This window comes from Lepidochelys kempii, chromosome 2 (assembly GCF_965140285.1).
Source record: "Lepidochelys kempii isolate rLepKem1 chromosome 2, rLepKem1.hap1, whole genome shotgun sequence".
Taxonomy (NCBI): Eukaryota; Metazoa; Chordata; order Testudines; family Cheloniidae; genus Lepidochelys; species Lepidochelys kempii.
In genome coordinates this window covers 124,344,846-124,416,934 of record NC_136381.1, presented here as the reverse complement: position 1 = coordinate 124,416,934, position 72,089 = coordinate 124,344,846, and positions in this window count along the sequence as shown.

Here is a 72,089-nt window from a genome sequence, read left to right as displayed (position 1 = left end):
CCTGCTTGTGCTGTGTCTGTTGCATCGCTAAACTGAAAGATTCAAGTCACACTGCTCTACAGCAGCCACCGGTGATGAACTGTAAATGGGGTCACTCTCCCTATCTCTGCCTGTAACTGAAGCTCTGCCAGCTCATGACAAAATGAGATGTCAAAACGGTGCTTCGCATGCCCTGATTGAGGGAGTAACCCCCATGGGCAGCATGTGAACCCCCCGTTCGGGAAGGTTAGCCCCCTGCCCTACCTCTTCCTCCTGAGGACCCACCCCACTCCATCCCTTCCACCCCTCACAATCACCCGCTGGGGCCAGAGGACCCCTCCCCCCCCCCCCCCGCAAAGCTCCCACCATGGCCAGATGAGCCCTGGCTGGCCTGTCCAAACTGCCTCGAGCCCTGGTCCACCAGCCGGCCCGCCCACGCCCTCCTAAGCCCCATGGAGGAGCTCTGAGCCCAGCCCCCATGGCTGTGGCAGCGAGCATTAGTGGAAGTTTGGGGAGGCTTAGCTTCCCCCAAGCCTCCATTACATGACACCCATGGTCACCCTCCACTGACCTACAGTCCCTAAGCAAAGGGTAGGGATCCCAAATCCCAGTGAAAGGAGAGAGAAGGTGGGGGACAGGTGGTCCTACTGGGTGGAGTGGGCTCTGATTAAGAGTCCTAGACACCATTTTATCTACCTCCACCCCAACTCCACTGTTTAAAGACAGCTGATTAGACTCAATTAAGAGTCTTTGGTTTAAGTGATCAGTAGAGCTGAAATTGCTGATAATCGGGTTGAGCTGCTGAGCTTTAGACATGCTGTGGGACAATGCTGCAGTAAAAGAAAGTACATAGCCTGCATTAGCAGTGAGGTTACCACACACTGAAATCACTGAGCACTGGGTTAAGTGGTAGGACCTGAGGATGTGGCATTGTAGAGAGTGGCAGGTGGCAGAAGAGAAGCAGAGCCGCGCCAGGGCAAACGACAGTGCTGGCAAAAATGGTGGCCACAGCAGCCAGCGGGCCAGTAGAGTGAACGACTGCAATTGTGAGTCAGTGGCAGAGGTGTCAGCAGCAGCTGAGGCATTGCTTGATATCCCTACAGACCCTGAGAGTGGGAGGTGAACCCACATCTACAGACCTCTGGACTCTGGCTCTTTGCAGACCAAGGACAGTCAACTGTGAGCGGGGTGCAATGGAGGGAGAGGAGAGTGGTGTGCTAAAAGGAGATTCATTCACTGGCCACCGAGGCAAAGGACAATGCCCAATGCACTGTGGGCTCGGATTGGCTTACGATTGCTTGTTTTTGAATGTGGTTCGGGTTTTTTTCCTAAACTAATGCTTGGTTCCCTTTCCATTTTAATAAAAGTTCCCATTTGTTATACACAGACTCAGTGCTTGTGAGAGGGCAAGTATTGCTTCTTAGAGGCGCCTAGGTATGGTGTTAACTGGATGGGGGCTCAAGCTGGTTCTGTTTTGCATTGTTAAGAGGAACCCCTAGATTTGAACCCGGGCCTTGTTGCTGCTGATTCCCACCTGGCAGAAGGGTTACAAAAGTGTCTTTTCACTTAACAAAGGTGGCTTTTGGGGCTAGCAAGGCTACTGAGGAGGAGTGAGACTGCCAACGTGAGATAGGAATTTTCCCAGTGATTCATAGTGTAGCAGCCTCTGAAACACAGGGCAGTCATTTTTGTAGCAAAATGGTGGGGGGAGGAGGGTATATGGCTTAGCTTTTAGATACCAGAACTTCCCACAACCCCCCTCCCTCCAATTGTCTGCTCACAAGAATGACATGAAATCCCTTTTTCTCCCAGTTGCCTCTGCTCACCAGCTGAGTGGGGAGAGAAGTGTCCTTACTGACCTGGAGACATCAGAAATCCCCCAAATAGGAAGTAAGTCTGCAATATGCCCAGACCCAGATCCTCAAAGATATTTAGGTGCCTAACTCCCATTTCTCCTTCTGATTGCACAGCAGCTCAAAGGGGCAAGAGGACAGTGGAATTTTGCAGGGGTAGGAGGAGGGAATGAAGGGAAGACCAATGACAACTTGAGCCAATCTCTGCATGTACCAAGAGTTGTATTTGTCAGAAACTATCAGTCTGCCCCTTGCAGCGCTCTACAAGCTGTTGAATGTGTCGTGCCACGACGTGATAGAGCAGCAACATAATATTGATATATCCCAAAATCATACCCAGGCATTTTTATGAACACACAATGAAAAATTACATTTAAATCTGACCTTGAAAATCAGCTGCTTTAAAAATAAAAATTCCTCTCATAAAAAGCATGCTACGTTTTTATTGCACTTAGTCCAAAGGACCATTTCGTCCAAAGGAGCCTTCCTTCCTTCCTTTTATCTCTCTTTATCTCTCTCACACACACACACACACACACACACTTTTTAAAAAACAACTCCCCTGTTTTGACCTTCATTTGCTCTTCACAGCTGAAATAAATGGTTAATCTCTCAAGGGAGCATGCATGCTATTTGTTATTGATTTTATAGCTCAATAACAGAGCAGTGCTGTGAACAGGTTGGTATCAGATTAGGAAACAACCACTTAGAAGGAGACACCAGCTGTGCACTTGTGATAAATTACATTTTTTCCTATGAATTTTATACCTAGTTATAGCTAGTTTACAGGATTTGGCACCATATGGGCTGCCTGCTGGTGAGGTAACATTCACAAAAAATCTTTCCATGGTTAAGGAAGCAACCCCTTTTTGGAGGCATTTTTTGGAATAGTGTATCATAATCAAAGCTTTGGGATTCATGAAAGTTTTGGCACCCATCACTGTTTTCTGGATTTACCACAGACATGAGGTTGTATAAAACAGGATCCACAAATGGCAAATGTGATAAAATTAATATGCAGAGAACTTGGAACCAATGTGTCCTAAAAACAGGGATTTTACAAAATATATATAAATAAATGGTTTGATTGGTTTTGGAGCTGTGGAAAGGAAAAATCTCTGCAGTTGCATACCGGGAAAGAGAAACTCAAATGAAATATCGAATTGCTTTCCACAAATCACTCATGCAGTACAGTGGTTGCCATTACAACCTTTACAATTGTCATTTGTAAGTAATAAAAATTATCAGAGTATTTGCAGAATACAGGAATAATGTTAATTAGACAAACGATAAAATGGTAAATATTTCAATGGCAATCACTGCGTCTGAGCAGAGTAGACAGCTCGCAAAAGTAGTTTGCAAAGTACAGTATATTCAGAGCTTTCCACTTGATTCCAATTCTTTCACAGCAAGCCATACTTTGGGAGATTATATAGGTAGGTAGATAGACAGATATAGATATAATGTATTTGGCCCTAATTAGCCTTCATTTAGACTACAATTCAGCCATATTGTAAGCATGTGAGGAGATAACTCTCTAAGACAGTAGGACTAGTCACATGCTTCAAGTTAGGCACATGCTTAACTTGTTTGCTAAAATGGCACTATATACTAGATATACCCAGTATAACAAATCAGTGGGGCTTACTTTTCTAACTTATACTGCTGTAAATTAAGAGTAACTCCCTGGAAGGAAGTAGAGCAGTGCTAGTGTAAAACCAGCGTGGGATCAGAACCAGACCCACAGACTTCAATGGTGGAACATCAGAGGATGTAACGACAGGTTTCAGAGTAGCAGCTGTGTTAGTCTGTATTCGCAAAAAGAAAAGGAGTACTAGTGGCACCTTAGAGACTAACAAATTTATTTGAGCATAAGCTTTTGTGAGCTACAGCTCACTTCATCGGATGCACTCCGATGAAGTGAGCTGTAGCTCACGAAAGCTTATGCTCAAATAAATTCATTAGTCTCGAAGGTGCCACAAGTACTCCTTTTCTTTTAGAGGATGTAATGTTAGCCCCAGTGAAGTCAATGGTAAAATAACTATTGACTTCAGTAGGTCCAGGATTTCACCCTTAGCTCTTACATTAGCTTAAACGAGAGCAGAGTTTAGTTATTTCAATCTGTTGGATAATGTGTCCAATACTAATTTTGCTAATCAGGCAAAACTGCCATTGATTTAAAGGCAATTGTATGGATTTCAGAACCACTTCGTGGGCCATAAACATGTAGCTTTGGGGCTGAATATTAGATTTTCACAAGCATAAGGAAAAACAAATTTGTCCTACTAGAGCCACCATTCAAAAGCCAAAAGTTATCAGTAAAGATGGATGAATAATTAAAAAATAATTGAATAGCTTATTCAAAAATGTGAAATTCATCAAATAAGTTATTTGAGTAACATGGCCATGTGAGTTATTCACCCAACTCAGAAAATAACAAAATTTGTTTAATAATGAATATGAAAAATATAATTACATTAATCAAATTAATCAGTTTTGGTTTGTTGTATTCTATCTGTACTGTATTCAACAGAATACTAGGATAGCCTGTATCTACTACAAATCTTATTCTAAAGTAGAATGTATAGGATATTTCTTTATAATAGAACAGGGGTTGGCAACCTTAGGCACACGGACCATCAGGGTAGTCCACTGGCGGGCCATGGGACATTTTGTTTATGTTGACTGTCCACAGGCACGACCCCCCGCAGCTCCCAATGGGCGCGGTTCACCATTCCCGGCCAATGAGTACTGCGGGAAGTAGTACGGTTCCTCATCCCAGTCTCTTTGCCCAGTCAGTCCTAGTCTCTCCCTTCGAGCTTCTGATCGGAGTCCTAGTCCTCCACATCACATATATATCACTTCTCTCTGTTAGGTATATGTTTGATCACTTTTCTTGCAGGTCAGGTATGTGTTATAATTGATAACTGATTTTAAAATATCAGATATCCATTTTGGTACTCTACACAGAGACATTACTCATTGAGAAGTCTAAGGTATTTGAGATTGCATGTTTCAGAAGTGCAGACTTTGTTTTTCAATTTTATTGTGTTTCAACAACCATCAGCATATTTCTGTAAATTGGGCGGGGGGTGGGAGGGGAAGGTTTTCATCAAAGGCACAGTAACCTTTGCAACAGCCACCAGTGCTGTTTGGCTAAGATTTTCTGGTAGTAGTCTGCCAGTTCCTCCCACTGTTCTGTTCTGAGACCTTGAAGGTCACATCATTTAGGACCCTTTTCTACCAAATACTGAGCACCTGCAAAGTGCTGAGTGACCTGGAGTGCTAACGCTGCCAGTGGGCATGGTGGTGCTTAGCTACCCACAGGATTGAGGGCTTGTTGATGTTGCCACTGCGGATTTCAAACAGTGTAAAGGATGGAAAACTTTAAGTCAATTTTGTTTCAGCTCTAGGTTTATTTTGTCATTTACTATAAAGCACCACTGAGACACTTTCCTGAATATATTGATTTCATCCAAAACATTTTATACATATGAAAAAGCCAAGATAGGTAGCAACAGAACAGTTCGGCCATAGCAAAGATTGGGTGTCTACCAAAACAGTCATTTTAGAAACAAAGTTTGCAATATAAATAGTCAAGTTAAGTTGATAGAATGTCAGCGCTTCCAGCTACTGCTTCTTAACACCTCTCTATCCCCCCCTCAACTGCAAAAAATAAATAAAAGGGCATTAATTTACAGAGACAGAAAAGATAGACCTTGATCCTGCAAGTCCTTCCCTGAACAGAGCAAATTGCAAAAGGATGTTGTACTGTGGAATAACTTGCCACAATATTTCATTGCGTCCAAGAGAGTAGGAGGATTCAGAAAAAGATTGGATATTGATGTGGATAATAAGACTATCTGGAGCTATATTTGTAAATACATTTTTATTAAAACTTTGTTTTGTAGGAATGTAAAGACTTCTATTTTAAGTCATAATCTAGTTAAAAATGAGGAATGGATGGAAACATTTTCTGGGACTGTTGCATAACAGCCCACTGCCAGGCTTCTTCTGACTTCTTTGGAAACAGCTGGTGTTGCCCAATGACAGGATACTGGACAAGATGGGCAGCCAGAATTGAGCCAATAGAGCAATTACTATGTTTCCAACAGTAGTCATTACTGGATATTTTTGGCTTGACTTGAGATTGATATTTTATGCATGTATTCAATAAAAACCTAGAAATTTCTTTCTGCATCTAACCATTTGATCAAAATGTGTTGAAACAACAGGAATACTGAGCCATAAGTAATATGGGTCAGATTCAGTCAGTCTTACTCAGGTTGAATAGTACCTTATTCTACAGGTAGCCCCACTATAATCAATTGGACTACTATGAAGGATCAGGACCTTACTTCACAGAACTTACTTGTCCCCTTAACTTTGTTCATGTCAGTTGTCCCATTGAACTCAGCAGGATTACTCACATGTATAAAAGTAGGACCTGGGCCTTAGGTATGACTTAATTTGAGTAAGGGTGGTAGCATCTAGCTCTGTGATAGCAATCCCTAACTAAATACAAACCATTTATCCTACAAAATGGTGTTCTAATGGAGTTTGTATCTCTCTCTGTATGTTATGGAATATATATGGGGAGGATTCAGTGGGTGCATTCTGCAGTCATTCTTGCATTACACTTTTGTAAAGAAGAAAATAGTTCCCAATAACAAAAGTGAAGTAATTAAGGGAGTCACGGAGGGGCATCTGGTGATTAACTCCAGAGTGTCCCTGGGGTATTCATTTGTCATGGGACTCATTCCTGGCTAAACTGATGGGGAAGTAGTTTAAGTTCTTTTTTGTTTTGTAAAGTGAGCTTGTCACAATAAAGGAACAAGAGGTTTTCAATTTAAAAGACTAAAATAACCCTTTGGAGAATCCATTTTTGGTTTTTTTTCACTTCTTCTGAAAAAAAGCCTTCAGAATAATATAGAAAATCATTAATACTGATATAATAATGCACTACTTTGCTATTACTGAGTGCCTTACATCCAAAGATCTCAAATAGCTTTTAAAATCTTAAACTCATCACAACCCTGGGAGTCAGGCACATATTATTACTGGAGGAGTATGATGAATTCTGAGAGATTCAACCCCCTCCCCAAAGTAAGCTTTTCACATTTTAATTTTAATTTTCAAAAACATCCCAAATGAATGACATTTGGTGGGTTTCTGCTCAAGTGAAGAATCCTTTTTCACTGAAAACTGCTCTGACTAGGAGAGCTGGTTGGAAAATGTTGACTCATTGAAGTGCAGCATTTCACTGAATCTACTGCAGGTTTGACAATATTTTTATCAAAACACAGATAGGTTTCCAAAGGTGTTCCTGCAGCAGGGAACCTGCCATCCTCAAGAGCCCCCAGCTAGAGCTAGATCTCATTGCTAGGCTCCCCACTCGAGCTGGAGTTCTCAGGGCTTCCAGGCTCTGTGCTGAAGTACTGGGAGCCTGGATGACCTTAAGACCAGCTCCCAAGGACTGGAGCTCAGTGGCAATCTGAGGCTCTGGACTCTCAGGCCAACTGGCTCTCTGAGTTGTCCTACTCCTAAGTGAGCAGTCTGCTGGCCTGGGAAGCTGGAAGCTCTGGGGTCCCTTGCCCTGGGCTTGCATAAAGGCTGCAGACCCTGCAAAGCCTGTTGGAGGACTTCAAGGCTCCCAGCCCTCCAACAGGAGAATGAGGGAGGATTTGATAGCTGTTTTCAACTACCTGGAAGGGGGTTCCAAAGAGGATGGATCTAGACTGTGGTAGCAGATGACAGAACAAGGAGTAATGGTCTCAAGTTGCAGTGGGAGAGGTTTAGGTTGGATATTAGGAAAAACATTTTCACTAGGAGGGTGGTGAAGCACTGGAATGGGTTACCTAGAGAGGTAGTGGAATCTCCTTCCTTAGAAGTTTTAAAGGTCAAGCTTGACAAAGCCTTGGCTGGGATGATTTAGTTGTAGATTGGTCCTGCTTTGAGCAGGGGGTTGGACTAGATGACCTCCTGAGGTTCATTCCAACCCTGATATTCTATGATTCTATGAACAGGGACCCTGGAAGCTAATACAGCCAATAGGTGGGTTACCAGAATCCCTGCCCTGAAGACTGAGTACAATTAGCAACTGTGAAACAGGCAATGTCAATTTCACATATTTTGTTTTGGGAACGCCATATTTCAGCCTTTCCAAAACAAAATTTCCAGTTTGCTGAGAAATTTCAGTAAATTTGCTTTTGTTCCACAATGGAAGGTCAGCAGATCTCAAAATACCCAAACTTTTGGCAATCCAGAACCTCTGAGTTTCATCCAGCTCTACCTATCTGTGAGGGGAAATTTTAAAACTTGACATTTTTTCTTAGACAAAGAAGGATGCCTCAAAAACAAGTAAAATGTTGCATGGTTTTGATGGGAAATAGAAATTTCACTTATTAATCAGCTTTCTGGACATCCCAACCATCAGTTTGTACCAATGACTTTCCATTCCAGTGATGATTGACAGAGACAGATAGTTTAATCCCAAGGCAAAAAGCTTTTCTCACAGAGAGGTGTCTGATTGGACAAGTTTAGTAGGAAAGCCTCCAAAAGTTCTTTCCCTAGACAAAGAACTTGAAGAAATCTAAATTCATGTCAACTAAAGAATATCAAGAAAATCTGGGAAAGAGAGGAACAGAAAATAACTTGCTCTTGAGTGGGAGAATCATACATAATACACTGTCCTCTTGGGGCTAAAAAAATAAAAGAAAGAGGCAGGAGCACTATGTACATAGATTTGGTATATACCTTTAGAGAGGCAGTGTAGCTGAGTGGATGACTCATAGGTCTGACATTTTAGAGAACTGTATTTTATATCCAGCTCTACCTTATGTAGCCTTGTGCAACCTCTCAGTTGACTTTGTTATAAAATAGGAGGAATGATACTTAACTGCAAGGGATATGAAATGTATAAAAGCATACATCGTAGTCAGTAGGTGTGAAACCTGAATTCCTTGTCTCCTGGGTTCCAGCTGAGGGTATCTTACATTTAACTAAAGGGCATGGGAGGCAGGTATAATAGGCATGGGGAGGCTAAGCTGTGGTAGCCCTGCCTGAGCTGCTCCTCTTCCCCTCCCTGCTCCACCCCTTCCCTGAGGCCCCCACCGCCCACTGCAGCTGCTGCCTGGTGAGTCCCTCCTCTCCTCCTCCATTCCATACCCCTTCTGTGGAGATCCCTGCTGCTCGTTGCATCCCTCCTCAATTTCCTGTAGCCCCATGGGCTAGCTTGCCTTTATTATATTCACTGCTTTGCATCATATTCAGCAATAATGCAAGAAACCTACAGGCCTGTATCCTGTAAGACATTAGTTTCAGCAAGTTAGCATAAGGCTTGAGGCTTATGAACTTTGCACATTTAAACGGACCAACGGGGAACCCCAAGTATTTGGGAAGCTGAAAATAGAGTTTAAGGCGAAGTTCTGACCACAGGTACATAAGTCAACCACAGAAGTATCCTGGCAAGAAACTGACGTACACAGCCGGTACATGAGATACATCTAAGATAGCTCGCTTGCTTGCCTATATATCTTTTCTTATAAGTTTCTTATTTTCTTATAGGTTTGGTTATTTGTTTTATTATAATAGGTTTATATTAAAGTATATTTTGGTTGTTACACAAGGAACCTACAGGCCACATCCGGCATGTTGAGCTAAGGCAAACTTAGCGTACATATGTTTGGGACCTTTCACCTAGATAGATGGTGACTAGCTAAAGCATAAGGTCCATATATGGCTAAGACCTTTAACACAGAGGATGCGTTGAAGAAGATTGGCATAGGGGGCTTCCTCAGGTCATACCATTTTAAACTTAACAGGTACAACACAACTTGGAAAGAACCAAAATAACTGGTCAGGACAGAAATAACAAATGTGATACCCAACCATAAAAGGCCTTGGTAATGAATTGATGTATATGATAATAAGTTGAGATCATGGATATACTAACCTATAGGAAAAAGACACCCAAACATCAGTAAGGTGAGGGATTACAAATAAGGAAAAGGGGGAAAATCCCCTACTGAATATGCATCAGACATAACGGTGTTAGCGTAACATATTATAAAAGTGGCATCCCAGCCTAGGGGCAGTAGGAGAGAGATGTAGTCCTTGGGAAGTGCCAGAATGATGGGCACTAGTGATGATGGGGAACGTGATGGTGATGAGGAAGATGACGGTTTACTGAGTTGGGGTGTTTGTGACTATGCTAAACGTATTAATAAACTATATTTATAAAGATAAAAGAGTTCCTATAGTGTGAGTGTTGCAACTGTGCACATCGGTGTTCCCAACTACATAATAATTTAAATACTGGGCCTGATCTTGGGACAAGAACCTGTCAATCCTCAAGGTGATAACTGGGGATTCTTAAGTAATCAATATAATGAATACATAATCTACAGATCAGACAACACCCCCCCCCAGCACACACACACACCCTTGCAAGGGAGGGGATGGAGGAGAGGAGGGACATGAGGCATGATGGGCAAGGGGGCCTCGCCGTGGGGGGGGGGGAGAACACAGGAGGGAAGCGGCGAGCACTGGTGAAGGAAGCCAAGAGGGGAGGGGGCAGGGCCTGGGGCAGAGCAGGGGTGAAGTGTGGGCGGGGCTGCAGGCAGAAGAGGTGGGCAGGGAACTAGTCTCCCGCAGGGGAAGCTTCATCCACCACCCATGCTCAAGGGTCTTCTGATGTCTCACTTTTCCGTAGAACGGACAATGCTAATTCAACTGAAAAGGGGAATGTTCCACAAAATCCAGTATATTTGAAAGTTCTGCTGTGGAGAGCTTGCTAGTCATATGGTACTCTGCTTCCACGTGAGAGTAACAGGTGGGAGGGAGTACTGAAGTGGAGAGCAAAAGCAGAGAGTGTGATTAACTGCTGTCAGAAGGACAAAACACTCATCACGTTGAATGCAGCTAAAAATACATAAACACCTACCTGCCAATATTCTTCAGATTGGGAGAAACTGTTGCAGTTGCCACAGGAACACTGTGCAGTGGCAAATGGGAAGAAAAGTGGTCTTTGTGAATGCAAATGGAGAGGTGGTGTCAGGAAAATAATATCCTCACCAGTATGTGGCCCATACGGTAAGGAAGTTTGGGAATACTGGAGCTGACAAGCAAGTGGAGCTGGGTGGAAATGGTCAGTTACAGGGAGAGCAGCCAGGTGCTCGCTATGGGGAATATTCTTCCCAGGAGCTTGGAGCAGGCAGGTCTGGACACATCAAAGGCATAATGAAAAATGAGTCTAGCCTAGTGAACGTGTTCTATCAGATGCCTCTCATGAAGATAAGTTTTTGCTTCCAGATCCATCGACCTCACAACCGTCAGCCATCTCTGGAAATGAGCACAAATTGGCATTTCATAGATCTTTAATGCGGAAGAAATGTATTTCTTGGTCATGAACTGTTTTCATACTAAAGCCCTAACTGTGCAGTGAGCTCTGCACAGATGCTCTACCAGGCTCCCCCCCTACAGTCTCAGAGCTTGTTGCCAGATAAGGTTGGACACTCTGTTGCCATTTCTGTGAAAATGTTCTTGTTGGTTTCAAATAATTCTGCTTATTTTACCCATTTTACAGAGGGGGTAAAAAAGAGGCATAAAACAGTCCTTAGATTATAAGGGCCACAGCCTCAGCTGCTGTAAATCAACATGGCTCCAGTGGCTTCAATGGAGATATGTGGATTTATACCAACTGAAGATCTAGGGATGCTGTGTGGACAGCCATTCAGAAACAATAATATACACGATTTCCCAAGGCCATGTGGGGCCCAATCCTGAAGACCTCAGTCATGGGAAAACTAAAATCAATTGGGAATTCTGCCTGAATGAGGGCTTCTGGTTAAGGTCCACAATGAGTCACACTGAACTGAAAAGTTCCAACCCCCCTTTCTAATCAGAGGAATACAGTACCAGCGTATATGCACATTTTAAAGGTAAAAAATTCTGCCATGGTTAAATTATTAAAAAATAAAGAAATGTGCAGAAATCTGTTGGCACTAGAGGAAACAAGTTGGGCCATATCGGACAGAGATTAAGACTACAAACACAACATCATTTAGGATATTGAATATATAAAACAGAGCCTGGGTGGATTTTGTGTGGTCAATTCCCTGGAACCAGAAAATAATTAATGAACTACAGTGGGTTGTTTTCTCCCTTAAACATCCTTTACTGTGTGTAGGAAGCTTAATCACATTGTTTAACTTTGTTTCTTGAGGCACAAAGTTTTCATTGACATGCAAATTGAGAGAGACTGTGGAAGAATCATCCTGAAGGTGGTAATTAGAAGTTTAAATGCTTGTTTTTAATGTATGAGGCTTATAAGATATGTTTTTCCCCCACAGATAACTGTTTCCTAAGGGCTACCATATGACCAAGAGTTATGCAGCAGATGCTCTAAAATAGGATACAGCAACCTTTTTAAGCCTGAAGAGACCCATGATAGTTGTGTCAGCTAAGCCCCATTGGATTTCTGTACGTAAGCAGTTGGATACAGGAAATTGTTGTCTGCTAAGTGGTCCACTAGGCTTTTATTTAGGTGTGAATGTACTCAGCTAAGCTGTACTCTTTGAAACTGGAACAATATATAATTCCTGGTTCAGCTAGGACAGCACAAGGGTGATATGATCCTTTTACAATTGGAAGGAAACAATGAGAATGCAGAGTATAGATTGGAACAGAACTTTGCCCCTATCTGTATAAACAAAAGAAAATGGAAGGCAAATGTGATATGAAAATCATGCATAAAAAGGTTTAGGAACCATGTGGTTCTTTTTACCTTCCCCCACCCCCGCGCACACGCACACACATACAATTCAGAGCAATTCAATTTGTAACCTTAAAAATAATAAAATTACACCCAATGAAACCAAATTTCTCATTTTAACTTTGAAGCTTAATTTGGGTGATGGGGAATGATTTGAAAAACTTAGAACAAATTCAGTGCTATCAATACTGAAACAGCAGACAAGCCTAATCTAATAAAATAGGGAAATCACCAGTTCCAGGAATTAAAAGGATATGACTCATGATATGAGTATGGGTATGAAGATGCAGCTAAACCATTGCCATGTTACTCTTGGTGTGATTAACATCTGTACTAAGTCTCTGAGTGTGCTTTAAACTAGAGGTTTCTAGAAACCTGAACAGACTTGGACTAAGATGGCTGCTCATGCAGTTTGCGAAATACATGGTACCTTCTCTCTAGCCAGTCTATTTCCTAATTTCTTCCAAAGCACTATACAGGAATAGCACTACAACTGGTACAGAAATTCAGCATGAGGGGGTCCCAATCCTTCACTCCCATTGACTTCAGTGGAAGTTTTACCTGAGTAGGACAATCAATATCAGCATATGTTATGTTATGGGCAATTCCACAATTCAGATGCATGATTTTATTTTTTATAAGGACCAAACCCTGAGATCTTTATTCAGTCCATGCTCAGGGGAAGAACCTCCCTCTGGAGTTTGCCTTAGATTTTAATAAGGGCAGACTGTGTGTTAAGACACAGACCTGTGAAACGGGTACTGCAGCTATCTCCTGCCCCAAGAGCACACTAGCAAAGAAATCATGACTTTCTTCTTCTGGGGGGAAGTAATCTGCTACAGCCTTTTTCCCAGGGACATACTGCTTCCCTGCTGGGCAACTGTTATGGGGTAGGCTGGCAGAGACTTTGGTCCCCATCCACTCTAACCCCTTCCTGCTCAAAGGTGAGGGAGGGAAATAGTAGCACATAGCTCCTGGTTACTCCCCATGTCTGGGCCACAGGGACAATGGGGTAGGGAATTTTACTACCATTTATATCTCTGCATGGCCATTTTAGGCCCAATAAACCATTGGCTCAGGAGAACTTTGATGGCGATTTTAGAGCCAGCCATGATCTTGCCCTAAATTAGGGTCTCAGGATTTCTCCAAAAGAATCAACATTATTTTTAACCTATTTTTCCGGGGGGGTGGGGGGGGATTTCTTTTTCTTCAACTAAAAGATATCTCCTCCTAACGCCAGATCTATATTTTTAAAACATACATATATATATGAGCCACATGGATCGTTGCTGTTTCCGTCTTAGAAACAGCAAGATCAATGAGATCTCAGATTAAATTTGAATTAAAAAGCTGAGTGGATCAGTAATTCAAGCTGCAAAGCCAACTTCACATCCAGAACAGTGTCAAAAGAAAAGCTGAGTTTGTCTATCACAGGATCTTGAAAGTGAATGAAGAAGCACTGAATAGACTATTCCTCAATACACTATGCACTTCCGCCTCCTGTAGACCAAACCCCTCATACCCAGCCCCACCCCAAAGCCCACACCCCCAGCTGGAGCCCGCAACCCCTCCCACACTCCAAACCCCTCAGCCCCAGCCCCACCCCAAAGCCTGCACCCCAGCCGGAGTCCTCACCACCCCCCCACACACTTCAACCCCTGCCTCCAGCCCTGAGCCCTCTCCCGCAACTTGAAACCCTCATTTCTGGCCCCACCCGGAGCCTGCACCCCCAGCCCAGAACCCAGACCACTCCCTCAGCCCAGAGCCCTCTCCCACACCCAAAACCCCTCATCCCTGGCCTCACCCCAGAGCCTGCACCCCCAGCTGGAGCCCTCACCTCGTTCTTGCACCCCAACCCCCTGCCCCAGCCCGGTGAAAGTGAGTGAGGGTGGGGGAGAGTGAGCGACGGAGGGAGGGGGGATGGAGAGAGCAGGGGTGGGGCCTCAGAGAAGGGACAAGGCAGGAGGCGGGGCAGGGGTGTTTGGTTTTGTGTGATTAGAAAATTGGCAACCCTAAACTGAGAGCTAAGCTGCAGTCATTTGCACTTAGGGGCAGATTCTACCACTCTGACATTGAGTAACATCTTACTGCATGGGCAGTATCATTAATGCTAGCTGCTTCCAGTGAGCTAGACTGTGCCTGTACATGGCCTAGCTGCAGCTTTTGCCAGATGTGGAAGGGTAGAGAGGTTCTGCATGCTCTCTGCTTTCCCCCACCCAGCCCTAGGTGGGCTGGGAATGGGTGGAGCCTTGGTTCCACACACCCCTCTCTCCTCAACATGCCAGCCCACAAACTTGAGCTAACGCAGAGGAGGAAGTAATTTGCTGCTTGTATGGACCAGCAGCCAATTCTTCTCCCTTGAAGCAAGAGGAAAGCAGAGGTGAATTGTGCCTCTCTGAAGCATGACTTTCTACCTGCACTGCTCCAGGGATAACACATTAGTGTATTGCCCTTCACACAAGGCTTGTGGAAAAGCCTCAATCTAGTCTGTACTCACAAGCTAGTTCTCAACTAACACCATCTTACAGGGTTTTTTTTTCTACAAGTACACAGGAGCCCTCTTACAACTCCTTCTGACTTTACAAGGTCTACCTTCTCCATCCACTTTTCACTTGAAAAGATTCACAGATGCTTGAGCTTTTTCCACAGCCCCTGCTTATGTCACAAAGTTCAGAGGAGTCCTCCCTAACACGCTTCGGATCTTAAAAAGGTATGGGAGATTTTCTTACAGCATTAGATGTGCATAGTGTTTTGGAACATTTTTCATAATGCTTTAAAAATATCCCAAATGAGGGGGAGGCACCCAGAAATCCAATCCTACAGTGCATGTTCAATATGTTATTTTCAAAGATCTAATCTAGATTCATAAATATTAAGGTCAGAAGGGACCATTATGATCATCTAGTCTGACCTCCTCCACAATGCAGGCCATAGAATCTCACCCACCCACTCCTGCAATAAACCTCTCACCTATGTCTGAGCTATTGAAGTCCTCAAATCATGGTTTGAAGACTTCAAGGAGCAGAGAATCCTCCAGCAAGTGACCTGTGCCCCATGCTACAGAGGAAGGCAAAAAAAACCCAGGGCCTATTCCAATCTGCCCTGGAGGAACATTCCTTCCCAACCCCAAATATGGTGATCAGCTGAACCCTGAGCATATGGGCAAGATTCACCAGCCAGATACCCAGGAAAGAATTCTCTGTAGTAACTCAGATCCCACCCCATCTAACATCCCATCACAGGCCTTTGGGCCTATTTACCATGAATATTTAAAGATCAATTAATTGCTAAAATCATGTTATCCCATCATACCATCTCCTCCATAAACTTATCGAGTTTAATCTTGAAGCCAGATAAGTCTTTTGCCCCCACTGCTTCCCTTGGAAGACTATTCCAAAACTTCACTCCTCTGGTGGTTAGAAACCTTCGTCTAATTTCAAGTCTAAACTTCCCGATGGCCAGTTTATATCCATTTGTTCTTGTGTCCACATTGGTACTGAGCTTAAATAATTCCTCTCCCTCTCCGCTATTTATCCCTCTGATATATTTATGGAGAGCTATCGTATCTTTTGGTTAGGCTAAACAAGCCAAGCTCCTTGAGTCTCCTTTCATAAGACAGGTTTTCCATTCCTCAGATCATCCTAGTAGCCCTTCTCTGTACCTGTTCCAGTTTGAATTCATCCTTCTTAAACATGGGAGACCAGAACTGCACATAGTATTCCAGGTGAGGTCTCACCAGTGCCTTCTATAACGGTTCTAACACGTCCTTATCTCTACTGGAAATACCTCGCCTGAGGCATCCCAAGGCCTCATTAGCTTTTTTCATGGCCATATCACATTGACGGCTCATAGTCATCCTGTGGTCAACCAATACTTCAAGGTCCTTCTCCTCCTCCGTTACTTCTAATTGATGCGTCCCCAGCTTATAACTAAAATTCTTGTTATTAATCCCTAAATGCATGACCTTACACTTCTCACTATTAAATTTCATCCTACTACTATTACTCCAGTTTACAAGGTCATCCAGATCCTCCTGTATGATATCCTGGTCCTTCTCTAAATTGGCAATACCGCCCAGCTTTGTATCATCCACAAACTTTATTAGCACACTCCCACTTTTTGTGCCAAGGTCAGTAATAAAAAGATTAAATAAGATTGGTCCCAAAACCGATCCCTGTGGAACTCCAGTGGTAACCTCCCTTCAGCCTGACAGTTCACCTTTCAGTATGACCCTCTGTAGTCTCCCTTTTAACCAATTCCTTATCCACCTTTCAATTTTCATATTGATCCCCATCTTTTCCAATTTAACTAATAATTCCCCATGTGACACCGTATCAAACGCCTTACTGAAATCTAGGTAAATTAGATCCACTGTGTTTCCTTTGTCTAAAAAAAATCTGTTACTTTTTCAAAGAAGGAGATCAGGTTGGTTTGGCATGATCTACCTTTTGTGAAACCATGTTGTATTTTGTCCCATTTACCATTGACCTCAATGTCCTTAGCTACTTTCTCCTTCAAAATTTTTTCCAAGACATTGCATACTACAGATGTTAAACTAACAGGCCTGTAGTTACCTGGATCACGTTTTTTTTTTTCCTTTCTTAAAAATAGGAAGTATGTTAGCAATTCTCCAATCATATGGTACAACCCCCGAGTTTACAGATTCATTAAAAATTCTTGATAATGGGCTTGCAATTTCATGTGCCAATTCCTTTAATATTCCTGGATGAAGATTATCTGGGCCCCCCGATTTAGTCCCATTAAGCTGTTCAAGTTTCACTTCTGCCTCAGATATGGTAATATCTACCTCCATATCCTCATTCCCATTTGTCATGCTACCATTATCCCTAAGATTCTCACTAGCCTTATTAAAGACTGAGGCAAAGTATTTGTTTAGATATTGGGCCATGCCTAGATTATCCTTAACCTCCACTCCATCCTCAGTGTTTAGCGGTCCCACTTCTTCTTTCTTTGTTTTCTTCTTATTTATACGGCTATAGAACCTTTTACTATTGGTTTTAATTCCCTTTGCAAGGTCCAACTCTACTTGACTTTTAGCCTTTCTCACTTTATCCCTACATGTTCTGACCTCAATAAAGTAGCTTTCCTTGCTGATCCCTCCCATCTTCAACTCCCTGTAGTCTTTCTCCTTTTTCTTAATCACGTCTCTGAGATGCTTGCTCATCCAGCTTGGTCTACAACTCCTGCCTATGAATTTTTTCCCCTTTCTTGGGATGCAGGCTTCTGATAGCTTCTGCAGCTTTGACTTAAAGTAATCCCAGCCCTCCTCTGCCTTTAGATCAATAAGTTCTTCAGTCCAATCCACTTCCCTAACTAATTTCCTTAATTTTTGAAAGTCAGCCCTTTTGAAATCAAAAACCCTAGTCGCAGATTTATTTTTGTTTAACCTTCTGTTCAGTTTGAACTGAATTAGCTCAAGATCACTTGAGCCAAGGTTGTCCCCTACAACTATTTCTTCTATGAGGTCCTCACTACTCACCAAAACCAAATCTAAAATGGCATCCCCTCTTGTCGGTTCAGCAACTACTTGGTGAAGGAATCCATCAGCTATCATAACTAGGAAAATCTGAGCCCTATTATTATTACTAGCACTTGTCCTCCAGTCTGTATCTGGGAAGTTAAAGTCTCCCATGATCACGCAGTTTCCATTAGTATTTATTTTATTAAAAACATTAAAGAGGGCTCTATCCACATCCAAATTAGATCCCGGCGGTCTATAACACACCCCAAGCACTATCCCAGGGGAGGGTCTAGTAGTTTTCTTCCCCAATGTGATTTTTGCCCAGACGGACTCTGTCTTATCCATTCCATCGCTTCTTATTTCTTTACATTCTACCTCATCATTGATATACAGTGCTACTCCACCACCTTTGCCTTTATTTCTGTCTTTCCTAAACAGCACATACCCTTCAATACCCGTAGTCCAGTCATGACGACTATTCCACCATGTTTCTGTTACCCTAGAATATCTGGTTTCACTTCCTGCACCAGTAGCTCTAGTTCCTCCATTTTGTTACCTAGGCTCCTCGCATTGGTGTACAAACATCTTAATTTTTGCTGTTTGGCCTCACTCACATTCTGTACCCGATTAGGCACGGTCATTCTACAGCCAGTATAACCTATTAGACTGGTATCCACACTGGCCAAATCAGAACCAATTTTTCCTCTTACAATCAAAGGCACTTCTCCTTAGTAAAGTTTGTTTCCCTGCTGTATTTCAACTCTCAATTCCCAGCTGTTTTGGCAGGAGAGATTTTTTTTTTTTAGTGTGCTTTTATATAGATAGATACTATAGGGGAAGAAGTGTTTTATCCCCACTCTCCTCAAACTCAAAAATGGTTAAACAGTTTTCACTCAAAGCTTAAGAAAACAAAGCAACAACAACTTCTGGGCAAAAGCCAAGTATAGAAAATTTCAAGCAAAATGGTGAAAGTTTTGGGCTCCTTAAAAAGATAAGGTAAGAGCAGCAACTGGCAATCTTGCTATAATATAGAGATGGGATTGATGAAAATTCCCATATCTGAACACCCCTGAATCTAGGAGCTGGTAGTTTAGAATTCAAATCCAATCTGGGATCAGAATTTCTTAGCTAACATCTTTTTTTAATTGTCAGTAATAATACCACCAATCAGAAATCCACAAATTTTATAGGGTTGAGTTCAAAATTCAGAGGCTCAGACACATTTATGCTATATATCCTGCGGACAATACCAAGTGCTGCATATAAAAATGACAGCATATATAATATAGGCTGTGATTCTCAAAATCTGGTCAGTGGACAACTGGTAGTCTGTGGAACACTCACTTGTTATCCAGAGAGAGCTGGTTGGTCTATTGTGCTGGTTTCCAATTGATAAATTGCATAAAGAAAGCTAAACATATATGAAATAATTTCCTTATCTTGCTTTTCCAGGTAAGCAATTGATGCAATTGCCACAGCAATGTTGTTATCAGATCATAAATGGGAGGGCACGTGGTCTATACAGCTGAAAATGCAGAGGTGAGAAGTGCTTACGAGACAGTCTCTTTATTAAGTTGTGGTCCACACTATGGAAAAATTTGAGAATCCAGAATATAGAAAAACTTGTCCACTAAGGGTCTTGATTATTCGTTCGACTTTTGCCCAACATTCCTTTAATGAGCCCCAAAAATTTCACCTACATTTTTCATACCCAGAATTTCAAGCATAACTCTCTGCCACTTACCCAGATGTGCCCCTAATTAGTGAACTCAAATCTGTTGTCTAAGTGACAGCATTTTCTTCTACAAATTAACTCTGAGAGCAGAGAGTCTGATGCCCTGATTCTGATCTCCCCAGGTTTTTGCAATGCTGAAACTCCTGATTTACATCACTCTAACACTGTAGCAGATTTGGGGCCAAAATATCCAATAAGGAAAGATAAAGAATAAGGTGCATGAGAAAATGGACTTTGATTCTCTAACCAAGTGGATATTTATTTATTCAAACAGTCCCTGTTCATTATTAAAATACATGGCCAGGTTCTAGGAGCACAAAGAGAATTGCCGACGGAGTGACACAGTGATGTTTGACAGATGACATCTGTACAGATGCTGAACTCTTCCCTTGCCTTTATCAATCATCAGAACACAAATTGGAAAAGTGGAAACAGCAAGATTGGGTCAGATAAGTGCATATTTAAACATTTCAAAGGTTGGAGGGTCGGGAGTAGCGATCTGCCTCTGGTGTTCCATTAATTCAGAGACAGCTGTCATTTATCTTTTGATGGAAGTTAGAGGTGGAAATGCTTGACACAACATATCAAACCTAATATGGGAAGATAAGAACAATGTGGGCTCAATTCCGAAAAAGTGAGTTACTATGCAAAGAGGTTTTATAATTCCCCTACTGACATTTAACAAAGAACTTTGTCCACATTTCAGCAAAAACAAATTGGCCAGTTATAGTTTTTTCGTTAAAGCCTCATAGGACTCTTTAAATATTGAAGAGCAGTGAGCAGTGTAAAAGTGGGATTTTGAAATGCATGTAGGTAGGCAAAAAGTCAAATAAAAGGCTAGGAAAACATTTCATTTTGCCCATGGAAGACTGGATTGTGTGGTGACAAGTGAGACCTGCCCAATTCTTCAGATCATTCAGTACCAAATCCCATAAAAAAAAAAGAATGCTTATTCAGTAACTTCTTATAAGCCTGTCAAATAAAAGTGTCTTCTCTGAACTGCTACATCTTTAGAAAGAAAATTAATAACTAGAAATCAGGCTTAAAAGATAAAACTTTTCAAAATATGAAAGGGAAACAGGAGAAAATGTGCCAACAAAGCATACTTTTGTTTTGTATGTATTTGTTGAGGGAACGATTTTCAAAATGTTCTAAGGGATTTAGGAGCCAAGGGGACTTGAGATGGGTGAGACCTTGCTATGTGTTGAATTAACCCCCCCATTCAGACTGATAGGTGTGAACTCGCCTTTCAATTAACATAACTATAAGCATAAGCCCTCATGTAAGACAAAAGGTGTGCATGAAACCGCCTAGGAGTTTTAAACTGAGTATTGTTTTGTGTAGGTGTATGTGTGGGAGGAAAGAGCGAACACATGGAAACTGAGAACATACAAGAACAGAGAGAGATGCACAGGCAAAAAACAAGAAAGCCAAGCAGCAGCTTGTGAACACAGTGTGACCCTGGAAAAAACGAGAGCAAAAGCTTTGGGAACTTTTGGCTAAAGAGGCCTGGGGCTGTAAGCTAAGAAACTGCCCCTTTTCTTCTTCGTTTCTTCTGCTTTTGGAGAAGCAGGACTTTGTATCAAAGAAAATATCAGACTCTATCAATTTCTACTTCCAACTGGACCATCCACAGGGCCCTGAACTTTGACTACTCGTCAGTCAAAAAGGAACAACAGTGTGTATTTAGTTAGGGGGAAGATTTTCAAAAGTGCCTATGGAATTTAGGAATCAATAGGACATGTGCTTCTAAATCCCTAAACCTCCCCTTTAACTGTGTGAATTTAGGGTCAGATTTTCAAAAGCACTCAGCACGTGGCAGCTCCTGTTTTCTCGGTGGAAGCTGCTGGAGGCTCCACCTTTCTGAAAATCTGACCATTAGTGACTGGGTGTTGGCTTGATAGGGCCAGCTGCAGCTATTATATATAAATACACACGACAATTACAACACAAACAGTGGCAGTTCAAGCCTCCCCCAACTATGTGTAGTGCAATCTGAGAGCACTGTCTCTGGGGATGAGAGAGTGTTTTAACTGCCATGCTCATTTTGGAGCAGCATCAACTAGGTCCCATCTCTAAAAATAAATGTGCCCTATTATCCAAACACCAAGGAGAGACAAGAATTGGTTAGGGGGTTCTAATATGAATTAATGGGATGAAACAGAGAAAAGGGGACATCAACAGTGTGGTCTAGACACTAGACTGCAGAGTAGTCTTGCAGAGGTGGTGGAAGATCTATCATGAGAGTCTTTAAAAAGTCCCCAATCCTGCACTGTGAGCTGTGCGGACAGACAGATTGAGTTCAGTGGGGCTGTGTGTCGATGCAGCAGTTGACCCAGCAGGATGAGGACTTGACTTTGTCCTCTATATTAATACACTAATATAGTTTAAGCAACCATCAGTCCTTCACTGGCAGCATGAGGGCAACAGGATGACCAGAAACACTGACATTTTCAAAAGGTCAGTCATGCAATTGCTCATACAAAAAATTTACACACACAGCTACAAGAATGACTTGCTAAAGTGCATGTGCAAATGACTCGGGTTAAATGCAGAAGACCTGTTTCCTCTCTCTGTTACATCATTTTTCCCCAGTGAAGCAAACTGAGCTACACTAGCATAAAACTGGTGTGACAGAGTGGTGGCTCAAGCCCATAAACATTTACCACAATACTGTGTGTATCAAGTACTCCTTTTCTTTTCACAATACTGTGGTAAATGTACATTAGATGTACATTAACAGTGTGCATAAGGTTTTACATATGCATTTGTGAGTGTGACTTTTTGAATAAGATTCTAGACGTCTTTTCCATTTTTAGTTCCTATTATTCTACGACAAAATGGAAAAGAACCCATTTTCTGCAAAGCCAAAATATAGATAGATGAAAAGCATGGTGGGTTTAGTGTATGAGGCCTCCACTCCTCCAAATGGCTGCTAAATTGGAATAGTCCTGTTTAGAAAAGAAAGAGGACATCGGTCTTCATTGCTTTCAATCCAATGCTTTTCATAAGCACCTTTCTTATGATTAGTAAATAAAATAAGAAAAGTCTCTTTTAACAAGGTGCAGTTTTTATAACTAGCCTCACAGACTGAATGAAGCAGAGCTGACATTTGCCCCCATCAGAGTAAGAAAAACTGACGGTATGCATGCCTGTGATACAAAAGTGAACATAAATATCTCTCTGAAACCAGTACACTTCTAAACCATGAAAGAGACAGAGAGCAAGATCCTTTTCATGCCAATACAAAATCCAAGGGTTTTTATCACTTTATGTATAAACCTTTGTCTGAAAAGAAAGATATATATCCCTTCTATTTGAGGAAGGGTGTCAGCTGTTTATGTGTAAGATTTTTTTCCAGTGTATGCAGTGTAGATTATTAGAGACAAGAAAAAAAAGTCATGATATTGAAAAAGCTGAAACCAGTGTTTTGGGCACACATGAAAATACAAAGCTCCAGGTCTTTTGGATAAAAGGCTGTCATGATCAGTTAATGTCAGATCTCAGCTGACTCACATTCTTCCCAGGACGTTAGAATTGTGACAGCTAGCTCCCCAAAACTTATTTTGAAAAGACTAGGGAATTATCTTAGACATGGTGTCAGCAGTTACAACTCCACTGGTTTCACTGGAGTTTTACTCACTCACACCAGGTCTGGATTTGGCCCATTGCTTTGTAAAGCACATCGGGTTACGTTCAAGATAATGAAACAAATTATATTTTTCTATTCTATTTGAATCACACTGCTGGAAGGAACAAACAGTAACACTAAACAAAAATCTGCACATAAAGGGTCAAATTCTAATCACCTTTCTCTTCAGCTGCACTGAAGTAATATTTTACACCTCCACATATGCATGATACCAAATCATTTCACAAACTACGTACACAAAGCTGCCACTTAAATGCTGTTGGATTGGCAACCAACCAACCAAGAACATGCAGTACAACAGTAGGGAGAAAGGACATTTTGCCCATTATTAGCACAATGCACTGGATGGAAACCTTGGTGTCCATATGCAGTAAACAGAAACTTGGCTTTTTGAAGTAGCATGTGAAAGACGCATGGGGCCTGATCCAAAGCCCATAGAAGTCAGTATACTATAGGGTCACCAAAATTGGGTCACCAGAATGCGTCAAAGGGTTGTGTGACAGGCCTAGGGATGATGGGTTAGGTCCTGGCCCATGGCAGTGGGGTAGAGGGAGGTTGGGTACTGAAACCCGCCCTGCACTCACCCCACAGCATTAGCTCTTGCAGCTTCAGTCCTGCAGGGCTGCCTCGGCCTGGCTCCTCACTCTGAGCATTGCAACTTGGTGCACAGAGTTGCAGCACTGCTCACACTTGGCCCAGCCACCCCTCCATCCTGATGATGAGAGAGGCTGGGGGTGGGGAGGTAGGCCAAACCTGAGCAGGACTGCAACCCCAGAGATTGTAACACTTAGAGTAGTGAGCTAGAGGCCACAGCAGCCACCTCTGTGATAGGTATGGTGTACTTATTTAGTACTTAGGGCACTAATATGTATACTATATATCATGGGTAAAAAATGTTTAGTAAACCAGTAAACTAAAGCTATTTACTAGGTCACGACAGGCAATCAAGATTTAGAAATGGGTTCTGAGCCCAAAGAGATTGAGAACCACTCCTTTAGATGAGACCCATAACGAACCAATTGGATGGAATTCATTTTACCTCCTTCAGAAAGGTGAGGGCTAAGTTCAGAGACAAACTCAGGGTTTGCAGATCAGTCCAGTAAAGTAGTTCTGTGAAGCTCCATCTATCCATGTAATTTCCATTTTCTTCTATTTAAAAAAATCACGAGTATTTGACTTAGTATCAAAGTGACATTTATGTATATATATTCAGTTTATTTTTGTATTGTTCTCTTCTCTAAAATTATGCTTATAACAGATGTCAATAATTTGACTGTTCATTAAACCCAGCTACCATGCAAACAGAAGGATGGCCTTGTGTTCGACACTGAACTAGGACTCACGAGATTAGGTCTGAATGCCCAGATCTTCCACAGACTTCTTCTACAACCTAGAGCAGGTTCCTTCACCTCTGTGATTCAGCTTCCTGGCTGTAAATGGGTCTGATAATATTTCCTGTGTCCCGCCCTTTATCTGTTTTAGCTATTTAAGCTGTAAATTCTTTAGGGCAGTAAGAGATTCTTTTTGTCTGTATAGTCCCAAGCACTATGGGGACCTGATCACTGTTGGGGCCTCTAGGCGCTACCAAAATTCAAGCACTGAAATTAAATAGTGAATTAGAGCTGCTGGCATAGGTGCTGACTCTGTGGGTGCTCCGTGGGCTGGAGCATCCATGGAAAAAAATAGTGAGTGCTCAGCACACACTGGCAGCCCTGTGGATCAGCTCCTCCTCCTCCCTCCCAGCTCCTCCCGCCCACCATGATCAGATGTTCAACGGCCTGCAGGAGGTGCTGGAGGGGAGGGAGAGGAGAGGGAGCATGAAGGGGGGGGAAGGGGCAGGGAAGGGGCTTGAAGAGGCAGGGTGGGGGTGGAGTGGGGGCAGGGCCTGAGGCAGAGGAGTCGAGTACCCCCCAGCATCTCAGGAAGTTGGTGCCTCTGGCTGCTGGGATTATTTTTTCAATGAAAAAGAGGACAATTTTGACAACAAAATTTTCCATGAGAAATTTTCCAAAACTTTGATTTGCTCTTGGCATGAAATCATAGAAGTGCAGGGCCAAAAGGCATCTCAAGAGGTCATCTAATCTAGTGGTTCTCAAAGCCGGCCTGCCACTTGTTCAGGGAACGCCTCGGCACGCCGGACGGGTTTGTTTACCTGCCACGTCCGCAGGTTTGGCCGATCGCGGCTCCCAGTGGCCACGGTTCGCCGCTCCAGACCAATGGGGGCTGTGAGAAGAGCAGCCAGCATGTCCGTTGGCCCGCGCCGCTTCCCGCAGCCCGCATTGGCCTGGAGCAGTGAACTGCAGCCAGTGGGAGCCGTGATCGGCCAAACTTGCAGACGCGGCAGGTAAACAAACCGGTCCAGCACGCCAGGGGCTTTCCCTGAACAAGCGGTGGACCGACTTTGAGAACCACCGATCTAATCCATTCCACCATGCTGAGGCAGGGAAAAAAACTGCAGATACTGGGGCCTAAAGCCAGGACCTCACACATGAACTCTATATCTGTTATTTTCACAGTAGTAATATTTTATGACTAAGTAGAATAGTGTGAGGTGAATTTTTGCAATGTACTGTCTTCAACGGGAGAGCTACCCCAGATCAGGGGGCTGTGAGAGAGAACAGATTTTCACCAAAGGAGGCATTTACACCATATTTAGGTTTAACTCAGGATGATGTACAAAAATATTGAGTATAGAGATGGCTCAAGCTAGTCCCAACAAATAACTGATTCTGCACTACCCAATGAATATAGGCTGAGCTGTGTCCATTGTTGCTAGCTCCTTCAGTTTTATTATGAGTACCACAATATTTTCTGTGCAGCTCCTGACATCAAATGATTATGTGAGAATCTCAACTTTTATTTAAAAAAAGAAGGGCAAAAAAGTTTCTAGTTCTTATGGTTGCAGAGAGAAGCTTGAAAAGGAGACCAAAGGCTCAAACCTGAAAAAGGAAATAAAAGAATACAAAATGTGTTTTTAATCTCATGGGTTTTTAAGACAACTTCATGATTTTTTTGAGGACTGGCTTATGATTTCTGAGTGGCAATACTCTGTGCCTTTAGAGCAATGTTGCAGTGCTACACAGATCCTAATGCTTCCAGGGGGGATATGTGGACTGGACAGTCCTTCCCATACCCTACTCTGAAAGACCAATCAGATCCATAAATCGGTCAGGGGGAGGGCATGTAGGCAGAGGAGAGGGGACATGGCTCCATCTCCTCACTGCCTGTTTTGAGTTATCTTGCACTGGAGAGGTTGCATGAAGCAGTCCCTGTGCTTCAGGGACCACAGTATCTGCAATTTTCATGCTGTTTCACAGAGACACTAGAGGGCAGGGGGTAGAGGGGGACTCTATCACGTGCACTCTATCACGCCTTGCATACCAGGGAAGCAGCAAGGCATAATATGGCTCTATATAATTAGTCAATGAGACAAATTAATACTAGAGTGATCACTGTTATTAGTGGGAGTAACTATAATTACATACAGCCACAATCGTAGCTTTCATCATGGTGATAACTGCTAGCAGACTGCCTTCCCCTCCATGTTAGTTTGGCTGGTGGGTTCAAATGATCAAGGGTCCCTTTGGTACCATGGAGATGTGCAAAAAAGAACCAGTTATGTGTAGCAGGTAAGCAGTTTGCCCTCTCCATTTCTTTTCTCATGATGATGCTGACGTTTTGCAAGGTGTAGCACCATTTGGGGAGTTCCAGTTGGTGGAGAGAAGCAATCACTGCTATTGTGGGGACGGGAATAGAGTTTTCCCTCCCAAGAACAGCACAGGTTCAAAGCACCAGGGAACAATCCAGGTTGGGGTAACTTGCAGGGGTGTGTGGGGTGTCCTCCAGAGCAATGCTAGGGGAAGTACTAGTTGTGGAGGGGACAGGAACAATGAGCAGGATCCTAGCAGTGAGAGTTAAGTTCATGAAGATCCTTGGAACATGGACATAAGCATAATATTTATTTTTCTACTTAAGCATGTAGGATGGGTTGCCCATTGTGATACTTTCCCACAGGCTGCAGTTCAAAATTCACTTTCAACACAGCAGATCATTGTTATTCAGACCTGCACTGGGCATTCCACTTCCTGAAAAAATGCATCTACAAAATGATCCCAATGCAGAGAGCTGCCTAAGTGACTTAAAAAGAAAAGGAGTACTTGTGGCACCTTAGAGACTAACCAATTTATTTGAGCATAAGCTTTCGTGAGCTACAGCTCACTTCATTGGATGCATACTGTGGAAAGTGTAGAAGATCTTTTATACACACAAAGCATGAAAAAATACCTCCCCCCACCCCACTCTCCTGCTGGCAATAGCTTATCCAAAGTGATCAGGAGAGTGGGGTGAGGGGAGGTATTTTTTCATGCTTTGTGTGTATAAAAGATCTTCTACACTTTCCACAGTATGCATCCAATGAAGTGAGCTGTAGCTCACAAAAGCTTATGCTCAAATAAATTGGTTAGTCTCTAAGGTGCCACAAGTACTCCTTTTCTTTTTGCAAATACAGACTAACACGGCTGTTACTCTGAAACCTAAGTGACTTATTGCATTCTAATAGTGTCAATATGTAAACATTACCCACTGGACGTCTTATTGATCCTCGCTACCAAACATGACATCATTATTAATAAAAATATAATGGGGTCTTATAAAAATGCAAAATAATAAGATATTAACCTAAGTAACACCAACAAATTGCAAACCTTATCATAAAATTGAAAAGCACTAATCAAACACTGTGCTCTTTGTTCATATCAGGAACAGTCAGGAATCATGCATAATGTAACAGTGCAACTGCTAACAACAACCTCATGAAGATAATTTAAGCCAGAGCTGGGCAAGCTCCAGAAAATTTGCCTAGAGAGCAAATTCCTTTCTTGTCTCTCTCCTTTTAAACAAAACAGTTCTCTGGCTTTGTCTGTCTCATCAGCCTAGGTGAGTCTTATTAAAAGGCAATGGATCATTTTAAAAGTTAAGAAAAATATAAACAGTTCACGAATAATACAAATAAAAACAACTAGCTCTGTCTAGTCCAATGGAAATCCCAAAGCGGTGTTCGATAGTAAACTGTTCAGGGCAGGAATCATCATATTCTATGTCTTGTAAACTATCACATATATTTACAATTTACAGAAATCATAAATGTTAATATAATGCCATCACATCAATGACTAAAATAATCATAGTAATTAGTAAAGGGCCCACAAACAAGAGCTGTTTGTATGCTATGGCTCAAAAAGAAGCTGGGAGGGGGAATGAGAGAAGCTACTGAGACAGGAGGACAGGGAGGACCAGCTGGTTCTGGCTGGGAAGAGGCTTCCCAGAAGTTCCTATTGCCGTCCCTGCTGGTGCCCTGTGCTCCTCTCCCACCACCTCAACAGCTGGTATCCTGTGTGACGACACTCCCTGCCTCCCATCCAGGAGCCAGTATCCTGTCCTGTCCCCCATCCCACCTACGTGGTTGGTGCTTGTGGTCCTGCCTCTCCCCCAGGCTGGGTTTCTCTACTGCAACCCACAATGGCTGGAAGGAGGGGCTGGGCTGGGCAGGGGAGTCCTATCTGCTCCCCAGTGGCTGGCCCAATCACATGCAACACAGTGACCACTCCAGCTCCTCCTCCAGGTCTCGCTCTCACCTCTGCAAGATATTGTAAATCCATGAAGCAGAAAACAGTTGTGGAGGGAAAAACTTAAAACCCAGAAGGAAAAAGAAAAAGACGCTCATTTTAATCTCCTAATTTTTAAGACAATCTCATGATTTTTGAAGGGGGCTGACTCATGATTTTTGAATGATTGGGACTAGCAATACTGTATATGTTTTATGGTAGCACCTCAAGGCCTCAAATGAGATCAAGACCCTCTTGTTCTAGGCCCTGGAGATGCACGTAGTAAGAGAGTCGCAGTCACCAAAAAGTTTACAGTTCACAAACAGAAAAAGGGTAGAAAAGGAAACAGAGGCAGACAGATGTAAAGTGACTTGTGCAAGGTCCCATAACAGGTCAGTAACAGAGTCAGGAATAAACCCCAGTCCAAATCTTAGAACATAAGAACAGCCATATTGTTTCAGACCAATCGTCCATCTAGCCCAGTATCCTGTCTTCCGTTCTTTATTATAGTTTCAACCAATATAGCTGGTACTGAAGTTAGGCTTACCAGCCTGTAATTGCTGGGATTCTGGAACCTTTTAAAAAAAATTGGCGTGTCACATTAGCTATCTTCTAGTCATCTGGTACAGAAGCCGATTTAAGCGACCACTTACATTCCAGTTAGTAGTTCTGCAATTTCATATTTGAGTTCCTTCAGAACACTGAGGTGAATACCATCTGGTCCTGTTGACTTATTACTGTTTAATTCATCAATTTGTTCCAAAAGCTCCTCCTCTTGATACCCTATTAATTTAGCTCTGACCTGCTAGGAAAAATTAATAATCGCTGCTTGAGCCCAGACAAGCACTCTCAGTTTATACCTTTAAACATGAATCAATGTGAATTTCTCTGTCTTTGGCTTCGTCCCCACTGGTAATTCAGATAAAAGAGACTCTTCCTGACTGGAATTTGACAGGCACAGGTGGTACCGCCAGCTGCGGTTTTATCAGTGTTCTTGGCTCAGGAACTGCTCTTGTTCTTTCCAAAGTTCTTTTTAGTGATGGTGAAGAAGCAAAAAGGGAGGAGGAAAACATAACAAACCCTTGGTGTTCTTGTTCAACTGTTTAGTAATCACAGTGGGCGTCCCAAATTGCTATTCAGCATTTATTCACAAAATACCATAATAGGTTATTCTTGCAGATCTCGACCATGCTCCACTGATGTCAATGGGAGTTTGTCACTGATTTCAATGATAGCAAAATTGGGCCCAGAGCCGGGGAGAGGGTACATTATGGGAAGGGATAAATAAAATAGTTTGGATGTAATAAGAACTGACCAAAAGCTGCATTAAAAAAAATCAAATTTGAATTGGGATAGTTTTAAAGTTCAAAAATATTTCATTAAATGTGTATTTCATTTTATATTTTCATGTTTCCCTTTCCCTGATTGGACTAGAGGCAGAAGTGCCAAGATATGCTGAGAAATACTGTTTTTCTGGTATTTCCACCCATGTCTGGGGTCTCAAAGCACTTGGAACACAAGGCACTATGAGCGAAATCCTGGCCCATTGAATCAAAGGCAAAACTCCCATTGACTTCAATGAGGCTAGAATTTCACCCATAACAGTTCATATCGCACAGGACTGAAGGGCTCCAGGTATGATGTTCTCCCAGGAGTGGCTTGTGAACTCGACCTTGCCATTAGGGTTGGAAGGCTGGCTGCAGTTCTAACTTGGAATCATGTGTGCAAACTTGACTGACATACATGAAATAGCTCTTAGACTGGCCTACTAAAATGGCTCTGAAATTCTGCTTCGCCATAACTATATTCTGAAAAAATCTACTAAATTCCCCTTAAATTCAGCATGCTTTGATAAAGAGACAAAGATTTCTCTATACTGTACCCCAGAATTATGATATATAACAGATAAACAGGAGGGGAGCTTCCCCTATTTCCTTTTTACAGTATCATCCATGCCTATATGCAAAACACTTAATAAAATAGATCATGGCCCCAAACTCTCGTATATGTCATATTATGGCTATAAATTTAACATATCAAACAGGCATAATATGAAGCCAATTAGTACTCTATTAGTGAAGATCTGGACACACAAATATATAAAGATCTGGAAAGGGCCTTAGATATTCTTAATTGGATTGAAAAAAAAATACAACGATACTTGAAAATATACCCCAGAGCCAGAATTTAATCTTACATATTAATGTATTTTCAGCCCTTGGATTAGGAAAACCTTTATATAAATGTATGTCACATGCTACCAACGCACAAAGTATTTGTAAATTACACACTTAAGGCCCAGCACTACCCATTGATGATGGGGAGTTTGTGCAGTAGTGATAAAAAAAAATGAATAAACTTTTAGAATTCATAAAGAAGGAGATAGAAAAACGTATACTGAAAATGTTATCATGCAGATATTTAAATTAATGGTATGCCATCACCTGAAATACAACTTTTACTTCTGGTGATAAAGTTTCAATTCAAAGATAAAGTAGAAGTACAAGGAGTTCAGAGATAGATGGCAGAAGTGAGTAGATAGAGACAAGATATGTGTGAGGTGACATTTCTTATTGGACCAACTTGTGTTGGTGGAAGGTTCAAGCTTTTGAGCTGCACAGAGCTCTTCTTCAGATCAATAATTAGAAATTATTAGAGTCAAGGATAGACTCTCTGTATGAAGACAGAGTCAAACGAATAGGACTGTTTAGAGAGGAGACCAAAAAGGGGGGATACCAAAAGAGGTGTCTAAAACAATGGGTGACATAGAGAGGGTAACTGGGAGCTCTTGCTTATCCTCTTTCTATAGGCACAAGGACATATTCAAAGATAGCGAAAGGCAAAGAATATAAAACTGATACAAGAAAACATCACACCATATAACTGAGCTGTGGAACTCATTGTTACAAGACATCATTGAGGCCCAGAGTGTAGTAGGATTCAGAAAAGGATTATTTTTTTCCATGAATAACAAGAATATTGAGAGTTTCAGTATTTAAGACAAAACATTGTTTTAGAAGGGATGTGAGCTCTCATTCAGCCAAGCATCAGTCAATGACTAACTGTCTGGGTTTAGAAAGAAACTTCCCTTATAGGAGGTATTTTTTGCTTCAACTTCTTCCCCACTGGTAATTCAGATAAAAGATACTCTTCCTGACTGGAATTTGACAGGCACAGGTGGTATAATACAATGGTTGACATAGAGAGGGTAACTGGGAGCTACTACATTCTGCAACGTTTTCTGAGTCAGATGGTACCAGCCTCTGTCAGAGATAGGACACCAGACTAGATGGACCACTGATCTGATCTAGTATGGCAATTCCTGTGTTCCTAAATGTTGACAAAACATTTGACAGAAAAATGTGCTATAAATTCTATAATGAACAATTTAAGTTTTGGACTCTAATTTCATCCTCCCTACTGTATATGAATTATACATGAGGGCAGGTGTACTTTTTTCCCTTTAAATTCAAGGACCATGTGGTGAATGCTATGTCTATAGGCAAAGAGTGAAGTTTTTTGTAGGGGAGAGGCTAACCTGTTTTTTCCTTTTCTCCTTCAGCCTTGTTTCTTTATATACCAAGCCTCCTGCAACACGTTCACCATAGCTGTGATGCACATTGCACACTACTTACAATATTTTGTTCAAAAAGTTTGATAGGAAATAAGCATCTCTATTATTTATGGGTAATGGCCAAACCACTCCAGGAGACAAGTCTATCTACTAAGTTCTAATACTGTACTCATTACCATGGTATCTGAATGCTATACAATGAAAAATAAGTTAAAAATGGGAAAAAAATTCTTGTGCCTCTTGTTCTTCTTACCTTATGATGTGTTTGGAGGGTTTTTGGTCTTAATGGCTTTATGTGTACATATATATATAAAAATATCCCCATATTCATAAATATGCATATAGCTGTGATTCCATTCCATGCTCCTAACTAGTGTATGTCTTTGAGGATGTAGAGATGGCATTCATTAAAATGAGATTTTCAAGATAAGACAGTGAAGAACTGCAGACTTGCAAACCCCCAAACAAGGGAAGAAAACTTATATATATATATATTACTTTATGTCATAGCGGGTTGTATATCTTTGTATCTCATTGCAGAAAAGGGACAACGTTTGTGCCTTTAAAGTCTAACTTGCAATAAGCACAGCTCCACTTTGGCATTTGATCAAACTCAACTGGTCTTTAGTGTTAGGACCAAACAGTTTTCCCATTGATTGCAATGGAAGCTTCAATAACAACTTTTAAACACAGAGTAAATCCCACAGACTCTATGCGCCCTCTTATTTCTCATTTGTCCATATTTATTTTTTTGTTTTGTTTTAATGAAGGCATTTATGCTTTGCATTGAAACATGAAAAATGCCTTTTCACTTGGCCTAGCTACTCTTCTTTCAGCTGCATCTCTAATAGCTGGACCCAAATCTGCCATCACTGGGCACACTGCATTTCCATTGGCTTTATTTGTAGCTGCACAAATGGAAAAATGACAAGATATGGCTTTGTAGTGATGCCTGTTTGTCAACAGCAGACTAGGGGAATAGTGCATTATACAAGCAAAAAACTTGGAGAAGAAAGCAAACTGTTTTCTGTTCATTTACAAAGTAAATTGTTATTAAAATAATATGCAAATACTGTGTAACCCTTCTGCCAGGTGGAGCCAGCAGCAACCAGGGCCGGATTCAATATCTAGGGGGCCATTTCCAATGATACAACACAGAACCGGCTCAAGCTCCCACCCAGTAACCTCAGAAATTTACACACCACCCAGGGTGCCTCTGAGAGGCAGTACTTCCCCACTCACACGCACAGCGTCTGAGTGTAGAAAAGAAACTTTTAATAAAAGGAGGGAAGTAACTTGGTGTTAATTTGGGAAAACACTGCAAACATGGTTCATAAACATAAACCATGATTAGAAGACCCACCACCAAGTAGGTTGGACAGTGTCCTTTCCCCCTCAGGTTCTTAAGTCCAGCAACCCAAAAGCCCCCTTCACATGCCCAACCTTTCTCTGCACTCACTCACAGTTGCTGTGCTTGGTCAGTACAGACCCAGAATTCAGAGGTGCATCTGCATAGTTCACCTCCCACCCAGGGGAGGGAGGGTAAAGAGGCACCTTATTTGCTCCATTGCTCGGGCACTTGCTTGCTACCCCTCTCTGCCAGCCACCCTGCTGGCCACTCACTGGTTGCTCCCGCAGGCCACCTGTTCACCACTCCCGCCATGCCTTTCTGCCACCACCCTGCTGCCACCTGCTCACCGCTCTTACCATGCCTCTCCACCAGCTGCCCTGCTGGCCACTCATCATGCCTCTCTACCAGCCACCCTACTGGTCACTCGTCACGCCTCTCCACCAGCCACCCTGCTGGTTGCTCGTCATGCTTCTCTGCCACCGCCCTGCTTGTTGCACTTCTCTGCCTCACCAGCCACTCATTCACCAGCTGACTGTCAATCACCATCTCCTGCCGCCTGCCTCTCTGCTGTGATCTCTACACATCAGTCTCTTAGTAATTTCCAGGTCCGGGCAGGCAGGGCAGAAACACAGTTCTACCACATTACCACCACTGGTTTCAGTTCTGACTGAGCAATTTAACATAACAAAAGAGGCTCCTAATGAAGCCTATTTAGCTCTATTCCTACAACAGTGGGGAACAGGTTAAACCAGTCTTAGAGAGGACACTTGTTGAGGGTCTGAAGATGTGGGGGGGGGGGTTATCCACAAAAATGTATGCCTAAATAAATCTGTTAGTCTCTAAGGTGCTACTGGACCCCTCATTGTTTTTTGTGGATTCAGACTAACATGGCTATCCCTCTGATAATTGTTGAGGGTGTGCAATCTCATAGCTAGGAGACCTGTCTCTTGCCCCCTCACAGAGCTCTGACATTTGTGCCCTCAGCTTACCAAGGTTATTTCAACTAAGGGTGACCCCCTCCTTTGGAACAGGTTAAGCACAGTCCTACTTTTCTGTATTCCCACAATAATTACAACATTGGTAACCATATTTCATTACCCCTGCATTTAGCACTAAAGTGATTTGTACCCAACCCTAGCCAAGTTGATCACTTTGATACCATAGTATCTGCTAAATATGTAAGCAAAGTAGGAACAAACTGTATTTACATAAACATACTCAAGTCTCTTCCCCTTCCAGCTAGCTGTCAGGGAAGCATTCATTCAGACCCTGCATATATCTGCATACTTTTATTAAATTAATCACAATACTTTAAATTTAATTTTAATTTATTTTGCTAATAAATCATAAGATGAAAGACATTTGGTAAAAATGTTGCCAGGCAAACTCAGCAATAACTTGGCTTGGGGCATGTGTTTTCTTCCTGTTTGTAACACTGTAGAACTTTGTTTCCAAAACAGAGAAATAAAAATAACACTAACAGCATAGCAGCATTTTACACAGCGAATCAGAGTGCTAATTACTGAGCAAAATCCTTCATTCCTTTTGCAAAACAACTTTGCAATATAACAGCCAGTCACTAGCATTGGAACTGTGATTTGCACACTACAATGTGCTGTAACTCTATGGGATTTTCATTCTCCTTTGCTAGACATGGAATTTCATTACTCACCTGCAAGCTAAGAAAGGGCTGTGGGAGGTCCTTCATGCAGCATAACCTGTGTAAGGGAGGGGGAGAAAGAGGAGCAGGATCTCCACTTCCTGTGTTCTGCAAGCATTTCCTGTATCCCAAGGCTAATACACACAGCCTGTGTAAGCAGTGTGAGCTAAGAACCGCACAATGAAGCAGGAGAATATGCTTCTTACACCTCTTGGACCACATAAGAAATGAGTGAGCAAGCTATATTGTACACAAGAACCTCAGAGTTAGGAACACTAGAGTTAGGAACTGACCAGTCAACTCATTTGGAACCAGATGTAGGCAGTCAGGCAGCAGCAGCAGAGATAAACAAACAAACAAAGCAAATACAGCACACTACTATGTTAAAGTTCAATGACTACAAAAAATAAAGGGAAAGTTTTAAAAAAAACGATTGGACAAGATAAGGAATCTGTTTCTGTGCTAATTTCATTTCAATTAAGATGGTTAAAAGCAGCATTTTTCTTCTGCATAGTAAAGTTTCAAAGCTGTATTAAGTCAATGCTGTAAACTTTTGAAAGAACAACCATAACATTTTGTTCAGAATTATAAACACTTCATAGTTCTGAACAACCTCCATTCCTGATGTGTTTGTAACTCTGAGATTCTACTGTCCTTTGTTCACTACTATTTGAAGAGTCCTTTAAAGACTGACCTCCTAAGACCCAATCAAAACTTTTAGGGGTTGCCGTTGAATCACAAACACAACCTCATCCTCCCTGAATCTGCCCCTAGCCCTTTACCCTGCCCCAGGTCTGCCTCTGTGCACTCCTCTCTCCCCACCCAAGTAATCCACTCCACAGATGTTTTATCTAAACCAGGATTTAGGCACACACTGTGTGGTAACAGCTGTGTTCCTCAATTTGTGAGCTAGGAACCAGGGAGTGCTTAGTATCTGTGAGTGCCCAGTATGCTCAGCCAAGAATCTCCTTTAGGTTTCCTATACCTGAATCCCATCTTTTCTCCATCAAGAGGGACAACACTCTACTGTCCCTCTTCCCTCCAGCCCCAGCCTGCTTCAGCAGCCCTCTTTCACCCTAGTAAGAATATATTAGCTCTCCCCTTTTAAGCAGTATTGTGTGTTAGTACAGTACTATGGGTTTGAGGTGCAGCTGAACCCACTTACACAGCCGGTTCCCCTCCTCAGTGTATATACACACACACACACACCACTCAGTCTTCTGCTTCCAGCCTTTTCAGGTTTCTCCACCCCAACTTCCTGTACTCATCCTCTGTCCATAGCCATTTATTACAACGGCCCTCAGTGAACTTCATTACTACTGAAGACAAATAATTTCACTGCAATTACTGTTTCCAATGCATTATCCAAAGTATTAAAGGAGCATTATACATTAATTTGGTTGTTGTTTTTATTCCCTTGTTTTACCATCCTAAGAGAAACTGGAAATTAGATTTGATTTACATATACATGTGCTTACAGCAAGTATATTTTTCAGTGTTTCTGGAAGCCACTTCTATATGTCTCCTAGGTGGCTGAGCTCTTGCAATCTAACAGTAGTCTAGCTCTGCAGCATCTGTTATGCTTTCTACAATATCACACACACAATTTACAGTTTTAGGGCTAGATTGTAAATGCACAATCTGCCCTGTGTGTGAGGCAGTGCATAACTGCATTGCTCCAAAAGTAGCACAGGGGAGAAATGGTGCCTTAGAAAGGCATGACTCGTACCCTGTTTGCCCCTTTCTCCAAGGGTAATGTGCTACTGGCCCTTACCAGTAGTGGATTCCAATTCCCTGCCTGTACACCCACTGTCCTTCCATGCCAACACAATGACTGTGGGCAGATGCAAGATTCCACCCACTCACTGCCCCTTTCCACCTACCTTTTCAGGCCTGGATCCAAGGTCTGGCAAAGCCATGCAGGGGTGTATCTCTTACTCTCCTACACAGCTGTGTAGGCCAGGCCACCATATGGCCCTTAGTTACAAGCAAGTGAACCATTACATCAGGGGCCCTAATGACAAGAGGACTCCACAGACAACACTGGCTGTGATCAAACCAACCTTCCTGTACCCTAATGCACAGGAAAGACTGGGAGAAAAGTCAATGCATCCACAATAACATATATTAATTTTCTAGCTCCACCCCCTCACCCCAACCCACTTGAAAAGAGGTGTGTGCATGCATGCAGCAGCCAGAGTGGCTACTATGCCCACATACCATTTCCTTGGGCCATAGGTTGGGAAGAGGAATTGGCCGTGTAAGTGGGTTCTGTGGCATTTCAAACCCACAGTGCCTGCATCATCCTTCCACTAAGAACACGTTAGCATTCCCCTTTCGGTAGAACTGTGTGTTATCCCCTTGCTCCATATCATACATCATCTTATGAAACACCTGAAATCATTACAATGCATGCTTATTTTGAGACAGCGGCACAATCTGATGTTTTGACATTAAAAATCTTTGGCAAATCCGTTACTCAGTGCACAAAGACTGAATCAGCCCTTCTCAAAGATTTATTGTTTTAGGTCCTTCATATCAGACATCCATTCACTTTGCAGAGCAGCTTCTTTTAATAATTCCACTCAGGCTTTCAGCACTGCTGCTGTCACTGCTGCTCCTGCACTATAAGTACAATCAATAGCTGGGTGGACAAAAATTAAATCATTTAATGGATTTCTGGTTGAGCTGATTTAGGTCACAGGGTTGCCCACCGCTTCTGGCAGCCAACATGATTTCATATTCCTGTATTGTCATAACAATGCACATTTCCACTTGGTGGCTATCCTGTGGCATGTCTGAGCAGAGAATACAGCTTAGCTGGGGCATGTGAGGTTACGAGAGGAACCTATCATAGCTACGGTCACCGGCACAGAGGTTTCACATCAGCTTTGTTGGTTATTACAGTAATGGCTATCGGAAGGGTCTGCCTAAAAAGCATGTTGCTTTCTTTCCCTGGAGAATATTACTGTTGAAAACCATACCTGGTCTGCAAGTGTAGACATTCAGCCTTTTCCGGTAGGAGGCTTGTAATAAAGTATATTCCTTTGCATGGTATACGCAGTTGCTGCCATTGAAAAGTTGCTTTTTACCAATAATTACCACACCATGTTACCGGAGATACTTCAATTATTTTCTCTTCTACTTTTAGGGAAATGGGTAAAGGGTCCCTGGTTGGCATAATAGCTCTACGCTTCATAAGTCCCAGGGGACAACGGGGTGCCTAAAGATTGGCAATCCCTGGTGGCAAAATGGCCTATAGGTTGCTCTAATTTATGCCAGGCTAGCTCCTACCCAGAGGTCCTGCACTGAGTACACTTTGGGCAAGCCAGAGAATCTATATATAGTACAGCACTCTATTCACCCCCACTCACTTAGTCTTCCTCCAAGCTTTTCTGCAGGCAGAAAACCAATACAGTGATGGTCTGCCTGGAGCTGGGTTTCAGCACCTTAAGGAGCCCACACCCTTCACTATGGCATGAGGCCCTGAGCTGGATGGGACACCTGAGAAAGCAGGTGGGGCTGGAGAGGACAGTAGCTTGCCAGACACCCAGGAGTACCACTGTTATGTCCCCTCAGCCAGGAGTGTCATAGAATCCCAACTACACATTATAGCTGCCCTCCCCTGACAGAAAGCTCTGGAAATCTGTGTTGGAAGCACCTGGTACAGCTATCTCTGTTGGCACAACAAGGTGTAGTTTGAACACACAACCTGCCATCGGTGAGGGTAGCGAATCCAGCCCAGAATGTGCTAAACATTATGGTCTTTTGCATCAATATGTAATCATAAACCTGCATATTACACTATACCTAATCATAGATTTTTTTTTACAGAATGTTTTAGCTACTCGATCGCATGCAATGGCTTGGAGTAAATAGGCATTTTAATCTGTTTTTAATTGGCATGTTATACTTCTGAATCAGGAATAAAAGGAATTAATAAATGTTACAAAAATGGAATGGGATAGCAGCTAAACTTGAATAAAGGGATTATAGTCTATGGAGTAAGTAAGTATTTATAAATTAATTTATAAATATATTTGAAATGCTAATCATTTAACCACCAGGCTATAACAGCTTGTTGTGCACCATTATAATTTGTCATGTAAACACCATATTTTGAAACAAAATAAAACCATGAAAAAAGAAAATAGTAAGTGTGTGTAAACAGCAGTAGCCTTAGCTAACCATCATTCATGTTGTTTGTTGTTCTTGTTGCTTTTTTTAAATCAACTCTGTTCTCTCATTGGGGAACCCAAAACAGTTTTGCATCTGGCCAATTCAATTTCCCTTGAAACTCTTATAATTTAAGAAGAGCTAATTAAAAACATCAGGCTAGATTGTGGCATATTTGCACCAGATCAGATTCTAGTCCATATATGTGCACTCTGACTGCTTTGCAACAGTGCAATAATGCTAGATCTTAGGTACATATAAGGCCCCCATTACCCTACTCTCCAAGTGCCTCACAGTCTTTAATTGTGTTTATCCTCAGAAAAACCCTGGGAGGTAGGAAAGTGCTAGTATCCCCATTTTATATACGGGGAACTGCGGCCCTGATCCTCAACGGCAGTTAGGTAGTTAACTCCCATTGATTTAAGCACCTAAACACCTTTGAGGATCTGGCCAAAGTCCCACAGGAAGTCCGTGGCAGAGCAAGTACTTGAGGTCTCCTAAGCCTCCTAAGCCAGGCTAATGCCCTGACCAGTGTCCTCCCATTTTTTGAACTCCATCCACTCATCCCTTTTCCCCTCTCCATATGTCATACACTGGGTGCTAGGTACTGGCTACTCCAGCTCTACGTCTCTGCAGAGATTCCTGTTATACTGGGAGAATTCCCAAGAAGTCAGTTAGTTTCTTAGCTGATTAGGATGGGGGTAGTAGCTACATTTTCTGACAAACTTATACCTCATGAATAACATGGGATCATTGGACCCACGAGAGTTAAAATTTCACTTATACTGCCTTAAGCGTCAGTGTTGCAAACTGACACTCTGTTCAGCATATGTAGGAGTTGGGTAGCAGAAATAATACGAGAGAAAGAGGGAAAGAGAGAGTAAAAGTTGTCAGATTGCCCATGGTGAAACTGTCTTCAATAGTTTCCATTTGCATTGTCTTCAAGAGAACTGATTTTTCTCTTGTTGAATATATTACCATTGTTACAGCTCTTTCAAATTAAAAGAAAGGAGAAAAATTGGGGTCCTCGATAAATATGTGATTTGATTTGTGCTCTGTCAGTGATGGATGTATTTAAATATTCCTGACAGAGAGTGAGCAGGAGATTTCTATTAGGGATGCAGTGTGCAACCTTCTAAAGCAACAGGAGCCTTGCATCTGGAGTTTCAGAGCTGCTAAACCAACACAGCCGGATCAGAGTTGAAAGTTCGCTTCAGCTGGGAACTCTCAAATGAAGCAAAAGCAGAAGGGAAGGGCTCAACCTCTGCTAAACCAGGATCATGTGTGTTGGGATCACCACAGTGACCTTCTCCCATCTTAGGCTGCTGTGCTAGCTTTTTCTAAAGTGACTCTCTCAATAAAAATTGTCTAGTGTAACCTAAAAATCACAAGCAAAATATTAAAGAGAGAGGTGTGTTTCTGTGAGTGTGTGCATGCATATTTTAACACATAAAGTAAACAGCAGCCTCTTAGCTGGGGTAAATCGACATAGCTCCACTGACATCAATATCCCTAATAGAAATTGATCCCTAATAGACACTGAAGTCAGTACTTTACATCACTAAGGATCTGGCCCAGATTTACTTTAAATATTTTAATTCATCTTTGTTTTTGTAAAGAGTGATTTTTTTTTTAATTTTTGCATGCTCATTGTGATTTTATTAACCCTTCAGAGAAGTTAACACACCAGGAATTCAGCTCATCCTTTCACCCATTCCCACTTGACTCATGTGCACACTGGGACAGCAAATTAATTGCAGAGGTGCCCCCTGTGTGTAGGGCAACTATATGTCCCATTTTGGCTGGGTCCCTTTTTTAAACCCTGTCCCGGCCATCCCAATTTTGGGGGCAAAACTGGGCATCAATTGGCAAAAACAAACAGGACAAAGGCACAGGTTTGCCAGAAAAGTGGGGTGCAACCCCTAGAAAAGCACAGAAGAAAGTGTGGGGGGGAGGAGCAGCAATGCCAACCCTGCACAGGAGGGAGGGCTCAGGAGAGCGGCTGGGGCTGGGCTAGCCCCATGTGGGCAGGCGGCAGAGGGGGTCTTGGGCCAATCCCATGTGCAATGGGCAGAGGGGGGCCTCAGGCCAGTCACACATGCATGGGGAAGAGGAGGGCCTTGAGCTGGTCCCACATGCGGGAAGGAGAGGGGGGACTCAGGCCAGCCCGATGCAAGCACATAGGAATGGGAAGTAAGGATGCGGGGGGTGCTCCTATCCTGTCTGCTGGTCCTGTGCCCCTGCCACCCGGGGTCCCAGCCAACAGCCCCACTGCTGCCCCGTGGCTCTGTTGCAAGCCCTGGGTCCCGTTTGACCACTGGCCCGAAGTCCCGCTCAGCCGCCGGCCCTGGGGGCTCCACAGCTGGCCCCAGGGTCCCACCCAGTTGCTGGACCTGCGCCCAGAGGCTCTGCTGCCAGCCCCATGCCAGGGCTCTGCATCTGCCCCTAGCTGTGGCCCCAGCTTCCACCACCTTACCCCTGTTTGCATCCCCTCCTCCTGGAGCCACAGCCCTGCTCCCAGCCCCAGCACTAGGGGGCAGTGTGGGGCGCAGACAGGGGTAAGAGGGATGCAGCTCAGCACCCTCACTCCAAAACCTGTTCCAGCACCACTGTGTGGGCAGATGTCAGGCAGGCCAGGGGGCTGGGAGCAGCCCCATGCAGACGGGCAGCTGGCAGGCTGGCAGGGAGGCAGGGGCCAGCCCTGTGCATGAGCAGGCAGGGAGGCTGGGACCAACCCTGCACGTGGGCAGGCAGGGGGCTGGAGCCAGCCTCATGGGCGGGCAGGCAGGTGGGTGGCAGGCAGGGGGGCCTTGGGCCAACCCATGTGAGGGGGTGCGGGCGGCCTTGGGCCAGCCCTGTGTGGTGTCCCATTTTCCCTTTGGGAAAATATGGTCACCCTACCTGTGGGGAATGGTAGATTTAAGTATGCCAGATTTATGTTGTTTAGGCAGCAAAATTAGGAGTCCTAGAAAATGGAGTAGGGGCTGAAAAGGGGATGAAAAAAATCATTGTCTCAAACCTGTTGGCTTTGTAAACTGCTTGGCCCCGGGGGAGGCTTAGGGGTGGGATGGAATTTACAGCCTTTGTATTGTTTTACTGTCTCAGCTCTTGGGTCATGCATAAGTAGTTAATCCGAATAGTGAATCCATAATATGCTAAGAAATAAAGGAATTAGCCATTCACCAATATTATTTATTATGGGTATTACAACAGTGCCAGAGGTCCCAACCTAGACCAGGGCCCCACTGTGCTAGGTGCTAATCACTAAGGGCAAATTGTGACCTAGCCTAAGTGCCTGTGCAGGGGAGTTTGGATTGCTACTAAAAGAGTTCTCTACCTGGATATATGTTAATAGTTAGTAGATAAGGTGGCAGTAGATGAGAAGTCAGAGTGTGTAACATTTTTCATAGAGTTTGTAGAACCCAGTAATGAGTCAGCTTCCTCCCACCCCCTCCAGCAAAATTATGAAATTGGACTTCTCTTCACTTGCCTTCTGGCTCTTTGAACCTTTAGGGGGTTACATTTTCAAGCTTTTCTTTGCAACCAGGAGGGCTAGAAAGTTCCCTTTTTTGTTTGCTTGTTTGTTTGTTTGTTTTTAAATGTGTAACTCCAGGGTCCAGGGCTTTAGGAAAAACACCAAATATCATAAGACTCTTAATAAAATCACAGAGTTGGCAACGCTGAAGACCAATAAAACTTCTTGTTGTCGTGCACTGTTAATAGCTTCCTATGTGTTGCTCTTTATGTGGTGTCAGCGGTAAGGCAATAAGGCACTACTTTAGTCCTCTGCCCAGGGTACCAGTATCATGGGTCACAATGCAAGGGGGCAACAGTCCACACATGACTGGTCCTGTCCCTCCTGAAAAGGTGAGCAAGCAATGGACGGAACCTTCTCTCTGCTTCCCCAATGCACGGGCCAGCATAGCTGAGCTGGCCCAAAGCGGGAAGCAATGTGCACCAGCTGTAGGGTTGGTGTAGATTACTTCCCCCTCAAGCCTTCCAGAGCAAGAGGGAAGCCAGGAACCAGATGGTGATAATCTGGTTCCAGGTTTGCTCTTGAGGCAGCACGGTTACATGCTATCCTTTATGCAGGGCTTGTGGCAAAGCCATAATTTAGCTCTTTGCGTGAAATTAATCTATGGTGTAGAAAGCTGGTCCCTGCACTACTGCAGACCACGTCTGTGAAGGGAAGCACAAATTGGCACAAAAGTGGCAACAGAGGCCAGGCATGGTACAGGACAGGAGAAAGAGAACCAGGAGCCAGGTTTACAAAGAGCCAGTGGCTACAAAAACCTGCAAGTGCAAGTTGTGTGAGGGGACTATGGCCATTATACCAGCCAACGGGGGAAGCTGTGATGTAGCCTTGTGTTCTGACCCCAATTTATGAGGTAAATTTCTTCTCCCTACCCACCCACATATGTCTTGTGTAGATCCCGAGCAATTGGGATCTCTGGGAGAAATAGATCTTGCCCTTAACAAATAAGAGACTCTAGAGCACTTCATAACAATTATTTTTTGTTTATCCTAACTTAATCATTCTTGTTTCAAAGAACATAAGTGCTAACATGAACGAAACGTTTTGTGTGTGTGTGTGTGTGTGTGTGTGTGTGTGTGTAAAAAGTATACTTGCAAATACACACAAACACACACCCTTTTATACATACATAAAGTATACATAGGATGTTCATAGCTGGAATTTTTTTCCAAAAATCCTACTGGTTAATATCGGGCAATATAACCCTAAATAGAATTTTCTATTGTTGGCAAATTAACACAAGTATATACTACTCATTAGAAGGACAGGAGTTTACAATAGCCATCATTACTGACATCCTTTAGGGACAGAGGAGAGAAGGTCAGTGTTAGTGGGGGCGGGGGAGGAGACGGAGGCTAAGAACTGCAAACAAAAATTGAGTGCTCCAGTACTGAGGCTTTCTTGATGTCTCCCTGCATGGACCAGAACCAGCCCTGATTCTCTGATTCTCCTGGACAGGCAAGGAGCCCACCCTGATACTTCTAATTTGGGAGTCGTGCTGCCCTTTCTTCCAAACACAGTTCCTGAAATAGGAGAATAAAAAATGGCACCCAAACACCTTCCCTCTCTCAAGTATCTCCTGTTGAACTATGGAACTGCACTCTATAGTTTTGTATTTTGAAAGCTATTGAGCATCACCAATTCTTACATTGGCATTTTCTCTAACTACTAAGCACAGTTGCAGTGTAAATTTTGTTAATTACAGTAGAACCTCAGAGTTACAAACACCAGAGTTATGAACTGACCAGTCAACCACACACCTCATTGGAACTGGAATTATGCAATCATCATCTGCAGAGCCCCCCCTCTCCCCAGAAAGTAAATACACTACTGTACTGTGTTAAACGTAAACAACTAAAAAAATAAACGGAAAGGTTTTTTTTTTTAAGACAGGTAAGGAAACTGTTTCTGTGCTTGTTTCATTTAAATTATGATGGTTAAAAGCAGCATTTTAATTCTGCATAGTAAAGTTTCAAAGCTGTATTGAGTCAATGTTCACTTGGAAACTTTTGAAAGAACAACCAAAACGTTTTGTTCCCAGTTATGAATATTTCAGGGATACGAACAACCTCCATTCCCGAGGTGTTCATAATGCTGAGGTTCTACTGTAGTCTTAGTTGTGGTCAGAAGGCTTTATTATATTGTATGGGCCAGATCCTCAGCTGATGTAAAACAGCGTATCTAATTTAAACTCAGTGAAGTTATGCTGACCACCACCAGCTGAGGATCTGGCCCTATACATACATTCAGGTCTAAAACTTGGTGTACATTGATGTACAATGGAGCTGGTTTTGACCTGGAAATGTGATCTATGAGAAGAGATGTGTCTGTTTTCCAAACTTCTGTACTAAAGATCTACCTGTCTCTCGGTGTCTATTGTTTATATACCCCTCTCCTTATATCGAGTGAGATGAGTATAGTCTTTGTTTGGGGCTATGCTTCCTCTACAGATGAGTGACAGAATTCATAAACTCTATTCAGGACTGAAGTTTTCTGGGAAATCTCAGACAACAACTTCAGGCAGTTTTGCTGGCCAGATTACCATAGCAAGCGAGACAGATGGATGTCTTTTACTTTGTGTGCCTGTATTTTAAAGTGAAGTGAACACGATTTAGTGGCCCTTTCTTATACAGATCAGAGATTCATGTGTCAGCTACAAAATATTTCACATGCAAAAACAATATAGAAAAGGAAATATGGCCAAAAAAGAATACAGTCTACAATTGTATGCAGGACCTTAAAAAGTAACATATAAATCTGTAAAACAGAGGTTCTTAAAACTCTTTCTAGTGTGGAACACATCTTAATGGTGTGATGATCTCATAGACACCTCTTCTCCGATTCTCAATAACATCCCTGTGGCAACTCCAGCAGTTGCTTTCATGGAAAAGTAATCTCTGTAAAATGAATGTACTTTAGCTGTCTTTTAACATAATTTAGCGCAGGAAACAAGAAGAGCCAGTACCTTGTGACCTGCCAGCTCTCTACACACCACCAGCAAAAGATCCACAGACCACCACTGAGCGGTCCACAGACCACAGTTTAAGAACCTATGATGCGAAGAAGCAACATAACTTTATATAGTAATTACTTCATGGCAGACCCTTTGGGCATAACTCACTTGGTTGCGGGGAGGGAGGGGAGTAGTTCCACTGTCTCCTGGGAGGTCTATCAGAAGATTCCAGCATTAAGTTCTGGCTGGGATTCAATAGGAAACTTACCATTTAGGACAGCAGAGAAGGGATACGGGCAGAACTCGCAAACAAATGGTAAACACCACAGGGGTCTTGACTGCAAACACGGCATTCTCCAGTCTAGAGACAGACTAATGGGTAATCACTAGCAATCAAGGAGATAGCTCCACTGGGTACTGTTTTTCACTAAATAATCCCCAGGTAACGCAAAGGATTGTACCGTAGCTGCAATATACTGGCTCCTCTGGCTCACTGGTGCTCTCACTGTTTTTCTAGAGAGGTCTGGAGCTTCTGAAGTTTGGCAAATGGGAACATCTTTCTCAGATCTCGGGGGGGGGAAAAGAGAAGTGTGTCAAGAATGACCACCCAGTGCCATTCACTCCCTCCTGAAGCAAGGACAGGTTCTGTCTGCATCTTATCTCCAGACTGACATCTGAGCAGCAACTTTCAACGTCCACTTTGGAACCCACCTTCGGAGTGGACATGAAACAAGAGCCAGTTGACTAGCTTTACATTATACTGGTCATTGCTAACTTTCCTTTATCCCTCTTTTCTTGAGTCTAATTCTTGTTTCTAGACTACTTGCCAGTTCCCAGCAATCTGTCTCCAGACAGCAATATTACATGTAAAAAAAAATCATATACATTTTGGGGTAGAAAATTTGACATTAGACTCAAGGCGTAAAGCATATATGCTAAAATCCCACCATAATTTCTGTATTAGCTCGGAACAAAACAACCCCTTGCCTTCTCCCCCTCCCATCCCCACCTGGGTCATCAAATGTATATCAGCAAATTATCTTTTCCAGCCAGGCATTGTAGTGCCCAGACATTCTAACGTTTCCCAAAGTGGCATCAATGAGGGCACTCGGAAAGCAGGGATGTGACCTAGGGGGGAAAACACTTGCAGACTGCAATTTACTTCAACACTGAAGGGCCACTACAAGTGCAGCTCTCACCTTCTCATTATTTTTAGATGAGCAAAAGACAAAGACTGCATGATTAACATAGAAGCCTTTCAGTGACAGTACATTCTGACAAGTTTCTTCAAGGTCCGAAGGGGGCCTCTCTTTTTTTTAAACAAGGACTCAAGAGCAGTTTGGGCTGGAGGATCACAAAGGAAAAAAAAATAAGCATGGACTGTAAAGAGATGTCCCATATTACAAAACAAAGTTCCCTGGGAGCATTGTACAAGCATACTTCCAATTAGGGTTGACAAACTAACAGAACAAAGCAATTATATTTAGTTTCATTTTATTTCCCGCCCCACCCCCCGGCAAATACTAAAACATTTCAACTGCTCAACAATGTGAAACAATCTGGGACCAATTCTGCCTGGATTTACATCCTGTCATCATTTTCAAGGCCCTTCACAGCATACCCCCACTCTAGCTACCATCTCTCATTCACTATCAAGATGGCGACTCTTGCCTAGGATCAGCCCTTGATCCCAGCCTCCATCACCCATTTGTTAAATATTCTAACAAGCTCCTTTGTGCTTTCTCCCATGCTGCCCCACGTGCTTGGGAGGAGCTCCTGACAAACTTCTGCAAAGCTACCTCATAATCTTCCTTCAAATCCCATCTCTGCCTACGATAAATGATGCCTCCAAAAAATTTGACAACTGTTAGGCTGCTGGAGGGCTGAAACGACTGCCTATCATGCTGACCAATGTTGTCTTGTTATTTCCTTGGGCACCCCCATCAATCCGCAGCCATCTGTTGTCTCTTGTTTTATACTTAGATTGTAAGGTTTTTGGGGCAGGGACTGTATTTTTTGCTTTGTGTTTGTACAACGCCTGGCGCAATGGGGTCCTGGTCCATGACTGGGTCTCCGAGTGCTATAGCAACACAAATAATAAATGAAAATGAATAATAAGAATTGGGCCTAAATCACTACACCACTGGTATTAATGCCGGTTTACACTGAATTGACAAACTGGGCTACCTACTCTGTCATTTCAGAGCAAAAATTTCTGCCCTAGACTTGATCTCCTTTTAATAAGGGCTTGGAAGAACTCCCATTGACTTCAATTGCAGTTGAATCAGGTTCTTAAATGGCGTTTGCATTGGTGTAACTCCATGGACTTCAGTTGAATAGCTCCTGACTTACGCTACTGTGATATGAATAAGAGGAGGATCAGTCACTGGATGTACAGAATACAGGTTTTAGGATGTTCAGCTGATTGAGCAATCTCATAACTCAAACACTACTAAATGCATGTAATTATGAGATTTTAAAAGATCAATATTGGGGGTTTTTTTTAAATCAACATATTACTTACGCCTGATGGAAGTTGATTGTGGCCTAACTGCATTGGAATTAGGGGACTCCTGCTGAGCAATAAATGCACTGAGCTAGAGGGTCATGAAATAGATTGAGCAGTTCTAGGCAGAGGTCTGAGTTATTGCGAATGACGTATGCACTTGATGTGGAAACAGCAGAGTGGTTTATCAATATGTTCTATGAGGACAGTTATAGAAAGTGTTAGAATCATGGCTGATGAGACAGAAGATTATTTAGCCTGCATCATTTTAGAGGGGCTTGACTCAGATACTCAAAACTAAGAAAAGAGGGAGTGAAAACTGCCACATCCCTCCTCTACATTATTACATATTCTGAAAAGTAGATGGTGAAAGATGGATGAAACTAGTGGCTGATAAACTTGGAAGTAATAAAATATTTTCATAACAGCTTTGTCTCTTTGCTACAGGGTGTCACTGAGTCAACAGAGTTTGCAAAATTTTTAAAGAAAGCTGTGTAATTTTATGATATCTGAAGCATCAATATAGGGCATTTCTAGAGGCAGGGCCAGGGCTTGGAGGCCCAATTGTTTCAATCATTAGGGGAGTGATTGCGCCTGATTCTGTTCTCAGTTAAGCTGGCATGAATGTGGAGTAATGCTATTGAAGTTGATGGAGTTACATGGATGTGAAAGCAATGTGAGCTCAGAATCAGGTCCACTGTTGTTTAAAACTGTATTAACAATTTGAATAGACAGCAACATTTCCCTAGAGCTTCCCCCACCACTGCCATCCCTTAGACATGTTGTGTCATTCACTTAGCAATGATGAAACAGTCTCAGCACTTGCCAAGAAGGAGTTCATAAAGCACTAAGTGAGCAATGCAGATGAGAGAAGAGAGGATGAAGAAGAAGAAAAATGAGATTATGGAGAGGTGGAGAGAGGAAGAACTCCTTCACCTATCTGCGCTTTTTCCTGGGATACAAATAGTAGATATTATTAATCCCTCTTTGTTCTTGAATTATTATCAGTTATTGTTAATACTTAAGACATGCACCCATCATGTAATCAGGTTGAGGTTTTGTTTCTAAGCACACTACTCAGCCCTTCATCCTCACTCCAAACTGCTACTGTGGTCAATTGGCATTTTGCCCAAGTAAGGAGTAAGGATAGCGGATCTGGTATGTTTCATCCTTGCTGAGATGACAGAAAATGTAGTAGCTACTGTTTACCCTAAATAAACTAGCAGAATATGTTAATGAATCAAGCCAGTTAATTAAATGATCTGATGCACCGAGGTACCTACAGAGTGATGGATAGTCACAGACCAAAGCTGAATTGCTCTGCAAAATCAGTGATTGATGTGAATTTCAAGCACTGTGTTCTCCCAGTGCATGTGTGCGCACACATGCATGCACGAGAAGACCACAAAACTACACATTACAGATAGTAGACAATACTTTACTCTCTTCTTTTAGGCCCCAATCATGCAATAATCACTTTGCGGGCATGTCTCTGCTGCCTGCCTTCATCCCCAAAACATCTCTTTTAAAGTTCCACTAATTTGGCACTACCTACAAGGAACTAGCACGTAGGTGGGTTGTGACAAAGCAGAGAGGAGGAAGGATGGTCCAATGGTTAAGGCACTAATCATCTGGGACTTGGGAGACTCTAGTTCAATTCCTTGCTTGACAGCAGACTTTCTTTGTGACCCTGAGCATCTCCCTTACCTCAGCCGCATTTCACAGATGGGGAACGAACAGCTCTTTCTGACCTCACCGGGGTGTTGTGAGGATAGATACATTACAGATTGGGAGGCGCTTAGATACTGTTGTAATGTGAGCTATATGCTATATATGTTTCTTAAACAGAAAGAAGTGAACAAATGGCGTCATGAGGTTGGAATCTTTGATAGCACTGGGGGGAAATATATGTGTGTGTGAGGGGGTGGTGATGTAAACCTTTGCTAGAGTACTAGCCTAGGACTTGGAGACCTGATTTCATGTCTCTTCTCAACCGTAGACTACCTGTGTGATCTGAAGCAAGTCACTCAGTTTTCTGTTGTACAATGGGGATAATACGTTAACGGTTGTGTGGTGTTCAGATGCTATGAGCCATCAAAATAGGTAAGTTACGCTACATCTACACTTAGAAGTAGGGGGTGTGATTCCTAGCTCAAGTAGACGTACTCGTGCTAGCTCTCATTGAGTAGTAGCGACCAGTAGTGTCGCCACAGTAGCAAGGCAGTGGCAGGTGGCACGGGCTCGCCACCCCAGTCACAAACCTGTGAGGATGTACTCGGGACGGCTAGCTTGTGCCACCGCTCGCTGCTGCCTGTGCTAGCTCAATGAGAGGAGGCATGAGTGTATCTACAGGAGCTGGGAATCACAAGCATTGCTCCGAGTTAGACAGAGCCTTAGATAGAAACGAAGTGGGGGAATCAACAGATGGAGGAGTGCAGGGGCTAAGGGTTAATAGGGTGGAATTTGTGTTAGGATAGAGAGGAAAGTCAAGGCTGAAGAAGAGAATAGAGTGGAGGATTCAGCAGAGAAGGGAGGGAGGAGTAGGAACTAGGGACTACGATATTAAAATACAACAGAACGGAAGCTGCAATAAGTAATTTGCCAGGGATGAAAACTCTGGTGAACAAGCCCTTTTTCTGATTTCAAGCGCCATACCATTAGCCTAGCCTTCATTGCAAACTTGTTAATCTGACAAGTGCCTTGTTACGCTCATAAGGGAAAGCAAGGATTTTAAGAATATTTTTAACTATTTGGCTCAACCCAGGAGCCTGAAAGTTCATAGGGTAGGAAGCCATTCTCCATGTGAATAAGCTGTGAAATGTCTTTGAAAATTAAATTTTTAATTACATTTGACATTACTGAGCCTCCTGCTGATGGTATCTTTCTAAAAGAAAAAGTGACATAATTTGTGACAGTGGAAACTCTGTGAGAGACTGTAAAACAGTTTGCAAGCTATTATTTATTGAGGCATAGACTTCTCATTGCCGCTCATCATTAAGTCGTTTGAACGCACCTCATACATTAATGAGCTTAACTTCACAATGCCTCTCTCTGAAGTAGGGAACTATTGGTATCCCTGTTTTTCAGTTACGAGACTGAGACACAAGGCAGCTGAATTACTGGCTCATGGCCCTGCATGGGGGGCAAATATTTGTTCTTTTGTGGTCCCTCCAGTGGTATGAAGGGGATAAAAGTGTTCCTTAGTGAATATCCTCTGAGGTGCAGAGCTGTCACAGCAGCCCTACACTGCCTCCATTTGCAGTCCCCATTGTAGGGGGAATGCTGGGGACCGAAGGGTGTGTGGCAGGAGTGCATTGCATTCCATTCTTGGCTGCTTCAAATAGAACATATGTTAGAGCAGCCATGAAGATGTTGTAACTTATGCTTGAAACCAAAAAGGCCTAGGACAGCTGCAGAATATGGGAAAACACAGAGATAGCTTAAAGCTATCTTTGCCTTCTCTTCCCCACCACCCAATTCTTCCAACAAGCACAGTACAGAGTCGTGAAAAATAGTTTCTCAGAAGCTTGCCATGGACTTGCTATGTGATGTGAGCAAATTATTGAAAATATTAAATCATTCTGTCTGGAAAATAAACTTGTGCATTTCCCTCCATTGGCCAAAGCAGCATCTTCCTGGCCACAGAAGATTATTATTTTTTACTAGTTCTTGGAATTTCCTTTCTCTTTGGAAAATTAACCATTTAGGAGTTTGACAATTAAGCATGTTCCATCACCATGGTTTTTTTAAACTCCCATGTCCTGGTAGACAATGAAACTTAAGCTAGGAAATTTGAAAGTATAAGGATTTTTCCCCCAGTTACTTGGTTCATCAAAATCAGCATTTTCATTGGAAGTTGGTTGCCTCCTAATTTAGGCAGAGACTGCAACCTCTCCAAAATGCAACAACCGATACTTACAGATGTGGGATGGGAGGCTTGATCTTCTGGCTCCAGAAACATAGGCCTTTTCCATTTGAGCTAAAGGACTATCTCTGAGCTGTGAACTATATATAAAAAAATCATATTTTTTTCTAAACCCCAAACACCACTATGTCCACACCAGTAGGGCCTGTACCTGTTCTCACTGAATTCAAGGGTAAAAGAAAAGCCCTCCCACCGACATCACTGTGAGCACTATGGGGCCCATAAACCCCACTTCAATCAATAGGAGCAGGATCGAGTCCCAAAACTATCACAACAAAATTATGTTATCATCATTACTACCTATTTTCTTCAAACATACACAATACTTCTATTTTAAAAATGTAAGAATTGCAATACTGGACCTGACCCAAGATCCATCTAGTCCAGTATCCTGTCTCTGACAGAGGCCAGCACAGATTTTTCAGACGAAGGTATTAGAACCCCATCATAGGAAGATATGGGATAATCTGCTTCTACATTATTGTGATATTTAATAGTTAGTGATTGGCTAAGCCCTGGAGCATGAGGTTTAATATCTCTTCCAAAATTATAAGAACCCTGGATATTCATTAGAAAGTCTGAGTCCTAACAAGTCATTTTTGAGCTGAGGGAACCCAAAGAAAAGTTGGACAAAAATCCAAATTTGACTTCAGCATAGTTTTAAATTATCTATAACTCAGAAACTGTTTGTTAAAATGTCTTCATGCTTTATAGAAATAGTCATCCTTCCTATCAGAGGAAATGTGGCGATTCTCAAGGCGAGTTAAAGCCCAATTCAGCAAAGCATCCCTGCTCAGAGGAGTGCTTAACTTGAAGCACGTGCTTATGTCCCACCGACCTAATGATACTTACATTTAAGCACATGCCTGAATGCTTTCCTCCATAGATTTGGACTTAAGTTCAGTGCTTTCATAAATTAGGGTGCAATTTTCCAAGCCAAAATTATAGGTGGGGATAAAAAGTATTTTAGAATGGAAGCTGATTGCCAACCTACCTGTAGATAATTATGCGCAGGTTGGTTATCTATGTACATATACAGAGATGCACAAAAGATGAGTTGAGTTAAAAGAAGGCAATGACTTATATTCTCTGGTTCCATTTCCTGAAGGGACAAGGGCCTGGTTTGGCATGTGTCAGTCAAAGAGACATGAGACGTTAAACTGGAAATATAGGCAGCTAGAGTGAGGGAAGAAAATCTGAGACTGAGGGTATAATAGCTGTTATTGCTGGTTGTTGTTTGTTATGGGATGCCAGCAGATAAGGCATCCTGTGTCCCACCAGTACCCTATAGTACATGCAAAGTAACCTGTATACAAGGGCTACAAAGGAACTACATAAGAAAAATCATAAACATGCAAACTCCCTGCATTGAGGCAACCAAATTATATGTAAATGCAACATATAAACCAATCTCAATGTAGCTAATGTAGATGTGAAGTGAATTGCCATGTCTGTCCAGGAAGCAGTGCAATCAGAGCAACCATACTGATACAGCATATCTCCACTTAAACAGCCTCTGCATGGCAGGCTACTAAGAAGCCTTGGAGAAGACTTAGGTGCTCCCGATTGTGACAGCCACAATTGAAGAATGGGGAGGGGGCTGTGACACAACTTGCTCTCCTTTCAGTGTTTCACCACTGGGACTCAAACACCCATGCTGGCAACTACTCATGCTCACGCATATATTTACCATGCATCAGAGCCAACCATAGCATGATATAGAGTTATTCAGTCATGCTCCTAGTCTTTCGTGAATCCAAGAGCCAACCACAAAATGGTCTGAACTAATTATCATTATTATTTATTGGTATTATTATTAATGAATCCACTACTTTGTTCATTTTGATAAGATTTGTTTGAGGAGGGGATACTAAAAGTTTGTCACTGGAAATTATTCACCTTTTCCTACTATAAAAGAAAATGTATCTTGAGCACTCTCCCTGTAACACCATGATATAATTTATATCCTGTTCTGTTAGCATCTCACAGTGCTAGAGAACATATTCTTCTAGAAAAAGATATATATATTTTTAATCGTAGCCGAGTTGCAGCCCAGTATCACTATTTTGGATGTAACAAAAATCACATCATAAATACAGGTTTCAGAGTGGCAGCCATGTTAGTCTGTATCCACAAAAAGAACAGGAGTACTTGTGGCACCTTAGAGACTAACAAATGTATTTGAGCATAAGCTTTCATGAGCTACAGCTCACTTCATTGGATGCATTCAGCTCTCGAAAGCTTATGCTCAAATAAATTTGTTCATTGCTAAGGTGCCACAAGTCCTCCTTTTCTTTTTATCATAAATACAGAAAACACAACAAAGTCTGTACTAACGTTAAAATATATAAATCTCATTAAAATATGTATTACACTCCTTCTAAAAATCTGTCATCTTTCATAGCCATCAACAAACCAAGCTGAGAAGCACTATGTAGCAGTAACAGGCCGTTCTTGCATTAGTGCATTGTTCAACCAATTAGTGGCCAGATAAATAAAATAATAATAAACAGATTGTTTAAAAGAGATTAAAGGATAATTAAAATGAACTAGTCATGATTGATTCTCATCCTAAACCACATTTTCAAAGTTAATTCAATGTTCTAAATATATCCACAATTAATTTAAGCAACAGGAAATCTTACCGAGACTACAGTAAATCATTTGGATGAATTCACCAGGGAAGGCTGCATGGGAAGGGTTTCTGGAGAGCACAGTGTACCGTAAGAAAAAATGTATCCACATATAGTAACCTAGATGGAACAACCAAAGAAATGTGCAAAGAAGATGCCACTAATATTAGACCTGACTGTGCCCAATTGAAGTCAGATGGTGTTTTGTCGGGTTCTGGCACAGAGTTATCAACAAAAAGATTGATAAAGAGCTCAAATATAAAAATATTACAAAGAAAGGAGTTAAATATGCCTCTTGAGTCAAGGTCTTCTTGATCAATTGCTGTTTGCCTCATATTTAGACTTGCAGACATTTCTGGGTTTAGTTATACTCTGGATCAAAGGAACTATTGCAGTTTACATCCGCTGAGAATCTGGCCCATTACGTTTAAGAACTAAAATTTCAAAAAACATTCTCTAAAATTTCTGCATGAAATCCATTATGGGTGCAGGTAAAATTAGAATCTGGTCCTATACTCCTTAATAAGGAGTAAACCTTACTCACACAATTAATCTGACTGGGTTTAAGGATTAGCCCCTCGAAGTGTCTGTCTAACTGATTTCTGGGTGCAAACACCATTTGTCAGATAGGCACCGATTTATTAATGTACATTTGAAGAAAATGCATTGATTTCCACTTATAAAATACTTTTTAAAAGTATCTCTCTTGCTCTAAGTATTCTTGCATAATGAAATCTATGACACCGCAAAGTCAAAAATAACAGTAGCAAACCAGCAACCCTTTGTAAAAGAAACTAGTCCACAAACACAAAGTTTCCATGTCTTCATGCCCCCAAAAAGTTTTCCTTAAAGGCTCCACAAAAACCCTATCCCATAAAACAATAATTTAAAAAAAAAAAGGATGTGTTTTTTCTGTGTGATTTTGCCATCAGACTCCTCTTCAATGCTCTTGTAGGTCTTTTTCTATTAATCATTTCAGAGAAGCCACAGCATTATTGTTGTTGCTCTAATACCTGAGCACTCCGTCGGCTTTTGGTACTGAAAACTGGCAGTGAAACATGTTTTCCTTCCAGTATGTCATTTCTTTGTGAATAAAACCTTTGCTATCAGATGCTGGCGTGTTGAGTGTTTAAGGTAGTGTCGCTCTGAGCAAGAGCGAATGGAAGCATATGGAGATCAATTGAGTTATTCAGAAGGTGCCACAGCAACAACTAAACAGGCCACCTGCTGTTTCGCTACCTCAAGAGACTTTTTCTCTACCACTACATTCAAAATAATTTGGTGGCCAGACTGGAGCAAAATTCAGATTAAGAAGTGTAAGTTAAGCAAAGTCGCTGTCACTGTCATGTGTGTATACATATACATACTTCTCTGTGTGTCTTTGTATACAGACACCTGCACAAGCCCTACACGAGTTAACAATAATGCAACATTGAACTGAATTTAACCATGCAAAAGTGAAACAATTCAGTACTTTATATTCCTCCAGCAATGTTAACTCTGCCACCTTGTAGAAAGAGTTTGTTGTACAATGTGCATTTGACAGCACAAGCAATAATATATTTAACAAGGGACAGAATATACTTAGCAGGAAAAGCAGGAATTGAAAATAGAACATATGGCAAATTGCCTTCTGCTTCCTTGCCTAACCTCCAGATACTGCCATCCATTCTGTCTTCTTGGCTGGCTCTTTCCCACATTCTTCTTAGCTTGAAAACAGCCCACCCAATTGTCCTATCTTTACTCTTTAGTCTAAGACCTATCACGCATTCTCTCTCCTGGGCCAGTTCCTTCTCATCATCTCATATTCCCCTCAATCTAATCCACCACTTAGTTGGTTACTCTCCAACTCTTGATTCATGTTTTTGGTCCTCCACCCAGTCATGCCTAATGGCCAGTTCTTTTCTGGCCTCAAGAACATTGTCCCCAGCATGCTACCTTCCTTTGCCTGCCCTCCAGGGCTCCAGAACCACCACTTGTGCCCCTAAGAGTACCCCACTGTTATGATATATACCCCAAAAACTCATGTAATACATCACTGGAAAACTAACTGATTGTTAATATCCTTGCACGATGTATGTATGGTAAACCCACAAAGGATTTTATAGATATACCCTGCAAATATGTTCTTAAAATGTATTTGTCAAGCAGTCTCTAAGCCACAACTGTTTCAGACAAAGGAATGGAGGTCCACCTGCTTGAATGTGTCTTCAATGTAAATTAAGCAAGGTGTGACAAAGAAAAGCACATTTACGTGCAAAGTAAACAAAGCTATCAGGAGACCAAGCGGAGAAAGGTGACTCAAGAGGGGATGGGGACTACATCCCCAGGAAGCCTTCCTGCCTCTTAAAGCAGGGTCAATGAACTTTGGGAAGATATAAGAAGAAAGAAGAAGCCATTTTTGCATCCCTCAACTGAGGAACTAAAGGGGCCAGAATTCTTGACATCACAGACTGTTGAATCCTTCAACCAACATGGGTCAAAGTCTCTGGAAATGGAGTATAAGTGAGAAACATACTTAGGCAAAGATTGTAACTTGTTGAAATTAAGTTTTAGTCTTAGAAGCATATTTTTATTTTGTTTGCTTGTAACTCTTTCTATTTTTATTCCTTACATTTGGTATCACTTCAACCTATGATCTTTTGTTGAATAAACTTGTTTTACTTTTACTATAAGCCAATTTGGTGCTTTGATGAAAAACCATTTGTTAGCTCCAGTTAAGGTAATCAGCTACTGAGTACTGTCTCTTTAAGAGAGCAGAGAACTTAATAACTTCTGTAGGTGTTCAATGAGAGGGCTGGACACTGTAGGGCAGACAGTTTGGTGGATTTTGGGGAGTCACCCTGAAAAAAGTAACTGGGCGTTGGAAGCCAGAGTGTGACCTGCATGCTTATAGGCTGGCTGTTGGTGTCAGAGCTATGGTCTACTGCAGCATAGCATTTAAGGCACCCATAGCTGTGGGGCAGGTGGTGATAGAAATCCTTGCTGATCTGGGTTGAACCTCCGAGCGTCACTTCACCCCAACATTCCCATGCACAAACATAAGCTTTGATTTGGTCAGGTATTTAAACGTGCTTAAAATTAGGCATGGGCTTTAGTCTTTTGTTCAGTTGGACCCTTAACTTCATCCTCAATTGTAAGCTTAAGACATAAGTGCATCAGGTATGTCAGAGTCTCCAGGGGTCCCCTGCTCCAGTTTAAGCACACTAATGTAGCTCCTTATCTGCTCCTTCTGCTCACTAATTACCTCTTGTTTCCCCTCCTAAACTAGTACAAAAATAAAAGTTTTATGTACACGAATGTATATAATATTATGTAATACATTGTAAAAACACAGTGTTACTGTTAAATAAAAAAGTTTAAAACTATTATACATTACACATAAACAAGAACATTAAGGTTACAAAGTCAAGCCCTCAGAAGTCAGGAAATGCAAGAATTAAGGTTGCACATGCAACCTAATTTGGCCCCTTTGAATGCATACCTTATGATATAGACTTTAATTACATGATCACATAGTATTTTTCCACAGGACCCCTCCTAGTCTTATTGCCCAGCCAGTCCCAGTCTCCACATCCCTAGGCATGATCAAATCTCAGTCTTCCCTTCCAGTCAGTTCTAGTCCCCCTCTCCCCAAGCTCCTTGTCTAATCTCTTTTCCATCCTCATAGTGAGGGCCTTACCCACTGGCTCACAGCCTCCCCCTCCCCCCCAGCCACCTCACTTTCCTGTCCCAGTCTTCACCACCTGCAGCTCCATGTTTCCCTTAGCCCCCTTCACTAGCTTCCAGTTCCACTCTTCTCCTCTCACCCCCTACCCTGGCTCCTTGCCCCAATTGATTCCCTCTATCGCCTCCCTCTCCCACCCAGGATCTGGCCTTTGTCCCTTCTGTATTTCAGTCAGGTGGCTTCTTCCTTCGCACTACCTGGGTGCCAGCAGAAAAAGCACTGAGAACACAAGAGAGATTGTCTCCTGTATATACATGGGGCAGGTCCCAGTTTAAGAGTAGGAGGAACCATGAGATTACAGCACGAGATTAAGATAGGTATGGGTAAGAGCCCAGCACCCAAGGGAGTACACTCAGAGATACTAGAAAGGGACAGAGGTGTAGGTATATGCCAATGTTATTCATTATTATTAATAATTATTATTAATGTATTATTAATGTATTAAATTCTTCTGTCTGTACTGCAATGTATTGTACAATACTGTATTACTTCCACTGTCCAAAGAACTATTCAACTTTCCCCTTTGTATGCTATATTATTCAGTTCTTTAGCTGGACTACTAGAGTCTCATACTGGGCTGTCAAAACAACTCAATCTGTGCTGACTAGCTAAAGGGAAACATATAGTTTTCCACCAGTGCCTCCAGAGTAACAGTTCAGACAAAGAAGCATTGGGGACCATGATCTGAATATCAGAGAGCTCACCAGGATAGGAAGCCTGAAGAAGAAGGGAGGAAAAAAGCAGGAGTTCTTTGGGTAATAAATTATTCATTGCTTCTAACTATCCAAGATAATTAAAGTTACCTGCTTTCAGCAGATATGCCATTAACTACAATTTCCCTTTTTTTAAATAGAGCTGATTCACATATCTGTTTCAAACAGCTGGATCTATAATGTGTGTGTATACATTTACACGGATACATTACACACACCTATACCGTAGCACTCACGTTTGTGTGTGGGGGCATGCGCATGCATACAAGCGTAGGTAATGTAACATAGTTCCACAAAGTGAGGACCTAATTGTAATAAGAACTAGACATCAGGTATGCCACAGTATTCCTGAACAGAAACAAAAAATAGATCCCTTCAGTGGAGCTAAACTGATTTAAACAGAGGCTCAGCCCCAGTGTTCCTAGATGTCTGTAAATTAGCTAGCTAGTTAGCTGGTTGGCTAGTTAGTTACAAAAATGTGACATACTCCAATAACATGAAAGCACTGTATGCAGTGTAGTGCCAGCTAAAAGTATCAGTGGCAATGTGTGCAGTGTTTGCAGACTGAAAGGAATAACAGCTAATTGAAATCACCTGCTTTCCGTGTATAGGCAGCTCTCCTGATCACTTTAAACAGTCTTTCAATACAGCATATTTTTTCCCTGACTTAAGTCCCTTTAAACTGTGACTCCTTAGTTTATGTTGGCTTCTGATGCGATGCAAAATATAACCTTCTGTAATGCACCTGCTTTAGAAATGAACAACTCAGAGAATCAGAGATCTCCCATCAGATTGAGCAAGATAGCAAACAAGTAGCTAAACACAAAAAAGCCAAACAGGAGCACCATATAACAAAAGATGAGATGCCTCCTTCCTAATTCCCTGCCCTGGTGTCTTGAGGGACTGATCTCCCCCTAATTCATTAAGGGTGTGTTTTGCTTTACTCTTGTTTCCCCCCCCGCCCCCACTTCTTCACTCCAAATGCTAAATGATATCACACTGACAGCAAGAAAGGCCATGCTATACTGAAATGTAAATTCTGAGCAGAAAGTAAGCAAGCAAGAAATGTCAAGAACAAAAGAATTTAAATCAAAGAGATTTTTTTAAAATATGTATAACTGTTGAATTTAAACAAAATAGCCCCAGAAAGCAAGGTATCACACACAAAAATGTCCACAATAGATAGGGACAGAGAATAAAACAAAACTGATGCAGTGTGGTGAAGGAATCAAGGTAAAGTGTTTTCTCAATATTTCAGCTCTGTGGTAGGGGATTGACAAAGCTCCATATTTTCCATTGCTGCCTGAGATCAATAGCATAATAAAGAACAAATAGGCAAGCCAGTATACAAAACACCACGCATGATTCTTTCAAATCTGTCTTTGTGATCTTTTGCATATTTAAGATGGTCATCTAAGTGTTTCATTACAGGTAAACAAAACAACAATAAAAGCACACTTCAAAAGAAATGAAAGATTATGCAAGTTGAAAGGAAGCAAAAGCATACTACAGAATTACATTTGTGCTATGTGGTAGTTCGAGTTGTTTTTCGACAACAAAGCTAGCACCAGAAATATTGCAGGATGATTTAATTCAAGCTACCATAAGGCAAGGTCATGCTTGATCTCTGCTCCCAAAGGTGCTTACAGAAAACTTTCAATGAATTCAGATTATGGGTCAGATCATTAAGCTAGCTGACTGACTCATTCCTGCTATTAATAAAGAACTCATCTTGGAGATTTTCCACACAGCTATATGGATAACCTGAATTTATGTGGATCTCAGCAGTTCAAAGCCTGACTTTTTTGCTAAAAACAAGCAGTCTGAAGTTTATTAGCACGCAAAAAAAGTTCCCCTTTCATTAGCTTATTCTGAAGTGCTTTCCATTACATAACACATCATGTAATCTGTTACTTCCATGTGGGGGGATGACATGAAATACCTTATAACTCACAGGAATGGAGATAAAATGCTATCCCGGGCTATTTAGGGCCTGATTCTCCACTAAATTTTACATTGGGTAGTTGTCCACACCTGTAGAAAGTGGATGCAAAATGACACCAGCCTGATCTAGTGGCCTTTTACAGTTACTTGGCTCAGTTATAAATAGCTATGTAAGGTAAAAAGCAGTGGAAAATCATGATTTTTTTAAACCATGAGTTCTTCTTCAAGTAGATGCAGACATGTATTCTACTTAGATGTGCATCTGCCCAGCACACCTGAGCCAGAGAACTTTGTCTAGGGGTACCTGTAGTGGCAACACTCATGCCCTGAAGCCCTTACCCGTCCTCTGGCCATATAGGGGTGGTGCTGCCCCAATCCTTTCAGTTCCTTCTCATCACCCATGGCTACAGTCAAAGATCCAAGTGGTGTTTTCACCTCACCCTTTTGGTCTCCGTTTTCTGGGCAATTTTTCTTCTATAGAGTTGTAGTAATAGCTTAAGTAGGCTTAGTATTAATATAATATTAGTTAGAGGAGTTGGCTGCCCTGTGTGATGCCCTCACCAGAGTTCAAGCATTGTCCATCTTGGAGGGGGCATTTCCAACCATGATCGGCAGAGGAAGTGCTTGTTGTGTCTCAGTGAAGGACACATTAAAGACTGGTGCTACATCTTCTCTGATACAGTGAGGAAGAGGTCCCACAAAATGAATCGTGACCATTCCCAGGCTCAGGGACACTCTTCCTCATCTTCAAAGAGGAGTGCTGACTGGGACCAAGGGATGGAGCAGGTCTGTCCAATCACTTCTGATACTGAGCCAAGATCAGTGAGAGCCCACACTATTGACTCTGGTTCCAGCCATGAGGCATCCATTCAGTCTTGTACAGATGACATTGGCACTAACTGACTCCACACTAGGTGGCATCAGACAAGTTTTGCCTCTCAGTTCCAGACTCTCCACTGGTTTTGGAGTTCTCTGGCACCACTACTCACACTGCCTAGGCCTCAGACTGTGAAGCTAAGGCCAGTGCAGGTCCCGGCACTGAAGGCCTCCTTGACACTAGTGCATCCTTTGGCACTGTCAGGGTTTCCCCCCCCCCCCGAACTCTGGGGTACAGATGTGGGGATCCGCATAAAAGTCCCCCTAAGCTTATATTCTTATATTAGGTTGAAAACTTCCCCAAGGCACAAATTTCTTTCCTTGTCCTTGGACGGTATTGCTGCCACCATCAAGTGATTTACACAAAAATTCAGGGCAGGGTCACTTGGAATCCTTATCCCCCAAAATATTTCCCCAAGCCCCTTCACCCCCTTTCCTGGGGAGGCTTGAGAATAATATACCAGTCAATTGTCTTTAATGTAAGCGCAGACCAGATCCTTTATCTTTAGGACACTAAAATTAATCAGGTTCTTAAAAGAAGAACTTTATTATAAAGAAAAAAGTAAAAGAATCACACCTGCAAAATCAGGACAGAAGGTAACTTTACAGGGTAATAAAAAGGTTTAAAACACAGAGGGCTTCCCTCTGGACTCTGCTTCACAGTTACAAAAACAGGAATAAAACTATCTCTTAGCATAGGGAAAATTCACAAGCCAAAACAAAAGATAACCTAACGCATTTCCTTGCCTTACTTACAATGTATGTAATTTTAGATGGATCATTTCAGGTTATATTTTCATAACAAGAGATGTTGTACTTGCCTGGTCTCTCTCTCTCTGTTCAGAGAGAAAACAAACAAAGAGAGCCACAAACAAATCCTCCCCTCCTCAGATTTGAAAGTATCTTCTTTCCTCATTGGTCCTGCTGGTCAGGTGCAAACTAGGTTATTTGAGCTTCATAACCCCTTACAGGTAAAGCGATTTAGTACAGCTGCCAAGGAGGGATTTTATGCTATCCTTCTCTCTATATTTATGACAGGCACAGTCATTGTCTATGTAGCAGAGATGTTCTTTGAGTTCGATACTACCCTTAGTCTTGGTGCTGACACCCCTCCTGGTACTGGGTGACAGTGTGTCTTATTAGGTACTTCCGGTGCCAATCCCACATTCCTCTTTGGCACTGATGCTGCTCCCATACTGGGCTTCAGACGAGACTGACCATTTGTTTTCCCCATTAAGGCCAGCTCCCCCAATGAATGTCACAAGAGAATCTCCATGACTCCTCAAAATTTAGGTCAGGCTTGTCCTCGCCCTCATTATCTCCTAAAAGGTGCTGGAAATTGCCCTCAGATCACCATCAATACTAAGAACAGCATCTGTAACATAGTTGGGATAGGGGGTTCTCATTCTGGTATCTAATGGTCACCAATGCCTTACCCATATGCCCACTGGCCTCCTTGGAACACTCATCATTCCTTAAGGTCCCACTTTTCAACATACTCCAGAGCAAGATCACCAGGCCCAACAGTGGCTCCTTCTCCAAAATCACCTTAGCAGCAAGCAACCACTGAGCCCATTTCCTCTGGGCTGCTGGGGTTATTCCGATCAGCTTCTGTGGTACAAAAACAAGATATGGCACTGGTGCAGCAAACTGCCTCTTCATTCTCTCCAGCTACTCTACTGTGGTGGAATCTTCCTCTCTCTAGATGCCTGAGGACTTTAAGTCATATCAGGACCACCTGAGGGATATGGCCGCCACCTTGGGCATCAAGGCAGAATTCCTGAAGGAGAATACACAGAAGCTGCTAGATATTATCTAGTAATCAGCTCTGGGGAGAATAGCCCTCCTGATAAATAAGGCTCTCTTGGAGCATGTCTACACTGGAATAAAAGACCCGCCGCACAGCTATGGCTAGCCCAGGTCAGCTGACTCGGGCTCACAGGGCTAAAAATTGTGTAGACATTCAGGCTTGGGCTGGAGACCAGGGATTGGGACCCTCTCCCCTTGCAGGCTCCCAGATCTCAGGCTCCAGCCTGAGTCCAAAGATCTATGGAACGATTTTATAGCCAGCACATCCCTCGGCCCACATTGCTTCCCACAGCCCCCATTGGCCGGGAGCGGCAAACCGCAGCCAGTGGGAGCTGCTATCAGCCAAACCTGCGGACTCTGCAGATAAACAAATTGACCTGGCCTACCAGCGGATTTCCCTGACAGGCCGCATGCCAAAGGTTGCTGATCCCTGCTGTACCAAGTTATCTCAGAACAAAGGAAACCAAATGTAATAAAATTCTGTAAGTACAGACCTGAGAGACATCAAATATTATACATTTCAGGTCATTCAATTTACTAGGCTTAGTTAAAACAGAGAAAAAACCAATCACCTTATTCTTATCTTTCAGAAAAAGTCTGTGGTCAGCCTCCAGCTGAGGTTTTGTGCAACAGCCTTTCTGCTTTCTGGAACTCTGACCTTTTTGTTGAGGTGGTGGCGGTTGTTGCAGCCCTGCGAATCAGTCTGCAACTAAAAAATGTGAGATTTGTGGACTGTATAAAGCTTCTGAAGATTTCTCCAATAGCCTGCATGTGAGGTGACAGCCCTGAATATTAAGCAAGGTAGAAGGGGAAGAAAGTACATGTCTGTGAGACTTGTGGCTCCATTCATAAAATGCTTCTATTTAATTGTAATCATCCCTATGTGACCCATTCATGCAGAGTCAGAAGCTGAGAAATTGCTTTGATTGTCATGAGGTAGACAGGGTGGGTGAGGTAATATCCTTTATTAGACCAACTTTGTTGGTGAAAGCTTTCAAGCTCTACAGAGCTCTTCCTCAGGAGTCAGACAGGCAGACAAAAATAGGGGACACATTCTTTTGTACAAAATGGTTTACAGGCTCTGTGCCTTGGATTACATTGTGAAGTATTACAAATAACAAATTTGCTGTGGCTTGGCACTAAACAGAGTTTTCATGTAGTGAATTTCATAGGGATTTCAAAAGGTGCTGAGCACCTACAGCCCTCCCATTGACTTTCGTGGTCATTTGTGGGTGCTCAGCCCCTCTGAAAATCAGATTAAAAGAGGCAAAGTCTGCAACACCAGTCTAAAATTGTCTTTAAATATAATGCAATAAAATTATCTTTAAATATAATGCAATCACTTGAGGGTTAGAAAATTGTCTGGGCCAAATTAAAATAACTGACTCTATTTGCACCTGCATTTTTACATGGAACCTCATTTGCCCCCACAGAAGATAGAATATGAGCATGCAAAGAGGATTGGCTCAAGAAATTTGATAGTTGCCATTTGCATGTAGAAATTCTGGGTGTGATACAGGAGGACCCGGGAGCAGTAGGAGAGTGCTAGAGGGGAACTATATAAGCTCAGGGCTAATTAAGGCGTGGTTCCCTGTAGACTAGGGAAGGTGGCTGCAGGTTAATTGGAGCACCTGCAGTCAATTAAGGCCCTGTTAGGAACCTAGTAAAACCTCCTGCGCCAGGCAGAGAAAGGAGGATGGGCGGTGTGTGGGTGTGGATTTGGAAGACCTGAGAACTGAAGTAAGGGAGACTCCTTTCCCCCCAGCATCTAAGGACCGAGGGTAACCCCACCTAAGGGGGATGAGAGTAAGAAACCCACAGGGGTTGAGAGGGGCTGGGACTCAGAGCAAGGAGCAAACCCAGACCCCTCCCCTGCTTCCCTCCTCTATCACCTTCCTGGGCTAGTAGCGGGGCCCTCGGCACCCAAGAGCAGGGGCAAAGGGTGGCATCTTAGCTCCCCGCCAAGAAAAGTGCAGGACCCACCAGACTAAAATTGGCCATCTTGCCACGTGGGTCAAGGAGTTTCCTGGGCAAAATGACAGTGCCTGCCAAATTGTAAGTGCTAAATTACAAGCTGGGTTGAAGCCCCTTTCACAACGTGGGAATCTGTTTTAGTGTGTCTGTTATTCAAATGGGGCATACATTGCTAATTAAGCACTAGACTACACAATATTCTATTTGCAGACTCATTCTGTGACAGCTGTTACTGTAGTTGTATGAGAATTTGATTCTTCAGAAGATACTGTTTTGTCTCAGGCAGTTAGATTAAAACCTTTCTCTCGGAGCACAAAATCTGAACTTACGGAGTGAGTGGGGGGTACTAAGGTCCATCTGTTCTAATAGGCTGATCAGGCAATATGTCTTGCAAAAATCACTAACGATTAGCTTTCTCCAAAAGAATGTGATCTCTTTGAGCTAGCTTCTTTATCCTTGCACGGTGGGTCTCCATAGCATCCATAGGCTGCACAAGGGCAGATTACAAATAGCAATCTGTGTAAGCAAGGTCTGCTCAGTCCTTGATCCCAAGGAGTAAATCAGCTGCAACGTGACGGGAGAGAAGGGGAAAAGGTGAGGACATGGCCCAGGGAGTGAGACCCTCATAAATAGTTGGGACCCCATCACTCCTCCATCCCTAGGATCAAGACATATGAATATTTTGTTGCCAAAAGACCGGGTGAATTTCACCTTAATAATATTTTTCAGAAAATGCAATTCAGAAAGATTATTTCCTGGGTGATTAAAGTCACTCATCCTTCAGCTTCATGCAATATAAAGCTAAGACCCACAACGATCATTGCTTAATCATTAGCAATAGTAAGCTAATGATTATGGTATTTAATTCATAATAGCACATAGTTTAAGTGATCTCTGGGAAATGCATTCATGCTCGTTTCAATTTTTGTCTCTCTTTTGGTCAGTGTATTTTGCAGGGTAGTGGGTTTTTTTACATTTCTTAGCTCTCCGGAGTTTTACCAGCTTATGAAAATCAAGTGCTTTTTTTTTTTTGCTTCTTGCATCATTGCTGACAACAGCCAAGTAGCTGAACACAAAATGTGGTCTTTATTATTCAGGCTGTGTGAGGCATACAGAAATGATACCAACAACATTCACTTTCATATGCAGTAGGAAAAATAAAATAAAAATCAATAAAATAATACAAAATGGATTTTTTTCATAGCAAAAGACATAATGCCTAGATAGAACTCTGTCAGTTTTCTCCTGAAATATTGGGCTTTCAATTGAGCTGCATCAGTTCACACCAGCTGCTGATCTAATCCATTGTCTTTATAATATATTCATCCAGAAGTCAGCTACTAACTTATTGTCCTTGGCAACAGCACTGTAAAGAACCTGTGTCTAATATCATTGGAGAAGGTGGAATCTGGAAGGCTAAATATTCGAGTTAGTAAGGGCAGTGTAGAGGTGAATGTCTCCATTTACTGGGCTCTCTAATCAAAGCACTGCCGGTTGGTATTGAGGTACATACTATCACTTTTATTAATAATGTCTGCCCTGTATTGTTATCTACAGAATACTAAATGAAATCCTTAGTCTTTCCCAGCATGCACTGTGCTTCAGGTAAAATCTGGGATAGATTTTTTGGAAGAGTCAAAATGACTGCCTTCCAAGTTCTGGTCAGGAATCTGGAGGGGATCTTCCCAGGTCATTACAATAGACACGACTAATACTCTCAACAACCCACAATAACCAAGAAGTGAAAGGTACTCAACAAACCTTTCAACGTGGTGCCCCAGCAATGAGGTTGATAGAAACGTAGGGTCCAAACCTGCAATGAACAGTTTTCCAATAGACCCCTGCGCCTGAGCAGAGTCACTGTGAGGCTTTGTGTGGGTGGACCCTTGTGTCTGCATTGAATTCATTCCAGGACTGAAGCCTTAAATTTGCAAAAAGTAGATCTGTTCAAGAAGACTCTCTAATATTTTCTGGAAGAGGAAGGATGGTCCAGTGGTTAGGATAGCATAGCATTTAAGACACCTGGGCTCAAGTCCCTGTTATACCACAAACATCCTGTGTCACCTTTGGCAAGTCACTTACCCTCTCTCTCCCATCTGTGAAATGGGGATAATAGAACTTCTCTACCTTACTAGGGTGTTGTGAGAATTAATACATTAAAGATTGTGAGGCACTGTGGTAAAGGAGCCCAGATATGTATTTTAGATAACCAGCATTTTTAAAATAAAAATATAGTAAGATGTATCATTAGAAAAATTGTTTTGCAGTAAAAAATAGTCATAATGAAATGCTAATTAAAAGAAAAAAATTCATTTTAATTATCTTTCATAACAGTAACATTTAGAAAAGAGTCTGTGGTAGCAATGGGTTGTGCACTTTCCAGCAATTAAATTTCCTACGTGCCTGATTTTGTTATAATTTATTGGTCTAACAGGAATTTAATAAAGTGGACAGTTTTAAAAGAATTTAATCTATTCTCTCTAGAACAAACAAGATTAACAAGATAAGATTCAGATTTGAAAAACAATATTTTAAGAGAGAAGCTAAATTAGAGAGTGGGGGGAAAAGTTCTTGTGACTCCTGAAAAGTCACATAACTGCAGGAAATAAATTTAAAACTGAAAAACAAAGGTTAACAGGCAATATAGGAGTAATTTCTTTTCTCATAAAATAATTAACCTTTGGAAAAGGCTTCCTGTCAATTCAGTCTTTTTACTATGTCATTTAAGGAAAAGGCACATCCCTGACAAGTGAATAATAAGGAAACTTAAATAAGACAATGAATACCCAAGCACCTTAGGTGTAGGCAGTTCATGGGAGAAGGGATCTTTGCAGAACAGAAACCAAACCCTTCTTTAACTGTTTAATGGTGACGCTAGACTGGCACAATAAAATCAGACACTTTGTTAAACTGGGGTATAGCTGAAACACACAGTTTTAAGACTCCCCTAATCCCTGCATGATGTAATGATCTGTTTCAATTCATGGCCATGACTTTTCAACATATGGATTGGCTGACTAAGGGGGAGTCCACACTGCAAGTTATATAGGCTTGGACATACAGCTTAGAACAAATGAACTATAATCACTATGAGCTCTATTCTACAGCCTTTACTCCCTTTATGAAAGCAGTTCTACCAAAGGATTTACTCTGTGAGTAAGGGCTACATAGTCATGGAGTTATAATAATTCTCACTGTGAGCACAACAATGAAAGAAGCTCATATTTACAAAGGAACCTAAAGGCATTAAATCCCTAGCTGCCGCTGATTTCAATACAGGTTGGGTGCCCAAGTCCATTGGGCTCCTTTGAAAACCCCAGCCTAAATCGTTTGTGAAGAACAATCCGCTTCCTTACCCACCCCCACCCCCCAAAATAGGGATCCCATTAAAGCTGAAAAAAGTTTTAAATTCCATAAAGACATTTATTTTATGTGAATAAGGAATCATGCAGAAGAGCTGTATTGGAATAGCAGTAAACCACCAGTCATTTGTTACAGCATTTCATTTCTAGACAGATGGGAGAAATGAATACACTCACCCATTTATCTAGACATCAAATATCATATACATCCACTTATTCTTTATTGCTTAATTCTATTCAGGGTATAGGTTACAGTGATTTCTCCAGGGTGAAATTGTCCTTCCCCATCTCACCATATTCTGATAATAAGTGGAATGAGTTTGATATATTGAAACACTCCTTTCCCCGATTGTATTTTTCATTCAGTACTAAAGCTGAGAACACTGTGGCTGCAAATACTGTATAATATTTTCTTAGAAAAATAACGAATTCCAGGTCTCAAACAAAAGACCTAAATATATGGCATTGTAACAAACCAGTGCAATTCCCTATAAATAAAATAATAATAAAATAATAATTTGCGGTACCTTGAACAGAAAAAGAAGAAAATTATGTTCAGATTTGATCATTATATCTGAAAATTCCCAAGAATACAATGACCAAGCAGTGAACTGTGCACCTCCTTTATAAAACTATGCACCTCCTTTATTAAAGTGATACGTAATATACACAAGAATGACCTGTGGAGTGAAGTAATGCAAAGCACAGAATTAAAACAAAATGGATATAACCCAGCAAAAAGGACATTATTTTCTAAAAAAAAATAGAAAGATACAGGATAGATTAAGACCTACCTCTTTATATTAGCTTTCCCCCAATAACTGTGTTTTGATAGATAATACAACAAATACATTTCTATCAAACCTCATGGGTTTACACAAAGAAAATGGAAAAATTCAGGAGAATGCAATAGAGTCTGATCTCTTTAAATGTGCTCAGCTCTCGAATCCCATGATGATGGGCATGTTACAATAAATGGAGAGATTATGGAGTGGTGACAGGGGCAGAGGGATGCCATGACCATATTCTTCAGGACACAGTACAGACAAAAAAAAAAAAAGACCTGCATACACAGCACTAAATCTTCAGATGGTGTGAATCAATGAAGCTCTATTGCCGTCTATGGAGCTACAGCCATTTACATCAGCTAAGGATTTAGACCAAAGGCTCTCTAAAAAGATCGTATTTGTAACATATATGTCCATCTTTGGAGACAGGTACTGGAAAAGGTATATTATGGAGCAGATGGCAATGCTCTATAATTAAGGTTGCAACTGAGATTTCTATTATAATAACAAATGTGGCTCTTATTCCTGGCTCTAAATTCTACACTCTCTCTCTCTCTCTTGCATCAGACTTGACAAGCTGTAGCTTAGTTCTCTGGCCGAGGTAGAATTTGCAGCGATAAAAACAAGGAATTCCTGAATTAGGACACTCTAAAATAATGTTTACCAGGGTTCATAAAACCTGAACTTTCTTGCCACTTCATAGCCCTGCCCAAAAGCAGAAGATAATAAGCACACCGCGGAAAGAAGAAAATAAGACAATGTACTGACTTTTCTGGCTGACAGCTAATGCACAGCACCAAAATGACATAACAATTACACTTCAAAAGCTATTACCATTTTGAATAGGATTATTTTTATGAATTATCCTCCCACAGCAGGGACCATGCAGGGCAGATATTTTGTACCTTGGTTCTGGCTTCACCCACACAAGGCCTGGCCCACTGCCTATTATACAAGCACACCTCCTAGAACCTATAGGAAGGAAACTCTGCTTCTAGAGGAGAGAGAATGGGGCTTAGGGAAAGACATCTTGAGGTCTACAGGAGGGGAGAACCCCAAGCCTCCTATGAGCCTTAGTTAGACCTATTAGTCCCATGTCAGTGTACATACCTCTATGTAGGCCTCTCGGATCAATCTATTGACTTTAGAGCTTGATTTTATTTATTTATTTCAGGAATAATATCACAGACACTGATTGTAGATTTGATAATTATAGCACATAGGCCATTATTTTATGTATGTATTACCAGAGTGTGACACACTGTACCCCATATAATACCCTGCAACCCCATATTCACCACTCTTATATGGTCAGATGTTGTATAAAGTATGCCTTGTGAGGTTTCATTTGAAAAGTCATAGTCTACTGAACATTGTCTGGTTAAAATGTGTGTATCAGCTGTGTCTATGGAGTTATTAGATTTTGCTACATGTTTGTTAGTGAAACATGTAGTGATTCTGGGGAACATCCATAGACTAGCTCCTCAGAGATAACAAAGGACTGT